The following is a 72089-nucleotide window of genomic DNA, read 5'->3' on the forward strand; positions in this document are numbered from 1 at the left end:
TTTTTATCGGGTATCGACACAGAAAAAATCCCCCGTAACAAACTGAAGCTTATCAAGGCTGAATTAATGGCAAAAATTAAACGCTCCAATGAGATAACTAGTATCAACTTCACCAGAACAGACAGCCTTTTGATTATCACTGATAATTTTGAATGTGCTAAAGAAATCACATCCATAACCACCATACTTAATATAAAAGTCCAAGCCCATCTAATCATTGAAAACTACACCTCACGCTTCCTCCTTAGGGACATCAATAATAACATAGGACTAACTGACCTGACATCTGAACTGGAACTAGAAAATAAAATTATCATATTAGAAGCACGTCGCTTTCAGAAAAATACCCTTCAGGGGCAGATACCGACAGAAATGATATTAATCACAATCATAGGGCACAAAGTGCCTGAGTATATAAAATTGTTCATGATGAGAAAAAAAATATCTCTATTCATTGACAAGCCAAGACAATGCAGCAACTGTTTCTCTTTCTTCCATATCACCAGCAAATGCACAGAGGTAAGTAAGTGCATAAATTGCGGAGATAGACACAAAGAGATATGTACTTTCTCTCCAAAATGTATCAATTTCGAAAATGCACATCCAGCCAATTTCAATTTATGCCCAAAGAGGATAAAAGAAGCTGAAATCATGGAATTCAAATGCATCAATCATTTTAGTTTAAGTGAAGCTAGAAGAAGAATAAAAAGTAACAACACCACTTATGCTAAGATTACTGCTAAGGGCGAGGAAAATAAATTCGTAACCAAAGAGGTTATGGACAAAGCCATTCAAGAAAGAATGGAAAAATTCGAATCCAAAATTAGGGCTGAATTCATCAGCCAAATCAGCCAGCTACAAACATCAATCGAAATGGTGATGAAAAACTGTATACTTCAAATAAACACCAACGTGGCGAAAATACTACAAAATTTAGTTACCAATTCTGGTAATTAAAAAAAAATATCCTTTCAAAACACGGACTCCAAGATCGACTGGAACGCCTTTAAGAGGCTAAGAGGAGACACGGCTTGTTTAGAAGACGAAAATCAGATGGATCACGCGGCTCTTGGGCCGGTCCCTGCTGTTTCTGCTCTTGTGGAATGTTAGTTTTCTCGGCCGCTTTCTGGTGCGCTTGTAGTTTCCCTTTTTTCGTCCTGTTTTCCCTTTTGTTTTCCATGGCAGGTTGCTACTTCATACAGTGGAATGCTAGAAGCGTCACTAACAAGCGTACCTGGCTTAACACAGAATATTTTTTGGGCGCTGATGTTATCGCCATTCAAGAAACTTTTTTAAATAATCAAATTAATTTTAATCTAAAAGATAAGACCATCTTTCGTAAGGACAGGGGAAACCGTCCTGGGGGCGTTCTCATTACCGCTGTCAGTACGAAATATTCTTCTAAAATTATCAACATCACCCTACCTATATCCAATGTTGAAGTACTTGGAATTGAAATTTTTTACAAAAAAAAACCTAAAATTTTTTACTATCTACTCTCCATCCGGCTCATGGAATAAAAACTGGCTCTCTGCCTTTCAACAATATTTGACCCCTTCTTTTTTAATTATGGGAGACTTCAATATCCACCACACCTCCCTTGGCAGTGATGATGACTCCCGGGATGCTGAAACAGTAATCGACTGGATAATTAACAACAACATGGTTCTTTTGAACTGCAGTACTCCCACGTACTACTCAAACAACAATAAACCTGCTCTTCTGTACTTAACAATCACATCATTGGACCTTTACAATCATCTATCATACGAAGTAATTGCCGATACCTTTGACAGCGACCATCACCCTATCAAAATAAATATTCCGCATCTTGGGAGTCATTACCAAAATAGATAGAAAATAAACTGGAAGAATTTCAACTTTGACTTAAATAAATACCTTAATGATGCCAACAACATTAATATTAACGAATTTAATAATATCATAGAAAAAACCCTTTTTAGAAACAGCAAGAATGAAATTGTAAAAACAAGCGGCAATAATCCCTGGTGGAACAGAGAATGCAGATTTCTCCTTGGCCAAAAAAGAAAATATCATCGACTTTCAAGAAACTCTCTGAACCGTGATGCATGGGAAAAATACAAACAAATAGGGGCAAAACTAAGAAGATTATGTAATTGAAGGATCTATTGGAATAAGACCATGAACATGGCAAAGGAAAATCACAGCATATATAAAATTCTAAAGAGTCTTAATAACAGAACGTACGAAGATACAAAATCTCACTTTATCCTAAATACGCCTGCGGGAGAGCTCCATTCACCTGTTGCCCAAGCGAATGCGTTCAGTAAATTTTTTATGCATTAGAAAATCAACGAATTTATTCCCCTAGACCTCAGTGGAAACTGTGACTTAGATGCACCTTTCACTTTAAACGTGATCTAAAGGAAGCAATCAATAAAAACAGGAATTCTGCCCCCCGACCTAATATCTGCAAAATCATTAAAAAATATTTCAGCAAATAACCAGAATAAAATTCTGAATACAATCAACCATCTCTGGAACACCGGAGAGGTCCCAAACTTCTTTAAAAATGCTTATATAGTTGCAATTCACAAAAAAGGGAAGAATAAAGAAGACATTAACTCGTACAAACCAATTTCACTCACATCTACTCTCGCTAAAACAGTCAAACGCATGATCTTAACCAGGCTGACAAACCATAGTATTCAACAGAATCTTTTCCCTCCCAATCAATACGGCTTTATACCTTTTAGGGGCTGCGATGTGGTTTTGACAGATATCCATCATGAGTTGTTCCGAGCAAGAAATGAAGGTCGATTCACCTTCCTCGTCGCATTGGATCTTAAGGGAGTCTATGATGCAGTTTGGCATGATGGTCTAATATGGAAATTGCTACAAAACGGAATACAAGGCAAAACTGCACAATAGATACACAATTTCATCAGCCACAGATCTGCCCAGGTCAGATGGAGAGAACATTTCTCAACAAATATAACATCACAAAGAGGAGTCCCCCAAGGCGCGGTATTGAGCCCGTTTCTTTTCCAAATTTACATCAAAGATCTTTGCCTCCTACATCTTAAAAATGTAAAAATAATCACTTACGCTGATGATATTTTTATCTTTGGCTCAGGTGTGGACATTGACAACACACTTAATGATGTTCAAAATTCGCTAAATAAAGTATATTCCTGGTGTAAAACTTGGCACATGACGATTGTACCGGAGAAATGTGTGGCAGTTAATTTTTCAAGTAAAAGAAAGAAGACAGATCGTAGTTTATCTATAAACCAAGATACCATCGAATGGAGGGAAGATATCAGAATATTAGGCATTTACTTCAATAATAACCTCACCTTCAAATCACACATAAACTACTTAGCCAAAAAAGTTTTTAAATATACTAACATTCTAAAAGTTGTCGCCTCGAACAGATGGAGAGCAAGAACAAAAGATCTTCTAAAAATTGCGAACAGCTACATCAAGAGCAAGATTAATTTTGGCAGTCACATCTACTCATCCTCTTTCCAGACAAATAAAAATAAAATTGAAATAATATACCATGCTGCTCTACGAGTAGCTACTGGTCTCTCAAAATTCACCCCAATCCCTATCCTGCTTAGAGAAGCAAATGAGACTTCCCGCAGCCAAACACATGATCTCAAATCTGAGATGTTTTTTATCAGACAAGTTGCCTTGGACAAGCTCTCACCAATCAGGAAAATACTTCTCTCTTATGAGATTTAAAAAATTCCTATCAAATTAGAAAAAACTCCTTTAGGAATTCGGAACAAAAATTTACTGACAGACCTAAACATCTATCCCAGCCAATGCATACCTATTTGTATTCCTTCAAATATTAATCCAAACAGAACTACAATTTCCCTCAAGTCCCTTCCTTTCCAAAAAGAAGATATTCCAAGGCAACTAATTAGCAAAGCTTTCGACGACTACAGTACCACCCACTGGAAAGACTGGTATATTATTGCAACTGATGCATCAAAAACGCAATACTCTACAGCAATAGGGGTCCACAATTCGAGTTCAAACGAAAATATAAAGGGAAAAATTTCAAACATGAACTCCATCTTCACCGCTGAAGGGCTCGCTCTTTGGCTCGCTATTGTTCGTTTCTGAAACACAGGTCCAAAGATAGTATTCTGCTCCGACAGTCTGTCAGTCCTTTCTGCCCTCGAAAGAGCTAACAATAAGTCTCCCCACATCATCACGATGATTACAAAAAGTATTGCCAATCACACTTCAAACGGTCATGCACTCGAATTCGTTTGGACCCCTGCCCACGTGGGTATCAAAGCAAATGAAACTGCAGACAGACTGGCTAGCATGGGATACGGGGAAAATATCATTCTCCATTGGATTGCCCCTGAAGACATAATACAAAACCTGAAACAAAAGTACAAACAAAAGAACAGAGATAAAGCTACAACTTCCTGGAACAGATCTAAATACAATACCGGATACAGCCACTTAAATGGTCAAGGAAACAGCAAACACAATTTAACAAAAAATCGATACGAAGATGTCTTGCTATCAAGAGCTCAAACCCGTACCACTCTCACTCAATTCAACCAGCACCGAATCAAACATAGTAACTCCCCTCTGTGCTTAACATGTAATATTCCTGACACAGTAGACCATGCCATTCTAGTCTGCAATAAATATAATAAGGAAAGAGACAGAATTCGTGCCTATATGGGATGTGTCCCCTTGTCCTTTTCTCTTGTTTTCTCGGCCGCTCATGCTTCTCGCCGCTTGATGTCCCTTCTCATTGGTTTGCTCGAGGCTATTGATTCATAATTTTCTTTTCCTTATGGTGTTCTCCCTCCTAGGCTTTCCCCTAGTTGGGGTTAAGCTTTGTTCCTTTTTGCATCTTCCTTGCCCTCTACTCTCAGCCTCTCGTTCTTTATTGTTTTGTCGAATTTTCTGATTATTGAAGCTTGTCCTTCCATTTGTTTCAAGTAGAAACAGGAAAATTTTTAGAGTAATAGAGGTGAAGCCACTGTTTTATTGTGAAGCATATACCTCAAGATAGAGAAGAAGAAGAAGAATAGTCAAGGTGTGTATGAAGGAGTACAGCAAGTGGGGGGAGACAAATCAGCAGAAAAGGATGAGGCAACACTCATTTGATCAGCACATGATAGAAAAGCTTTATGAGCTTTTGGTCTGAAGTTGGCAGTGATATAGTGTTGCCATTGTTGGAGGTTTAATCTTATGCACTTTTCACGGATATTTATCAATTGTCTCTGCCTTCTAATTTTTAAAGGTTCAAGGGCCAGTTTGAATGTTGATGGCAGCAATTGGGGTACAAACAGCTGTCCCGGTAATAAACTTCAGTAGTTATCTAAATTTAAAACCAATTTGCCTTTTACTGACAGTTATCTAACGTTTGTATATTAGCTGAGAGTCACTAAAAATCGTAATTTAATTTTCATATCAACAAAGAAATTTAATTTTGAGCAAAGGTTTTAAACACCACAGAACAATGTTTTCCCTTTTTCAATGAACAGGAGAGCCATGTGCATCAGCTCAAGTCCTCTTACATGGCACTGGACGCAAAGATTCGGGCCAACGGTCGTTGGTCGAACCCGGAATCCGACCCGAAACTGCAGTCTCTTGTCGTCAGCAGGGATACCATCCTACGCTCGCTAATGGAGGCCTGCAGCAAAGAGGACATGTGTCTCTTCGATGTTGCAAGTCATCCAGCGGATGATCAGCAAGGACGGAAGAAGGTAATTAATATTCAAGTTTCATGTGAACACCTTTTTGGTTGCATAGATTCGAAATTTGTAGTATACTATTGTAAGAGTTTGTTAACATTTAAAACACACCATTGTCGTCAAATTACAACTGATGCTCATTAGTTTTAAAACTTGCTGATTTAGAACTTTGTGTTTATAACATTGGTCTTTATCGTCTGATCAAAAATTAGCTTGGCCTTGGATGAACCCATTTATAATTGAGTTGAAAGAGGATAAATTCTTAGATCGGCACAAAGCCAATAATCACAATCGGTAACGCAAACCGGCTTTTCTCATTCCTATTTCAACAAATGGAATTGTTTAAGACTCATGCCATGGTAACTCAACTTATCAGAGCCAGACTATGGCGGCTAAAATAACGTGCAAACTGTGGACTGATTTCTTTTTAATTTTTATCACCAAAAAAAAAAAAAAAAATTTTAAATTGCACAATGTCAACATCCTTGGTTAAATTTAAATTTTAATATCTATGGAGAGCGTTAAGAGTTAAACTACAAGGAATTAATCAAGTAATTAAACCCTTAAGAACGGGCAGCATTTTTTGCTTTTACAATGGGGTTGTTTCCTCCAGTCAAAAGTAGTACTTTTAGTCACTGAAATTAATAGAATAAGCAAAAAACAAAAACATGGACCCAGAAAATTCTTTCATTTTCCCAACAGTTAATTTTTAATTATTTTTTTTAAATGTCCGATTTTCAAACAAGGCGTGGTCTAGATGACGTCACAAATGTTGCAATTTGGCGCATCTTTCCACCGCGATTCCACGTTATGATAATCAAGCAGCGAATCAAAATTACGCTCTACACTTGCTATCCACCATATCGTTGCCAATACATGTGAGTAAAGATGCGAACTAAATATTTTGCACTGTTAATGGAAACACTGAATGGCATTTCATCATTTGTGATGTCATCGACAAGAAATGTAGACAATGATAGAGCACTGATTTAAGCAATTTTTCAAAAATATCAAACTTAAACAAATTATTTAAAAAATGGCCAGATCCTATGTTTTTAAGCATGCTCTTTCAGAAAAAACTAGTATGTTGTGGCCATCACGAAACTTTCTTCTATATTTTTCCTTTTCTGATCCCTCCCCATGCTTGACGAGGAAGCAATATTCCTAACAAAAACAAAATTACACATGCAAAAACTTGTCGACCATCCCAATGTCTGAATTATTGTAAAAGCAAAGCAAAGAGCGAAAATTGAAAGTTATTTCAAAAGCCTTGCTTGAATTAATTACAAATATTTTATTTATTAACAAACATAAGATGGCAACAGTTAAAAATTTTAAATCATTGAGATAATATTTCCGATCATTTCCATACAATTAAAATCACGAGAAATACGCAGACGACAATCGATTACGATTTATCTTTCTTATTGTTGCATTAATAAAGCTATTTTTATTCGCAAAAAAAAAAAAAAAAAAAAAAAAAAAAATCAACACCTCTTGGAACGATTGGAGTCAAAATTGAACCAATGCCTGTTTACGTATGGATTCACATATATTCTAAATTTCAACCAGAACATAGCATTACTTCTTGAGATAGGGCAATGGAAAAAAAGAACGGGCGATTGCGCTACCCCCTTTTTAGCTGTTGACACCAAAATAAAATCAGCTCTTATACCCAGTAAGGGCTACTTGTCAAAAAAATTTTGTTTGATTCCGTTCGTTATTTCTTGAGATACAGCAGTCACAATTGACGACAAAAAACGTTCTATAACTCAACCCCCGTTTGAACTATTGACACCAAAATTGAATCAGCATCTGCTCCTGTTAGGGGCAACATGTGGACCAAATTTTGTTTGATTCCGCCAGTTACTTCCTGAGGAATAGCAAGCACGCGTAACTCAAAAAACATCCCATTGCTACACCCCCCTTGGAGGAATTCGCGCCAAAAACCAATGAGCATAAGTTCACATAGGGGCACATATGTGTACCAAATTTCGTTCAATTTCATGCGGTAGTTTTTGCTGTAGAGCGGCCACAAAAAACTGGTCACACACAGACGTGACACACACACACACACACACACACAGACAGACATTTTCCAAAAATAGTCGAAATGGACTCAGCATACCTCAAAACGTTCGAATCCGTCAAAATTCGAAATTCGAAAATTTGCACGAATCCAATACTTCTAACTAATATTATATATGCGAAAGTTTGTCTGTATGGATGTATGGATGGATGTATGGATGTTTGTTACTCTTTCACGCAAAAACTACTAAACGGATTTTGATGAAACTTTACAATAATATAGCTTATGCATCAGAATAACACATAGGGTAGTTTTCGTCCCGTTATGGGGGGGAAACCCCCTTAAGGGGGCAATAAAACACAATTTTTGTATAAATTCTCTAATATTGGGATGAAAAAATACTTGCACATATTTACATTATATGTCCATCGAAAGCTCTGATTTTTCTGCTGAAGATGGCACCTGTTCGAAATTTCTAAGTAGAATAAAAAAAGAGTTATGAGCTTTTTAGATCCATGTTCGAAGGCTTTCCTCAACTCAATACATTATCTAGTGTATCATCTCAACTCCCTGTCGATAGCGACAATTGTTGTATTGTTGACTTTCTTTGCTTTTCGTGATTGTTCAAGGCTTTTCTCAAGTCAAATCTTAAAGTAAGATTTTTGCACAAGATTGGCAAATAATACATGATTTGGCTGATGATTTTCCATTTAAACGGAACTTTAATGTAATTAATGGTTTTTATTATTATTTATGCTAATTGAACACTTACTCATTATCCAAACAACCAGCAGATCGCCAAAATTTTTGCAGAAAGATTTCCGTAGCTGATGCACTTGGCAGTTTTTTCAACGTTGCTGTTTTTGAAGCCGAAGACTACATCATAATGTTTCTCAGCTTTCACCATGTAAACAAAATATCGCCAATCAAAGAATTTTCAAAAGACTTTTTTTACTGTGTTAAATAATCCAGCAACTATATTAGGCAAATCCATAAACAGCACAAAAACTTCCATTAATTTTCCTTTTTGCACAATTTCAAACAATCACCAAATTTTATTACTTATTTTGGTAACATTTCGGATGAAACTGTTTAGCGTCATTTTATGGTGACCAAAAATATCTCAGCATCTGGCGACGATATCTCTGTAACGAAAGTTAATATCATATCGTTTTACAAAGTAAGGAAAGAATGGGGGAGCATCATCGAAGGTACCTCGAAACGACTTTCGCAAATTCGGTAAAATCGCACCAAGAGCCACAATGATTAAAATTTCCCGAAATAACTAAAGCAAGTATAAGGGGATTACGAGCGCAGCTACTTTTTTTTAATCACTTCGTACTTAATTAGCCATACAGAGAAGGTTTTAGACTCCATGTTAAAAAAAAGTATCAATAGATTAATCTTTTTAAACATGAGAAGATTAATTTCATGTTTTTTAAATTTGTATATGCTTAAATATAGTGCTTTCGTTTCTAAATCAATACTACTTTGTTCTTTATACTTATTGCTATTTTAGTTTTATGGGTAAGGAAGAAACTCGATTTTTAATCACGTCAAAAAGATGTGTTTTAAATTCTTTTACTTAAAACAGAAAACAAAAGCAAGTAACGATTTTTTCTAATAATTATTACTGACCCAGGCAACGCCGGGTATTTTTGCTAGTTCTTCTATATATTAGATATAGAAGAAAGTAAAAATGTTTTTAAAATTTTGAAAATCACCCCATTTTATGTTAACTTTTACATTAGACGGAATCCAAGCTAATTTGTTACGATAACAAGTTCTAAAGGCTGCTGCCTTTTTTTTTTGTCAGAATTTACACTCCGACATCGCATTGAAAAAAGGAATTTATTTTGGAACAAATAGAAGATATAAATTAAAAAAAAAAAAAGAAATATTCAAATTTTTTTACGCAGTAAAAGACGTTTAGGATTTTCTATAATACAGCTTTTGTTAGTGAATGTAGTTTTCAGTGGCGTAGCTACACTTTCTGCCGCCCGGAAGGTTCCTCAATGTGCCGCCCTTTTTGATGAGAAATAGTTGACACATAAAATAGTCAAAAGTATTTTGATAAGGTTTTAATAAACAAGAAAAGAAACTTATTTTTTTCCTTCTTATTTTTCTTGCAGAAGAAAAAAAAAAGTAATTCAGAGCCACACTGAATCATTCCAAAAGTTAAGTCAAAATCCGGAATTTTAAGCAATTTTTAGTAACGCTTATAGAAAAGATGCTTGGAGCTCCCTCCAAATGTTTTTTTTTCCTTGTTTTTAAAATTAAAATTGGTTTTATGCATTCTTTGATGATGTTAGGAGGGTCGGGACTTCTCAAGGAAATTTGGGGGAGGATATTGGGGAAGGTTTGGGGGCGCCCTCCGGAAAACTTTTCAACAAAATTGAAAATCACATAAATGTAGGCTGTATCTAGTAGTGTAAGGTGTCTCCCCTAACTCCAACAAAGACTAGATTTTCCACCCGAAATATTTTCAAACTTGAAATCAATTTTGGTCTATCTTTGATGACGTTACAGAGAATAGGAAACGTTGAGGAGCTCTCTGGAAATTTTTCGATGCCGAAGTTTCAAACACGCAATTGTAGGCTATCTTTGACGGCATAAGTTTCCAAATATTTCCAAAAATGTTGATAAGTCAGATGGTTTTTCCGTCTCCCCTGGAAACTTTTTGAAAATAATGTCCTAAAAACGCGACTTCAGCCGTTGTTTGACGGACAACGTTGAGAGCGTTCGGCGGAGGATTTCATACTCGAAATCTTTTTCGAAACTGTTGTTCATTTTAAGCTCTTCGCTACTGGAAATAAAAAAGGATTTGCTGTCTTCCCTCAGAAATTTCTAAAAACGAAATTTGGAGCCTACTGTTATGACATTAGGTGATTTTGTGCACATCTGGGGTCTTTACCTTAGAATTTTTCTGAATTTTAAGTTTCAAAAATACAACTTTAAGCTATTTATGGAGACATTGGATAAGATTAAGATTTTAAAGTTCGAAGTTGATGCCTTAAATACGCATTTTAGACTATCATAAGTCATTATACAGGAAGGGTCAGAGCTTGACCGCCCTCAGGAATTTGTTGGTATCCACTATAATATTAAAATCTGTTCGCGTCCGTCTGTCCGTCTGTCTGTCTGTCTGTCTGAAGATCGATCTTCTCGAGAACCACTGCGAATCGGGAGTCAAACGAGATACCGATCAATTCGAAATTTTCCAAAGAAAACAATAGGACCAATCTCATAATTGTACGACTTTAATTAGCGGAGATATTAATTATAACGTTAATTAACATAACGCTATTCAGGAATTTTTATTTCTTTCCTGTTGCCATTTTGCATATGGGTAAGCAAATAAAATTCTAATAATTGTGTCAAAAGAGATTTTTTTGGCTGCTGTCCAAATCTTAAAACAACGTTTCCATCTAGAATTTCATTTTTAATTAGTTTAAAATTGGTTGCTCTATTCGGACATTTATCGTCTGTCCTTTCTTATCTTTTCACATTCAACGTTCTTAACTCTTTTCAGCATATGAAAAATGTTTCTTTAGTAATGTTTACTGATTGAAGTGTAAGTTTATCATTCACCGGCCTCATATTTGGGTACATTTAGGATGTGCGACTAATTATTTTTATTTTCTTGGACTTTTTTCCGTCACATGGGTGAGTTTTCGAATTGTAATAAATCTCTTTTTCCTTCCTGTTTCGATTTTTGCAATACAGTTTGTATCGTTAAAAGAACACGTTAAATTAAGATTGTTTGGATTTCTTTAAGTGAAACAGAGTTGAACAAAAAAGATTGTTTTTAAGGATTTTAACTAAAGCTTAATTAGAATCTGATGGCTTGATATTAAATTAATGCTTATTGGTATTTAATAAGTCTTGGTGCTTCAGTTTCACGTAATCAACAAAAAAGTGTGTGTCATTTTATGTAAAAAGCTGATTGTAATTGTACATAAATATTTCAAATATATTCTATCAGATTTAATTCAGTTTAAAGTGAGCACATATTATAGTTGAGAATGCATATATTTTCATCTTTTGTGCTAATTGAAAATACTCATAACTTGTATTATTGATAAATATGATTAACGTTAAAGAGGTTTTTGCCAAAAATATGCTCTACTGGTGTTTTGCAAACCTTGCATTACGCGTAATTATTTACTCCTTAGCGCTTTAGAAACTGATGTCAGAATAATACAAAAACATCAATTGAACAGCTCTTTCATTTTTTAAGTAGCCCGTGCAACGCCGGGCACGCAGGCTAGTTGAAGTTATAAAAACTAAATAATCAATACCAGGCCAAAAAGATGAGATGTAACGGGATGAGGTGGACGTTTATTCCCTTGGAAATGTTTTGAGACCAAATTTGGATGATTCTCTTTTTCACTAATAGAGGTTGAAATGTGAAAGGTTTTTCCTAGACATCATTTTACTAATTAAAAACCTTTCCTTAAAATGAATGACTAAATGAAACTCATTGTATAAAGGAATTAGTTGATCTAGTGCAGTAGTACAAGCAATTATTTTTTAATTGTGAATATTTTTTTTTTAATAAAATGAACCTAGAATTCATTCTGTCTTAGTTAAAATTTTGTAGTCTATAACCAATCAAAGCAATTGTTGAAACAGGTAATGCTATCCTTTTTTTTTCTTTTTTAATACGGTGGTTTCCTCGGAGTTTACTTAAAATCAAGTGGTAGCTTCATCATATAACGAAAGGTTAAGAAATTTATTGTTCCCTTTACAATAGTTAACCTAACCAGTAAAAAAAGAAAAAAAAAACATGATCCTTTGACTTTACCTCAGTCTGCAGATTCAGACGCAGGAAGAGAAAAAACAAACAATAGTGCTGAGATGTCCACAAGAAAAACAAATTTTTTGTATCAGAGTAATTATATTATCATAGTCGTACTAAAACCTGACAATTCGAAGACTTTTTTCTTTTTTGCTTCCAGTAATAGATCAAAAGCATCATTTCCTTGTTGGGAAAAGGTGTTAAATTTTTTTGGATCAAAAGTGTGAAATTGCCGCCCCCAAAAAGTGCCGCCCGGGGCGGACCGCCCCCTCCGCCCCTCCCTAGCTACGCCACTGGTAGTTTTACAGCTAACATACCAGCGTTGGGTCAATGATTTCAAATACGTTAATCAATCGTGTCACTGTTAACGCGAAATATTTGAGTGCTACTTATTTTTGATTAAAACTAGTATGTTGTGGCCATCACGAAACTTTCTTCTATATTTTTCCTTTTTCTGATCCCTCCCCATGCTTGACGAGGAAGCAATATTCCTAACAAAAACAAAATGACACATGCAAAAACTTGACGACCATCCCAATGTCTGAATTATTGTAAAAGCAAAGCAAAGAGCGAAAATTGAAAGTTACTTTAAAAGCCTTACTTGAATTAATTACAAATATTTTATTTATTAAAAAACATAAGATGGCAACAGTTAAAAATTTTAATTCATTGAGATAATATTTCCGATCATTTCCATACAATTAAAATCACGAGAAATACGCAGACGACAATCTATTACGATTTATCTTTCTTATTGTTGCATTAATAAAACTATTTTTATTCGCAAAAAAAAAAAAAAAATCAACACCTCTTGGAGCGATTGGAGTCAAAATTGAACCAAAGCCTGTTTACGTATGGATTCACATATATTCCAAATTTCAAACAGAACGTAGCATTACTTCTTGAGATAGGGCACTCACAATGGAAAAAAAAGAACGGGCGACTGCGCTACCCCCTTTTTAGCTGTTGACACAAAAATAAAATCAGCTCTTATACCCACTAAGGGCTACTTGTCAAAAATTTTTTGTTTGATTCCGTTCGTTATTTCTTGAGATACAGCAGTCACAATTCACGACAAAAAACGTTCTATAACTCAACCCCCGTTTGAGCTATTGACACCAAAATTGAATCAGCACCTGCTCCAGTTAGGGGCAACATATGGACCAAATTTTGTTTGATTCCGCCAGTTACTTCCTGAGGAATAGCAATCACGCATAACTCAAAAAAACGTCCCATTGCTCCACCCCCCTTGGAGGAATTCGCGCCAAAAACCAATGGGCACAAGTTCACATAGGGTCACATATGTGTACCAAATTTCGTTCAATTTCATGCGATAGTTTTTGCTGTAGAGCGGCCACAAAAAACTGGTCACACACAGACGTGACACACACACATACATACACACACACACATACATACACACACACAGACAGACAGACATTTTCCAAAAATAGTCGAAATGGACTCAGCACACCTCAAAACGTTCGAATCCGTCAAAATTCGAAATTCGAAAATTTGCACGAATCCAATACTTTCTTCTATATATTAGATATAGAAGAAAGTAAAAAGAAATTTTTTTTCTTAAGAAAATTGGCTTTCGCAATGGAAATATTGTACAAGATATGTTTTTGATGCTCGTAGGTGTTTAAGTGCAGACATCTATTACTAAAAACGGTCTAGCAAATGACGAGGAAATATTCATGGGACCAATGAAAATAACCAATGAAATGACATAAAAACTAGTAAGCCGTTTTTGTTTATTGGAAACTAGTGGTACCCGCATGGCTTTGCCCGCAGTAGAAAATTAAAAGGTCTTTTGGTTCGCCTGTATATTTACAGATAATGTATGGTGAATTTCTCATCAATTAGCTTGCCCATGTTACGGTTCCACGTTATAATCATTTGGTAATTTAGTCGCACACGTTATGATAATTTGCTCGGTAAAATGTTCTTAAAATTGACTTTTCAACAAAAATTGGAATAGAAAAAGAACAAAATCGAATTTTGGAAAAATCGCTTCGAGGTACACACCCCCATGCTACAAACTAATTTTGTGCCGAATTTCATGAAAATCAGCCGAACGGTCTAGGCGCTATGCGTGTCACAGACATCCAGACGGATAGACTTTCAGCTTTATTATCAGTTACTAGTGGCACCCGCACGGCTTCGCCCGTAATAGAAAAATTAAAGGTCTTTTGGTTTGCCTGTATATTTACAAATAATGTATGGTGAATTTTCTCGCCAATTTGCTTGTACCGACGTTACAGTTCCACGTTATGATAATTTCGTATCTCGCCAATTGGCTTGTGCCCATGTTACGGTTCCACGTTATGATAATTTCGTAATTTATGATAGTTTTTTCCTTAAAATTGGAATAAAAAAAGAACCACATCGAATTTTCGAAAAATCGCTTCGAGGTGCACACCCACATGCTACAAACTAACTTTGTGCCAAATTTCATGAAAATCGGCCGAACGGTCTAGGCGCTATGCGCGTCACAGATATCCAGACATCCAGACAGAGAGACTCTCAGCTTTATTATTAGTAACTAGTGGTACCCGCACGGCTTTGCCCGTATTAGGAAATTAAAAGGTCTTTTGGTTCGCCTGTATATTTACAAATAATGGATGATGAATTTCTCGCCAATTTGCTACGTTAAATGACTCGCCCATGTTGCTTTTCCACGTTATGATAATTTGCTAGGTAAAATGTTCTTAAAATTGGAATATTAAAAGAACAAAATCGAGTTTTCAAAAAATCGCGTCGAGGTGCACACCCCCATGCAACAAACTAACTTTGTGCCAAATTTCATGAAAATCGGATGAACGGTCTAGGCGCTATGCGCGTCACAGAGATCCAAACATCCTCCGGACAGAGCGACTTTCAGCTCTATTATTAGTAACTAGTGATACCCGCACGGCTTCGCCCGCAATAGAAAAATCAAAAGGTCTTTTGGTTCGCCTGTATATTTACAAATAATGTATAGTGAATTTTCTCGCCAGTTGGCTTGTACCGACATTACGGTTCCACGTTATGATAATTTCGTATCTCGCCAATTGGCCTGTGCCCATGTTACGGTTCCACGTTACGATAATTTCGTAATTTATGATAGTTTTTTTCTTAAAATTGGAATAAAAAAAGAACCACATCGAATTTTCGAAAAATCGCTTCGAGGTGCACACCCCCATGCTACATACTAACTTTGTGCCAAATTTCATGAAAATCGGTCGAACGGTTTAAGCGCTATGCGCGTCACAGACATCCTACGGACATCCTACAGACATCCTACAGACATCCTACAGACATCCTCCGGACAGAGAGACTTTCTGCTTTATTATTAGTAAAGAAGAAGATTATAGTGTTTTTATGTTTCAACCAAGTATTTCAAACTTTGATCATTTATATTTTGCTTTTGCATGTTGAAATGAACTATAAATAACATTTATATTAGCTCTGATGAAATTGTTAAGAACAATGTTTATTCGAAGACAGATATAAAAACGATTAAACTTACGAGTTGTTTTTGAAACGACTATTAGTAAAGCTTGACCACGGAGAGGTGGCGGCTGTACTGGAAGCTGAAACATCATTTGTATCATTTGTAATAAGTTGTTTGATATTGTTTTGTAATAGATAGGATAAGCGAGGGCTTACCTCTTACTGCTCTGCGCGTTCTTACTGATTCTACCTATTACAAATATTTCAAGTGATGTGTCCACCTCCAATTCATCAGTCAAGCTATATTGGGACTTGATTCACTAACTTACTTAAACGAATTGATCTCATTGTCGATAATGTTTGTCCCAAAATTAGGTTTATTTGCTTTACATATTTCCTAATTTTAAACTTTCATGAACAATTAAATATATAACCTGTGCAAATATGCAATGTTAGACACTGTATTGGAATTTATTTATCATTTTTTTAAGTAAAATCCCCCTAGTAACGAATATTCTTGCACTGGTAGCGGGACCTATTACAAGAAATTTTGTAGACACTTTTATTAGTGATTCTAAGGACTAAAATGTATTAGCTATATTCTTTCTAATTTATTTTTGTCTTAATAAACAATATAGACTAACTCTTCTCAGGCAGGAAAAACCTTGAAGTCTGCCTCTGGTAGACCTATTGGAAATAAGCTGAGTTCCCTGACTGCCGGACAACGTGGACCATTACTACTTCAAGACTTCACGTACATCGAAGAAATTTCTCATTTCGACAGGTAAAATATTTGGTGGACCATCTTTCAATAGGTATTTTATTAAACTGGTTTGATTTGAACCTGATTTTAAAATGATTTATGTAATTAGTGGTTAAGGAGATGTATTTACAAATCAAAGCAGTTCTTTCCGGTGATTTTATATTTTTTCAAATTCGAGCTAAATAATGTGTAGAGAAAGGGAGAGAAAAAAGAGGACTGTAGCTGTAGTTAAAAATATTAGTACATTCTGCCTGTGATTTCATGATGTATGTTTCCCAGCCATTGAGATTAATTCGCATCTTGAATCGTTTTAAAGCAGTGATTTCTCACGCACTAAACATTGACATCATTAAGCGTCATGTGATCAATTGCCTGAGTTAATCGGTCATCGTTTTTGAATGTGGCTTTTTTTAAACCTGTAGCTACAAGAGTAAATTTTTCTTCATAATAGCACTGGTCTAAGGACTTTTGGTAAGCTAACAGCAAGGGCTGATTCAGGGAAGGGTCGAAGGGTCAGATCCCCCCCCCCGTGACAAGGGTTTTGTCATGATTGTTATCCAACTTCAAATTTTTGATCCGAAAAAAATGTACCCTCTAAAAACAACAATTTTAAAAATAACGAAAAAGTACTCAAATTTGAACATATCGCAGAATCAAAATGGCTCCGACTATGTGGTATTTAAATTTGAAACATTCAAATACTCATAAAATCCTTAAGTCAACATGTGCTCATTTTTGAATGTGTAATAATTTGAAAAATGAGTGTTAATCGAGTTACGGACTCATTTTTGAGTACGAAATAATTCAGCACACTATTTGAAAACATGGGTACTCAGATTTGAAACAAAAGATTTAAAAAAAACTTGAAAGCATGAATATACTCATTTTTGAAAACTTCACTTTTCTCAGTGTACATGGAATTTATGTTAACGTTTTGTTCCGTTCTGCAAGGTATTTCTTCTCAGCGCATCATGTAATTCAAAAGATATGACTAGGTTCGTTTGCTGGGCTATTGCTATTTCTAGTTTATTGTTTATTTTTAAAAGAATAATCACTAATGAGCTAAACTTTTTTTCAGAGCACTTCAAATCACATGCTGTATGTGCAATAAAACGTGCATGTAAATGTATCCAACCATTTTATAATTGTAAACTAAAATTAAATTTAGAGAATATGCTCCATAGCACAGTTTGCGCCATTAAAAAATTTAGGAGGGGGGGGGGGTCGTTTAAAAATGTTTTGATCTCATTAGTAAGGTGTCAGAAGCATGTGATTGGGTCATCCTCCGTGGGGGAAAGGGCACCCCTGCTTAACTGATACTTTTAAATATAGGAGGCATAACACGATGGCAACTGAAACTTTACCCCCCTTGCAAACATTTCTGGATCCGCCTCTGGCAACAGTGGTCTACATAAATTATGTATCCGCACAAATGCAATAATGTCAGTAAATTCTATCAGTAAGATGAAATTTATTTCAAAGAAATAAATGAGGATTTCACTTATTTTTTCATTTATTTTATACTTCAGAGAACGAATTCCAGACAGAGTTGTTCATGCCAAAGGAAATGGGGCTTTCGGTTACTTTGAAGTCACCGACGATGTTACGCAGTACACAAAAGCAAAGTTATTCTGTGAAGTCGGGAAGCGAACCCCAATTGCTGTTCGATTTTCTCTGGCCGGTAAGTTGCATTGAGACACTTTTCGATTGATGCAGACAATCCGATGGTTGTCCGAAAAAAGTGCTAATTTTAAAAATAAATAAATCAGTTTTACTTGAAAAAGCATTTTAAAAATTATTAATTCCTCTATACAGTTACCTTACCACCATTGTTCAGATTGTTTTTGTAACGGGAGAGTAACTTTTCTATGCCGTCTTCAGAAAAACAAAACAAAATAAAATAATAGTTTAAAAAACTAAAAAAAAAAAAAAACACGCTTTAGTAGCAAATTGAACGAAAAAGTTAAAAATAATCTTTGTATGACAAGTATATAAAGTAATTGACCAAACACGTAATTTTACTGTAACAGAAAAAATCTTGGGGGTTTCTTATCAGTTGTTTTAAATTTCTTCCACTTGTGTGTGTTATAGATGCAAAAATGTAAATAGGCAGCTTTTTTATACGCTTTTTTTATTACAGTAAAATTAAGTGTTTGGTCAATTACTTTATATACTTGTCATCCAAGGATTATTTTTAACTTTTTAGTTCATTTTGCTACTAATGCGTGTTTTTTTAGTTTTTAAACCATTAATTTATTTTTTACTTTTTAGTTCATTTTGCTACAAAAGCGTGTATTTTTTAGTTTTTTAAACTATTATTTTATTAATTTCTGAAAAACATGAAGTTCTGATTACTGTTTTTTTTCCAAATAAGATTTAGATACTAAATATTGCTAAGACCTGTAACTCTTAAGTGAAATCTTTGTGCGTGTGTTCGATTTTTATAATGGAATGTATCTTAGTATTCTGTTGCATTATTTGCATCAGACATTTTGAATGCTTTCCGGTAAATTCATGTGCAAACATTGTTACACTCCGCAGCTCTGATTTGTACGTTGCAAGTAATTCTAATAAGCCATTGGCTATTTGTCCAAAGGAAAGTTGGACCCACAAACATACAAGTTAAGGTAATAGAAGCGAGTTAATTAGAAAAAACTAATAACTTATCGTTAATAAATTAATTTGATTATAGAATTTTACATTGTCATCAGGTCTCAGGTTGCATTCCAAATTTTAAAAGAATCCAATCACAAAAAGTGGTCAAAAATTGAGTTGCAGGATTATAAATTTAATTTCGGTGTAGAAGGGGATTAGAACGCACGCCCAACGATTCCCGGAGGTGGACGTCAGCGAAGACCCGTGCCTTAGACCGCTCGGCTACGAACACTCATAAAGTGGTGGAATGTACTAACAGTAATAAGCCACTAGTTCTTAGTCCAAAGGAGAGTTACTCACAAACATACAAGTGAAGCTAATAAAAGCGTGTTATAAACGAGCTGATGTGTGCATCACATGACTTCCCTTTACTCCAATTTAATGATAATAGTGCCTTGGAGTAAGCAAAGAAACACTTTAAATATTTTCACCCCAAGTTTGTTGCAAACAGAAGCAAAAAAATGTTTTATGCAAATAATTTTTCCTAATATTGGCAATTTTAATGTAATTCAATGGTTAAATCTTTCTAAGCAGGGCCGTAACCAGACTTTTGTTTCGAAGGGGGTTTTACCAATCACATTTTTTGTAACAATTATATGGTCTATCAAATTTGGTTTCATGTGCATTCTATTGATTTTTTTTATAATAGATTATCTCAATGGAGGGAGGGGATGTTCTTACAAAACGCCATATTGTTACATAATGAATGAATTTCTCAATAACTACCATAAACACACAATGAGTTTGTACAATTTTTCAGTCATACAAATTTCATTTCACGAATAAAATTGAAATAATAATAATAACAACAATAATATTTTTGTCACCTAAATAGAAATAAATAAATGAAATAAATAAAAAATGGAAAGCATTTCTTTGGATGAAAAATTTCGGAGGGGGTTTGAAGCCTATAAATCACTCCCTTGCATACGGCCCTGTTTCTAAGTATCACCAATGGAGGTCAAATTGAAAACAGATTTAAAAGAAAACAACTCCCCCCCCCCATTTGTCGCTAAGTTGGCGATCAAAAGCTTGGCGATATATCGCCAAGTGTTTGCGAAATTATAACACCACTGTAGTTTGCACTGAAATTAACAATGATTTTCCCCAAAAAAGTTGTAAAAGATCCCGTTTGGAACATCCGAATGCAATTAAAAGGGGAGGTGCACACTTAGACCCCACTGGGAGTTTACGCACCAAATTTCAACTTTCTTGGACATACCGTTTTTGAGTTATACGAAATACATACGCACATATACAAATGCGCACACACGCACATACATACGGACGTCACGAGAAAACTCGTTTTAGTTAACTCTGGGATCGTCAAAACGGATATTTCGGGTGTCCATACGTTCTTAGGCATATATCCACGTGTAGCCGGGTTAAAAAAAAAAAAAAAAAAAAAACCCTCAGTATTAATTCGGGGGCCAGCAAAATGGAAATTTAGGGCAATTTTTGAGTGAAAAGTTTTTTGTGAATACAAGTCTTCCTTTACTATGTAAAAGGAAGTAAAAAGGCTCCAAGGGAGGAGAGCCACTGTTAAATACCGTCTTTTGCAACGTCACCACTATCAAAATTAGTTTCTGATGCTTCCAATATCACGTTTCAAGCTCAAGAAAAAGTGGAAATCGGATATTTTGAGATCAGGGCTCTAAGGTGGGTGATCGAACTGCTTCCAACCGAATTTCTGAATATGGGTTTGAAGGACACCAGCAAATCTCCTCTTTGACTACCACTTGTTGTTGAACTTCATCCGTGATTTTGGTGGAAGGTGCTTTGACATCAATGACGAATAATGCCATAAGGAGCGTAACATCATATCATGAAAGTATCTACGTCAGCAATTCTTTGTACATTTATAAACTACTTAGTGGACATAGTTTCATATTTAGAGCGGGACATCCGTGACTCTGAAATTTCATTTCACTTCCGGAGGTCGTGAGTTCAATTCACACTAGTGCCCTGGGTGACATTTCCTCTTTTATCTTCCTTGTGTTGTCTTATCGGTAAGTACATAAAAAAGATCACCCTGTCTAGCTAATGTCACCCAATGTTTTTACTCACTATGGACAAGACAACAACATATTTAGGGCGTAATAATGTGTACAACATTAAAATGTTTGCCAATGAATACTTAAATTGCCACATGAAATTTTGTAGCAATTTTTTCAGATAGCAACAAAACGGAATTTCTTGTCTGAATCGAGACTTCTATTTTCAACAGGTGCAGACGTGGGTGCGGCAGATACAACTCGAGACATCCGTGGATTCGCCATCAAATTTTACACAGAAGAAGGAAACTGGGATTTAGTCGGAATACATCTTCCAGTTTTTCCCATTCGAGACCCGATTAACTTTCCAAGCTTTGTTCACACACAGAAGAGAAATCCAGTGACCAATCTAAGGGTAACATACATACGAATCTATTTTTTGCTGTTGTTTAAAATTTTAAATGTGATAAAAAAAAAGAAACGATTTTCCGATTACTACAGTAATGTGTTATTATTTGACAAAAGTGGTAACATGAACTGCATCTTCATTGTATGCAACATAGAAATCGGTTATTAAGGTAAAAGAGTAGAGTGTGGTCAAGTAGCGAGGGAAGCTCTGTATTTGGCTTTTTTTAAAAACTATGCCGGAGTCGGAAGCATATGAACAACATTTACTCAGCTAGAGAGACATCATAATAGTTTTGAGACTCCTGATTGGCCAACCGAAGCAAATACGTCGGCCATGTTTTTTCCTCCATCCATTGCATGTGAACAAATTTTGTTCCTCGGAAGTTCTGAATTTACATTTGAATGTTTTTAGTCCCCCCCCCCCCGCCTTCCTTCGAATAATGTCTAGAAGGTGTTGCTATGAAATGAAACAATAATTAGAGAATGCCAAAAAAAAAAAAAAAAAATCTACGAAGGAGATGTGACGTTTTAAAGTGGTAGCCAATCAGTAGTATCCAAATTTTTACATAATTTCTAGTAAAGTAGCATCACGGTGACATTAAATTGCCTCGGTTTCATTCAATTTGCAACAAGCATCATTGTGGAAAGGGCCCTCAGCAGAAAAATGGAGAGTTCAGCTGCTATATGGGCTATCTAAAGTCGAGATATATCCCCCCCCCCCCCCCCGATGTAATATTTATAATTTACTTCAAGTAAACAAGATATGTGATGCAGCATGAAGGAAAAGAAAGAAAATATGCTTATGATGCATTATGAGTTAAAGGGTTGCAAGTCAAAAAAAAAAAAAAAAGATTAAACTTCATGTACATAATAAATTCTAAAAAAAATACTACGATATATAAAACAAAAGAACTCCAATCATCCGAACTTTGACTATTCGAATCGCTTTTAGATTTTCAAAAAAAAAAAAAAAAAGAACGTAGCGTAAAATAATGATTCTGTGTATAATGCGGTATAATGTAGCTCCAATAAGTTGAGCTGCAGCGTTAGGCGCTCAGTTGAGTAGGGAATAACCGCCTTTAGAGAAAAAATTCAACTATCCGAATTTTTGGTGATTCGAATGTGGTCTAGTCCCAATTGGTTCGGATTCGGATAGTTGGAGTTCTACTGTATTGATATAATGCTTTTAAATTATTTGTCACTAATAAATAAATACTTGAGAGCTTTTATACTTTTAAATAAGTTTTATGTATACGAAAAATAAAGCTGATATCCTTTTTAGCCAGTGAAATGTATACTATTATTATTTTGCCAGAGTTATAAATCGTTCTACAACAAATCAAAACCTACAGTTTATCTGAGCATTGTTGGCGCTCGTGTTTTGACGATTCCACTTAAAAACTTGTTGCAAATTGAATGAAACCGAGGCAATTTAATGTCACCGTGATGCTACTTTACTAGAAATTATGTAAAAATTTGGATACTACTGATTGGCTACCACTTAAAAACAAGAGAAGCAAAGGTTGCTGTAATCAATCGTTGGTGAAATAAGTTTTTTTAGTGAAACGTTGTTGTTTGCTCAAATAAGAAATAAATTTCATCGCAAAACTCACTCCAAACTCCCTGATAAGGAGCACATCGCGCAAGCCTGGATTTGCTTATCACGTCTACCATCCTCCCATTACTTTCTAATTCGATGGTTCTGACACTTCCACTGAGTGTCAACAAAACTGATCGGAACTTTACAATTATTCATTTATCAATTAGCACGATTTTCGTACGATTTGCTTCAATTTTAATGTCGTTTTAGACTCTGTTATATGAGGATTTGAATCCCCGATTGGTGATTCGGATGCGCTTTCATCCACGTGACAGCTTGAAAGCGGTTGGAGAAAAAGTTTATCATGTGCGAGAATCGCAATAAAGAAGAGATAAAATAGAGGGAGTGAAGACTTTCATTCGTGAATAAAAAACCCCAAGTCACGTGATAAATTTTAAAGAAAAGCATTGGAAGAAATCAGGTTTCCTTCGCTAGTTTCACGCAAAGCGCGTCAACCATTCATCGTTGTTGAGTCACCTGACTTGAGATCTTTGCCAAAGCTTTTGTTTAGCCAATGATTGGACTAACTCCTTCCATTTACTAATTCCTGCTTTAAGGTTCTGTCACTTCCATTGAGTGCCAACAAAACTGATCGGTACTTTACAGTTATTCACCTATCAATAATCAGCATGATTCTCGTACGATTTGCATCAATTTCGATGTCATTTTAAACTCTGCTGGTGTACCCACCTGGGGGGGGGGGGGGGATCATGGCGCAGACTGCGCCAATAAAATTTTTAGGGGGGGGGGGTGTTTTGAGGAGTTTTGGGGCTCTTCGCAATATTTAGGGGAGGGGGTGCGCTCTTGCTCTTAGGAGTGGTAGGCACCCCTGCACTCTGTGGATTTGAATTCATCTGAAGATTTGAATTTCCGATTGGTGATTCGAATGCGCTTTCATCCACGTGACTGGTCGAAAATGGTAGGAGACAAAGTTCGTCATGTGCGAGAACCGCTCTGAATATGACACAATTGAAATTAATTATTAGTTAAAAAGTAATAACACACTAGTAAAAAGGTTTTCTTTCCAGGATCTGAATATGTTTTGGGACTTTTTTGCATTGAGGCCCGAAAGTACACATCTGGTACTCTATTTATTTTCTGACGAAGGAATCCCAGAGTCATATCGGAACATCGATGGCTTTGGCGTCAATACCTTCAAGTTAGTCAACGAATCAGGCGACGTTTTTTATTGCAAATTTTCTTATTTTGTAAGTACCACGACATTTCAGACAACAATAGAAAACTTGTAAAAGCTATGTTGCTAGCCATTGCTTTATTGCTTGCATTCGAAATATACTTGCAGACTGATCAAGGCAAAAAGTTCATCTTCCCGGATATAGCTACTCAGTTGGCAGGATCAGATCCCGATTATTATGGCAGAGACTTGTACAATGCAATCGAGAACGGAAAGTACCCCTCCTGGACTTTCTATATTCAAGTGATGACACCCGAAGAAACTAAGAGTTGTAGCTTTAATCCTTTCGATCCTACTAAGGTAAGTCCTAAACATACGCTTCGTTTTCTCGAGACAGAAAAGGGCAATACAATTTTTGATATGATCTCAAATACAGATAGGGACTAGAATAGATATACGCCTCAAAGAAATTCCCACACTGGTAAAATATATCCTGAAGTTTTACGATAAAGTTTCTGGCATCCAAGTTGCCAGTAACTTTTACCGTAAAATTCTATTTTGCTGTAAATTTTTGCAGTAGAGTAAACGAGAGTAAAAAATCAGAAAAACGTGGACAGCAGATTCGATCTCGAGACCCTTGTATTGGCAGGCGGATTTGCTGACCACCATACGAGCTGGGACACATCGAGTGAGGGAAATACGGTTTTAACTGCATCGCACTGTAAGTCACGTAGTGTATCAATTGGCGCTGCAATGGTTTATTTTTTTTCTGTGCTGTATATCCATTTACAGTAACATTTACCACAAAAGTTTCCTGACTTTTTAACAGTGCAGCCGAAAAGGCGTTGAAGATATTCTTACTATGTAGGGCAAGCATAAGAAGTGGTTTTATTTCTAATTTCAGAAAAAATGGAGGAAAACTTGAAAATAATCAAAAGGAAAGGTACTTGGCCGATAAGTTAAAACTTTATTATAGAATTTTAACGATAACAATAATCATCAAGGCAAATGGCTAGATGATTAAAACATTTTGGCTTAATAAAAAACATTGCAAGGCAATTATTTCAAGCTTTCTTCTGATTTGTAAGAAGCTTAGTTTTTGAAGTGTAGGGGACCGGGCGACCGGGGTGTGGTGAAATTTAAAAAAAAAAAGTTTTAAAAATCTTGTTATGTGTGAGATCCGGAGTAAAGAGTTTTGAAAGTTTTGACTCTCTAATATTGCAAAGTACCGCAAAAAGTTAAGCTGTTAATTGTCTTGTTAAGTGTTGAAGAAAGTTTATTAAATAATAAGTTTTAAGCTACTCACATGACACCTTTTCTTTTTTGCTTAACACTAAATTTGGTTCCACTGACAAGTAACTTCGTTTTCGAAATTTTCTGCTTTAAAGTATCACTTTGATCATAAAGCACAAAGCATACATTTAAGCGGATTTTCATCTGAATTAAAAAGTTAAATCGCACACTTTCATTTGATCAATAATAAAAATAAAATAAAGGTTTTGAAAATGGATATCGTCAAGTTTTTGCTTGAAGCAGAAGGAAAAAAACTGAAGTGTGTGTGTAGTTACCTTGTAACATTCATGTCACGATACATAAACCTGTTTATTCCAAAACGTGTTTATTAGGATGACTGATTAAAAATCATTAGTGGTTCCGAAATCCTCGTTAATGCATCATTGAAGTATTAACCTTTACAGGAGTTTTTAAAGAAATTTTATGTATTTTTAGATTTGGCCAGAAAACGAATATCCGCTAATAAAAGTTGGGAAACTAGTGCTCAACAAAACCACTTCTAATCATTTTGCCGAAGTCGAACAGATAGCATTTTGTCCAGCGAATTTGGTTCCAGGCATTGAAGTTAGCCCAGACAAAGTTCTGCAGGTAAATAAAAATTCTTCTTTTTTTTTTAAAGGATCGAATTAAAAAATATATGTACAGGGTTTCCCAAAATTGAAATTACCAGACATTTCCAATGCATCTATTTGCATTAATATAACAGGGTGTCCCTAAACGACCGCATAAACTCTGCAGAGCTGAATTCCTCGTTATGAGTACATAAAAATTGCCCAAAGAAGCGTTCCCTTACAATCCATAGTTTACCGAGAAAAATACGAAGAACAAAGTTTGTCGTCACTGCCGGTGCAAGTAAAAAACACTTTATTGGACCTATCAACAACAGTTTAGTTATTGACAACATACATTTCAAGTTCGGGTACTTAATCGCACAGGACCCGTTTATGAACTCACATCCAATATGACAGATAGCGCAATACATGCATAGTGTAGGATAGAATTAACAGCATAGAGAAGGAATTTACAACCAGGGCTACGGGTGGGAATCGAACCCACCACCTCGGGATTACTACCAACAACAGTACTTTCATCCTAACGTCAAAACACTCATTTATTGCTATACGTAATGTATGTATACTGCTGTTGATGTGTTCAATAACGTGTTTTTTCTTGCAGCGGCACTGACGTCATACTTTGTTTTCCGCATTTTTTCTCGTAAACTTTGGATCGTACAGGAACGCTTCTTTGGGCAGTTTTTATGTACTCCCAACGAAGAATTTAGCTGTGCAGAGTTTATGCGGTCGTTTTGGGACACCCTGTATATTATTGCAGCTAGCTGAATTGGAAATTTCTGGTAATTTCAAAAACTGTCATATAGCTCTAATTTAAAGAACGTTTCGCCCAACCAAATCTAGGGACGTATCTTCTCCTACTTGGACACGCAGCGGTACAGGCTAGGTACCAACTTCTTCCAACTTCCAGTGAACTGTCCTTTCAGATCTCGTCCTAGGAACTACGAACGGGATGGAACTGCCACTGTCACTGATAATCAAGGTATCATGCTTCTGTCCTACCTTTAAACTCTGTGTGTATAGTGCTCTTGGAACATTTCGTTCTCCCCACTTTATATTTTAAACATTTTGATATACTAACTGAGTGACGTCGAAAGATTTAAGCTAAATATTTTTGAGTAGAAGAACTTCAGAAATGTTGAACGGAATGTTAAAAAATGGAAATGTTTTACAAGAGAGCAAATTAATGCTTCTGTCACTTTCCCTACTGTCACGTGACAGGTTTTTGCACGTTCCCTTGGTGCCATAATTCATTGCTGATCCTTAATTTTTGTGAGTAAAATTATGTCAGCTAGAGTTGTACAAAATATTTCCCGCCAAAAGAGCGATAAGTAGCATTCTAACTAAACTGAAACTCGGCGACGCAACGGAACGTCACCCAACAGTCAAAATCAGTTCTCTACCTAACACATGACAGTCAAAAAATGTTTTATGCAATAGAAATGTATGACAACCCTTCCCTTTCTCAACTAAACGTCTGCTCTATGAGCGTCTGCTGAATGTCTACTAGTATTGATATCTGATGTAATATGAGGCAGATCTCCGTATTTGAAATACTAAGCACGAACCATCTTTAATTCTCATAGAGGAACCAAAATATCCACCATTTACTCCACTATCTACTAGTCGTCTGCTTTAGGAGGCAGGTCTCCGTTTGACTTGCCAAGCACGCACCATCTTTCCTTCTAGTAGAGTAAAACCAACTTGTCCAACATTTACTCCACCATCTGCCAGACGTCTGCTTGATGAAGCATGTCTCCGTATTTGACTTACGAACGCGCACCATCTTTCTTCTCATAATAGAGCAAACCAAAATGTCCAAACCCTTTATTATATACTAGTGGTACCCGCACGGCTTTGCTCGTAGTAGAGAATTATAAGGTTTTTTGGTTCGCTTGTATTATTTGCAAATAATGTTTGGTGCTGGGGAAAATAGTCGAAAAATTGGAATAGAAAAAGAACAAAATGGAATTTTTGAAAAATCGCTTCGAGGTGCACACTCTCATCCTACAAACTAACACTGTGCCAAATTTCATGAAAATCGGCCGAACGGTCTAGGCCTATGCGCGTCACAGAGATCCAGACAGAGAGACTTTCATCTTTATTATTAGTAAAGATAAAGACGGACCGTCATTACGATTGACACAATACGTTAACAATATACTGTCATTCATTTCCAAAATATTTCGGTTGTTGTGTAGTGATATAAAGTTTGTTAAATCAATCATTTTTAAATTAGGAAGAGATGAAAGCTTTTATTTTTCAGCTAATATTATTAACTTCTCCTTTCGAGCTTTAAATAAAAAACAAAAGTCATATCTGTTCAAATTCACTTAGAACAATACGAATAAAAAAGGTTACCTGATAAAACACAACTCTTATTCAAGAAATGCTTCAAACAAAAGAGCATTCTGTCTTACCAATTCGTAGTTTGTTAATCCAGAGTTTTCTTCCATTCACCCTTTCGCCATTTTCCACAATCGCCTCACTTTTTAGGGGGAACTAATGGAAATTAACATTATTTTGATAAGCTCGAGAATAATATTTTGGGACGCAACAATTTTTGTTGTTGGAGACAAATTTAGACGCATCAAATGATGAATTACGCTAATATAAATGCACATAATAAACTGCCTATACTTTACCTTTAAAGGTACACGTGGAACGCAACGTTTTAGTTTTGTAAGTCACCGCAAGGAAACGTATTCAAGCTCTAGAGTTGCGAATGAAGTTGAATTTTCGATTCGTAGCAGACGATATTTTCGTGAAGAAATTCAATAAATAACAAGCCTGTATCGTAATCATAGTTATTGGTGGAAAAACGAGTGAAAAACGTTTTTTATTTATTCAAAAATAATAATCAGTTTAAGTTTCATGTTTTTTTGCCTTTGTTGCTTTTTTCTTTAAATGTAGTCTGCCCTTTCGGCCAGTTTTACTAGCTTTTGTGGGATACACAGCACAAAAGATTGGCAAAATTCTGATAAGTTGATGAACGTTAGTTTCGGAATTAATTTTAATATAAGTTTTTAAATATTTTTCTTAAATTTTCAGAATTTAATTCACTTGCACATGCTGCTGTCAACGTGGAAAGATCGCGCCTGATGCTGTTTAATAAAGATGATTGAAGCTTTGAAATTTAAAAAAATCCAAAGAGGTCTAAATTTAAATTTTGAGTCATCTCTCTTTACACTTTGATTGGAAATTTTAACACTTTTTTTTGCTTGATTGCTGAACATGCGTTACTTGAAACAACTTCTCATTTTAAGGTAGACCGGAGAAATAAAGGTGAATTTACGTAGCTCTGTCTCGTGGAAAGAATTGTACGGAAAGTACACTGGCCTCAAAAATTTAAGGTACAGCCGGTTTTTTGCGTACAATTTGCAAATGAATGAATGTAGAAACAAAAAATTTGGAGGATATATGCATGAAATGGTTTTTCATTGTATGCATCATAGAAATTTCTATATAAGTGTATTGCAAAAACGATTTATAACAAAAAAAGCAATCTTTGCGGAAAAGTCCATTCTTGAAGAAAACAGAACATCACAGTGTTATGTAGTAAAATGTCAGAGAAACAGTACAAAAATGAGTTCTAATAAGAAATGTGTCCCCTTCTAACTTGAATTGATTGGCGGCAGCGATTTTCCATGCTGCTTATTAAGTTGTCGGACACCGGAATAAGAAGCGAAGACCAGACACAGAGTAAGCCTTGTTCCAGGTCATGTAACGACCTTGAAGGAGGATTTAAAGCATCAACTTGTCTGGAAAGATAGTCCCAAAGATGTTCTATCGGATTCAGGCCTGGAGATCGAGCTGGCTATTCCATTCGTCTCAAACTGTGATCCTCAAGATATTCCTCAACAATCCGAGCTCGGTGAGGTAGTGCATTATAGTCCATCAGAATGAAGTCATTACCAATAGCACCAGCATATGGGAGAACATATGGATCAAGGATCTCATCCCGATATCTCAGACCAGTCGGAGTTCCTCCATGGAACACATGCATTTCAGTGTGACTACCGAACGAGAGAGATCCCTGCCCAAACCATGTTTCCACCATTTCTATCACTGTAGTCTTTCAACAGTTTTGGATTGATGGTAACTATTGCGCTTTTCCCTCCAGATCAGTAGACGCCCTGAATCACTCTTCAATGCAAATCTGGACTCGTCTGTGAACAGCACAGAAGCCCATTGCTGCTGGGTCCAGGAGACATGTTTTCTTGCCCAGCATAAGAGGATCCTTCGGTGTGGTCCGTTGAGGAGAACACACAAAACTGGTCAAATTGCATAGAGACCTGCATTTTGTGAAGACGATTTCCCACCGTAGTAGCTGAGATTCTTCTTCCGGTTGCTACAAAGTGGTCTGCAACGAGCTCACAGTGTTTCGATTAATACAAGCTAGCTGGACAAAAGTCAAGTTCAAAATTCATCATTTCATCACACAAAATTAAAGTGTTCTTAAATTCACATGATTTAATTGTTCAAGATTTATATTATTCATGCTGGTAAGTGCTTTTTTTCCCTAATTTAATTACTCTATCTGATAATTAAACAATATTAAAAATTTTTTGAAAGTAAACAATGGAGTTTTTTCTTGTTTAAAACCTTTCAAGTGATGGTAAGGATTTTACCCCATTTGTACCCGGCCTAAATTTTCTGTATACAATAGCTGCACTTTTCCCATTATTAATAATGCGTATTATAGTTAGCATACTCTAATACAACATATTTTTTCCCCTCTAGAATACTTTCTTACGAGTAGGGATTTCTTTGAAGAATTATTGAAGCACCCAATGCTTTGGGTAAAAAAAATATGTTGTACTCAAGTGTGCTTACTACAATACGTCTTATTATTAGTGGGAAAGCTGTAGCTACTAGATACAAAAAATTTAGCCCGGGTACAAATGGGTACAAGTCATTGCCATCACTTGAAAGTTTTGAAACAGGCAAAAAAATCCGTTGTTCATCGTTAAAAAAATTTTAATATTGTTTAACTATCAGATAGATTAATTAAATTTTAGAAAAAAAAGAACTTAATAGTATAAAAAAATATCCATTTTGAACAATAAAATCATATGAAGTTAGGAACACTTTAATTTTGTGTGATGAAATGATGTCTGAAACTCAACTGATTTATTCAATTACAAACGGATACGTACCTTTGAACCTTATTACTCACGTGACGGAAGGGAGTTAGACATAAACAAATAACTAAGTATCAAGTTTTGGTTTATTGTTTGCATTATCCCAATACCAAAGTATAGAATTTTGAACATGACTTTTGTCCACCTAGCTTATACTAATCGAAACACTGTGGAGCTGCGGCACAGTAGTGGTTCTTCTCCTTCGGGCTGAAAAAACTAGAAAACGATCTTCTGCATGTGTTGTAGCTCGTGGTCGGCCCTGGAACAGGTCTTCCGCACACCAGATTCTTCGGAATGGTATCGATCCTAAAGTCACTGAACGAGACACATTGAAACGTCTAGCAGCATCAGCCTGCGACAATCCTCTTTCCATCCATTTAACTGCCCTCCATCTTAACGAATCGGGTAAAAGACGTCTCTGAGACATCTCTAACTAAGTCTAAACTCCATTGACTATTGTCACCAAAACTGCAAACAACAGTTAAAAATTAACGCAACTTACTCACAAAAGTACGAAAGCTCGATATCTGCATATTTTTTCTCACTCGTAAAAATATGTTCTTTTCTATAAAACAAAATTGCTAGCAACTTTTTTTTCATAAATGGATTGATAGTTCGTTATTATCATTCATGCAAACTATGCATTTTATTGTTACTGCCATTTTTTTTATGGTGAGCTTCGAAAAATATGTTGTACCTTAACTTTTTGAGGCCAGTGTATGAGTGAAATTCCACAGGTACGATGATGATGATGATAATTATAATAATAATAATAATAACAATAATAATAATATAATAATATTACTAATTCCAAATGGGAACCATAAATTGGATAAATTTAAGGTGAAATGAGACTAAAAACTTCAGTTTGAAGTACAGAAATTCTACGAATGAACCAATTGAGGGCTGCAAGCCTTAAACTTGGCCTTATAAGAAAAGAAGAACACGTCGACATGTTCTTATATATGAACTGCTGTACCAGTGCAAATAATGTCATCATCTATCTATCTGCATAAGTAGGTATACTCATATATTTATTAATTTTTTTTTTTACTTTATAGATGGTGCTCCGAATTACTTTCCAAACAGTTTTGGAGGACCAGTAGAAGATCCAAAAGCAGAAGAAAGCACTTTCGTTGTCCACGGGGAAGCTGCTCGATACGATACTTCTAATGACGATAACTTTACTCAAGCAGGCGTATTTTACAGAAAGGTATTTTATTTTCTTTTTAAAATCATACGCGTAAAAAAATGATTCACACAAAGCACTTATTTTTTTCTTATACAAATGCACTTATTTTTTTCTTTTTTTATAAGAAATTAACTTTTCAGTAAGGAGTTATTGAATCAAGGAATGGTAGCAGGGGTGCACCGATAATGGACGGATACAAGGGAGGGGTGATGGGGGCAATCGCCCCCTCCTTGAGCCGAGATGTAGGAACTCTTCCTCGGCATATTTTCGATACTGAAGTTTCAGAAACGTAATTTTAAACGATCTTCAAAATGTTACGAAAAAAGAGGGCTCTTCCTTGTATTTTTTTCAGAATTGTAGCCTTGAAAACGCAATTGTAGTACATCTCTTAACTCTTTAGTGATAGGAATTGGAACTTGGTAAAGGAAATTTTACGAAGTTCTAAAAACTCAATTTTAGACGATTTTAGGTGACATTAGATAGGTTTGGAGGCTCTCTCCTGGAAAAGTTTTTCAATTGAAGTCCAAAAAAAGCAAATATAGGGCACTTTTGATGACGTTAAGCTGAAGGATAGGGTTCAACACACTCCTCCGAAACTTTTGAGAAATGGAAGTCCAAAAAGGAAAAAAAAAAACTTAATTTGGGACAATCTTCCATGATGTTAGAGGGCGGAGGTTTTGGAATTCATAAAAGTGTTAAGGATTAAGTATGTTGAAACCATTGCCCCTTCCTTTTATACTTTCTAAATCCGTCCTTGGCTCCGATAGAAGGTCACGGGAGGTCATTGTGACCTTCCAAAAATTTCCTTATTCAGCAAATTTTGTCTGACAATTCGGCAAAATTTGAAGCTCTATTCGGCACAATTGGAGCTCCATTCGGTGAATTGCGAATTTCCGTCTTCCCAAAAATTTAAATTCGGAGCGCCCCTGATGGTAGTGCAGTTTTAGGACCTCTTTCTAAACTAATCAAAAATGTTTAAAACCAATTTTAAGGTGATTTCTGATCACGAATAATTCATGCCAACGAAGTCACCCAAATCGAAATATTCGGATTTTATAATAATTTAAACCAATGTCCAGGTATCGTAACTGGTTGATTTCCATTTGTTTCGTCTAATTTGAAATCGTTTACCGAGAAGGGAAAATAGGAGACCAATGCGAATTCATCAAAATTTTGGTTAATGTCTTCCTTTGCGGGAGGTAATGGACGTTTTAATGCCGTCATTTACACCAACAAAACTGAAAGCAGTCTGGTTCCTTCAGTAATTTTGAATGATGCAATTTTTTTTAACAAACCACCTGTTAGAATTAAGAAAACATTGAGATTTTGGAACAACGAAGTTAAATTCGAGAAATCGTGCAAATGGATTTCTATTGACTTTGCCAATAAAATACAAAAGTGACGACTAGTAACAGGCTCTAGGGCCAACTAGGCTATATAAGGAGTAAGAAAAAGGAATACTTAAAACAGAGGAAAAAAAAGCCTCATTTTCTGTTTTTAGTTTTTTAATTTAACTACTTTTAACCGGGTCAGAATACATTTTTATGATTTCATACCAATCAATTTCTTGTTACATTTGCATTTAATCCATTTTTCTTGATATTATTAGTGTGCATTATAACTCACTGTTTATTTCATCTATTTAATATTTTGTTAATGTTCTCAGTAGGGGAAATATATAAGCAGAAACAACGTCAGGGTCTCAATAAAAAAATTGGAAAAGGAAATTTGTTTAGTTTTAATAGTTCTGTACTTTAGTTTCTACGAAAGCATTGAATTAAATATCGCGAGTGAATAGCTACTTCGAAAATACCACACATACAGACACATAAACAAACAAAAAAAAAAAAAAAGAAAGGAAAAGAAACAAAAAAAAAAAAAAATGCCCACCTCACAATTGTCGTCAATCGTCTTCAGACAAATCTACTTGAAAACCAAGTTAAAATAAGAAAAATCAGAGTTTCTAAAATCAAGTAACTGTCAAAACAAGTTTTCATCTTGAAGCATCGTCAAACAAAAATAATATGTTGGAATTATTGTCCAGCCCACGATTATTGGCATTCAGACTAATTGATTGGTTCCAAAATCATACACTGTCCAAACTAGTTTTTTTTCGTGAAGCATCGTTGATTATTTACAGGACTATAAACTTCTAAATACAGTCGAACTCGCTTATAGCGAGCCCTGTTTTAACGAGAGCCCAGATTTAGCGAAGAAATCAAAAAGATTTAGTTGGTACAATGTTAAGTCTATGTCTATAGGAACGGCACTATCTTTTAACAAGCAAAACCCGCTTAAAGTGAGCTGTATTTTTGTAGATAATGTTACCATTTCCGAGATATACTTCAGATGATATTGTGACTGAAAGTCAAGAGAAAGAAAAAAAAAATGAAAGCGATCACCATGACGACAAATGTGAAGAATTTGAAGTTAAATAGCCCTCGACATACTTGGCTTCTATTGTGCAGAAAAACTTCAAACTATTTTGAAGCCACGGATGCAAATGACGATGTTTTTCGGATCCCTACCTTCATCGAAAACAACAAGAAAGATACAATAAGACAGTTCAAATGAAATAACCAACTTCTTTAGTACTGAACAGAAATATAAAAATATCAAAGTGAGCATGTATAAATTTTTATGATTTTCTTTCACGAACCCTTTTTTACGAGTACTTCATTATAACGAGCAAAAATCACGATCCCTTCGACTGTAGCACTTCACATAAAAATTGCCTAATAAAGAAATTCTATTTTTCAGAGGCTAAATGAAGGTGAAAAATCTCGCCTGGTGAAGAACATCGTCCAAAGCCTTTCGAATGCTGAACAGTTTATCCAGGAGCGACAGATCGAAAATTTCAGTCAAGCAGATCCAGAGCTTGGCGAAAGAGTTAGAATTGGACTAGAGAGAGAAGAAGTAAGGGATTTTTTAAGAAAACATAAAAAAATTATGATTAACTTTTCATTAAAAACATTTTTACTTTAATTTTTAAACATTAAAAATGTTTTGAGCTTAACATTCCTTGAGCTTTACTTGAAAAATATGGTCTCAGTTAAAAAGGCAAAAACTGAACCGATAGCTGGGATTAAACAGATTTGTTTCATTTAATCATTAATTATAACTGATTTTTTTATCCTATCTAAAACAAGATTTCTAAGCTAAAATTAACTGTTGAAATGTATTGTTCACCGAATTTCCAGTGAAAATGCAAAAATCGAACTCGTGGCTGAGATTAAACGGATTTGTTGAATCTCAGTTGACCCATAATTTTAAACAATCGAATTCTTTTTGAATTTTTTTTTTTTTTAAATCTTATTGGACAAAAAGGGTCGTCTTCCTCACAAATACATTCATGTTTTCTAATATTTGTAGAATATAAATACTGCATTCTAAGGAAAAGACCGAAGGGTGATTTGTTCGAACACATATGTGGGTTATCCAATCGTAGCTACGCTCTTCATCTTTTCTCACACAAAAATAATTCCCTGTAAACGAACTTTAAAAACTTGATTTTTGCTTTGGTTGATTATACATATGAGTATTAAGAATGAGCCACTATGAAATTCACAATGTCACCATTCCCGTCACCAGTGATTAAGGAGGGAAAATACCTAGAGCAACATGAACTGGACTGCTTTAAGAGAGAAACCATATACAGTCTGATCTCCATATATCAAAGTAAGCAAATAGCTGGAAAAAAATTCAATATATAGAAATTTCGATATGTAGAAACTATCTTTTTTATCACATAAATTTCCTAAAACATTAAAATTAAAGCTAATTTTCGTGTATAAAACCCAATTCCTAATTTATACGATCATTGGATAAAATAAAAGTTAATAATTAAAAAAATAACAGAAATTACATTTTTATGCCTTCATACATCTTCATTCTTCGGCAATTCAACTTGATTGGCAACATTAGGGGATTTTCGTTTTGACAATGTAATCGAGAGAAAAGTAAAAAATAAATCTACTTACCTTGAATGATTTTTACTGAAGCTAGAAAGACTAGGAATGATACTCAACAGACAAAAGGGATAACTTGAAACTGATTTTACAGTGTTACTTGTACAACTAAGATTTGAAATAAACTTCAGGGATTTTAAGAACTCCAGAACGGAACGACTACCTATCTACACACACCTCAACCCCAGATTCCTTATGAGTTTCGTAGCAACCTTTAGTAAACATAATTTTCTCCCCTAACCTTCATTTTTCATGAGACACAGTCTAAAGTGGAAAAAAAAAAATCTACGAATGTCTCAAAAAAATTTTGATACATAGAGATTTTTTTCGATGTATAGAAACAATTTTTCTATGTAATGAACATAGAAGTTTGCTGGAATTTCGATACAAAGAAAATTTTGATATGTGAAAGTTCGATATATGGAGGTTCGACTGTATTTGAAGTCGAAGACAATTTGACTTAGAATAGAAAAGTAAGAGTTATTACTTTTGAAATATACCCTCTTCTCAAAAACGATTCACCATGTCGTCATTTTTGAAATACCGCTCTATACTCAGAAATAAGCTTCGTTCGACGGTACCCTTTCTGAGCAAAGACGCTCATATGCGGGGCAGAGGGGATCAACCCCCCTCCCCTTTGAAATTAGAACTTCCTTGCTTTTAGTACTTTTTTCTTTGAAAAAATGTAGAAACACTTCTTCTCCAGCAATGAGGTCGTTTCCAAAATTTCAAAAGTATTTTTTTCTGAAAGAGCATGCTTAAAAACATAGGATCTGTCCATTTTTTAAATAATTTGTCTAAGTTTAAAGTTTTCAAAAAATTACTTAAATCGGTGAGTTTTTATTGCTTACATTTCTTGGCGATGACATCACAAATGATGAAATGCCATTCTGTGTTGCCACTCACAGAGCTAAATATTTAATTCGCATCTTTACTCACGTGTATTGGCAACGATAGGGTTGATATCAAGCGTAGAGCGCAATTTTAATTCGCTGCTTGATTATCATAACGTGGAAACGTAGTAGAAAGATGCGCCAAAAAGCATCATTTGTGACGCCATAAAGACCACGCCTTGTTTGAAAAATCGGACATTTTAAAAAATTAATTTAAAAAAATTGCTGGGAAAATGAAACTATTTTCTGGGCCCATGTCTTTTTTTATTTTTTTTTTTGCCCATTCTATCCATTTCAATGACTAAAACTAGTATTTTTGACTGAAGGAAACCATCCCATTATTGAATAAGTTATTAAAAATGTCAAATTGTAATAACTCTACCATGTACTGAAATCGGTTTCTATGGGGAAAATATCCTGCCAAACCATGGGGAAAATATCTGAGCCCCCCCCCCCCTTTAAATTCTGCATATGAACGCCCTTGTTTCTGAGAATAGGATTACTTCAAAAATGAGACCATGTCAAATTTTTTTGAGAATACTACTGTCTCAAAAATTAGTACACGTTGTTGTTGTTGTAGAGGAAAAAATTGTTTCAAAGTCATTTTGAGTAAGTGATTTCTCAAAAATAGGCGATTTTGTCTCAATCCTAATGAAACTGTTTTAACAGTGCGTGTATAATTTTTTTAAAAAATGAGGTAACATCATTAACAATGCATGTTATCGCAGTGAGGGGAATATTTGCTATTCTCACTAACAGGTTTGCTACAAACGAACAGGGGTGCCCACAAGGGGGGGGGGGGGGATTTTGGCGCAAGTTGCGCCATCTAAATTTTAGGGGGGATTTTCAAAAATTGTTTTATTTATTTATTTAAATTGATCAATTGATGTATTTTTAATTTAAATTGATTTTTTGATTTATTTTTAATTTAAATTATTTATTTTATTTTATTTCAGTTTATTCTGTTTGTATTTAATTTCCTTTATTTGTTTAGTTTGTGTGTGTGTGTAATTGGCGTAGCACAGAACTTTTCGAATAAAATATCAATAATAACAATAATTAAAAATAAATAAATAATATTTAAAGAAAAATAAAATATGTATATAAAAAAACATATTTAAAAAAATAAAAAAAGAGAGTTGAAATTAAAAAATAAAAGGGGGGGGGGAGTCTTTTGAGGGGGGAATTGCGCCATTGAACTTGGGGGGATGGGCGCTCCTGCAAACGAATGATTTATACAAATTATGGGAATGTCAATTTAGTTATAAATTTAATGTATTGAAAAATTTATGAATGATCTGTAAAAACAGTAAGTTTTTAAAAGATTTGAACATTGAAACTCTATCCAACTGTTAAGAAATTTATAATATTTTGCTTAGCGTAGTCTTTCATTTAAAAATAATCAAAATCTAATCGAATAGTAAATTTTATGATACTTTTAAAACAATGCTAATAATATTTACTACTTGATTTTTTCTCTAATGGCTTTTGTTTTACACAAGTAGTTCAATCAAGTGTTTAAAAGAATTCTTGAAATCGTTGAGACGAAACGTATCCGACGAAGGTTGAAATTAATCATCCGCTAACTCCACAAATTTAAAACACTTGTTTTATACAATGTATAAACACTTTTTTTGTTGAATGATGTTGAATAAGAGAAATGGATCATTTGTTGAAATAATGTAACACTTTCATTTTATTTTTGTTTGCAATGTTTATTTCCGCTTTAAGTGTTCATAAAATTCAATGAATAAAACCGCAATTTGAAATTCCGGTTGGCTGAAGGTAAAAAATAACATTAAAGAGAGTCGCTTTCAAACGGTTTTTTTTTCTCTCTCTCTCATTTTTTCCCCCATTTTTTTAAGTAGAAAAGTTAGAACGAAATAAAAAAAATATACATTAATAGGTTGCCATTGTGCGCATTATTATGGCTAAAAACAATAGCATAATTCTAGGTAGAAATAGTATAAAAAAAATTAAATTCTTCAAGTCTGCATATGGGCAAGGGCGCTCATATAGGAAGGCAAGAGGGGGCTCAAACCCCCCACCCCTTTGAAATGAGATTTTCCTTGCTTTTAGTGCTTTTTTCTTCGCAAAAATGGTTAAAAAATCTCTTTTCCAATCATTAATGAGTAAGTTAGTAAAAATATCAAGTTTTAATTTGTCTAATCTGTACTGAAATCGGTTTCCATGGTGAAATGTTCTGCTAAACCATGAGGAAAATTTTTGAGCCCCCCCCCCCTCTTTAAAATTTTGCATATGGGCGCCCTTGCATATGGGTCAAGGTTCCCAAGAGCTAGGGAGAGTTGACCCAACACCTAGGGAGACATGACCCCTCTCATGAACGTAAGAAAACTCATAGATATTGAAATCAAAAACGCAAGTTTGACTGAGTTTTTTTTTTTAAATAAGTGATACTTGAAGTGAATACAGAAAATGTTTGCTCTTTATGTGATGTGTTACGTTTTTTTTTCTTTAAATTAATCTTACTCCATATCAGCAGGAAGACTCATAGATATTGAAATCAAAAATGCAGGTTTGATGGTGTTTTTGTTTTAATATGTGATACTTGAAGTGAATATACAAAATGTTCATTCTTTAGGTGAAGTGTTTTTTTTTCTTTTTAATTATTAATCTTACTTTCTATCAGCAGGAGAGCAGAAGTCGAATTCAAAACTTTATCAGATCAGATCCAAGCAATATTTCAGTTATTTTACTTAGTAGGAACTCATTGGGCTCAAAGGTTATTAGTATTTTAGTTATTTGTCAAATAAAAACAAATTCTTAGAACAAAATATTATGCAATAATTATTCAGTTAAAAAAAAATCAGGCCTTTATATTCACAACATTAGAATTGTTGCTTGAATAAAATAAAATCATTAGCCCAAAACCACAATATTTCATCGATTCCAAAATAAAAATTCATTGAAAAAACATCAAATTAAACAGAAACATCAAACTAGTCTTTGGGTCAAGTATCCCTAGTTAGCTTGGGGCAATGCTCCCTAGCTAGCTTTCGTTTGTTTACTTTAATTTTTTATCAACTTAGATTAAAGCTATACATAAATAGCTAGAAAAGTGGCTAAAACATGTATACTTTTAAAATTCATTTCCCTCAAAACTGGGGGTTAAAGTCTAAAAAATTCCAAAACCTTCAAAATTTACTTTTAAGGTGCTGGTCAGCCCAAAAAAGTCTAAAATTTTCCCTAATTATACTTTTCATGGAAAAAATCCTCATGGGTCAAGTCTTCCTATGGCCATAGACCTATGGGTCAAACATCCTTAGTTCCCCCTAGACTTTCACAAGCCTTGTCAACAGGGCTGCGGTGTCGGAGTTGGGATTCAAAAGTTTAAAATTCCAAGGGCTGGAGTCGGAGTCCGTCATTTTCCCTTAGAATCCACAACTCTGCCAGTACTTGCGGAGTCAGTTCGGTACTTCAGTTTCGAAAAATTACCGGAGGAAAGTCACTCTAATAACTTTAATAACTGTTTTGTGAATACAATTTTAGGATTCTTTGCTTTTCTTTTCTTGTCCAGATAATTAATTTTTTGCCTTATTGATTTTCAGTAAAACAAAATTGATGCAATGTATTTGAACAAAATTTTGAAAAATAGATACTGGTGCTAAGTGCAAAGATGTATTTCAGAATTACCTGAAGCTTCCCTTTCAGAACGGAGAAATAGAATAGTAGGTCTCTAGTCTAAAATTATGCAAAATGTATTATAGTATATAAGGATGCAAACGTGTAACTAAGGTTAAAATATTCCAAATTAAGGGTATAATTTAGGATAAACTAGGAGGGGAGAGGGCAACTTTAAGGAAGACAAACGCAACGTAGAAACAGAGGTGGATTTACAAGTGTGCCAACAATGGGATGAAACTAAACGTCATCTACAGGCTGAAACAAATTGGCTAATGCTACATTTCTTGCGAAACGGAAGGAAATTGGGCGAAATTGATACTCCGTTTCTAGTGGTTGCTGAAGAAATTTCAGCGTTCAAATACTTGCTGCCTATGAAAATTTGCCGCCGTAAGCTACAGCCTAGATAGCCAAGAAATCTGCCATTGCATAAAAAGTTAAAAGTTCATTAAAGTGGTTATAATTTGAAGATTGTTTTTTCCACCTTTTAGGTTACCAAATGTTTAAATTATTAATTTAATATCGAATTCATTGCAACTGTTCTCATTAGTTGCAGAAAATAAAAAAAAAAACAAAGGCACAACACAAGAAATCATTTGGCAGTTTACTTCATTTTGATAGTTGTACATGATGCAGTATAAGAAATAACTGCTATTAGTGTTTTTTTTTTTCAGTACAGTAGATGCTTTTGTAATACTTAAAATTAAGTTATGAAGTAAAAAACGAAAACTTAACATTTCAAAGACTCTTTCATGATCGTAAAGAGTTTCTATTCCTTAATAAATAAATAAATGTTGAAAGGAAATATAACTTTTCCTGTTTTTTTTTTTTTTTTTTTTTTTTTTTTTTTTTTTTTTTTTTTTTGCGTACTTTAGGGACACATATTGATCTAAATAGTTTGAAATTGGTACATAATTTATTGAATTTGAACCGGCGCGACGTTTCCTAAGTTATTGCAATTTTTAAACAGTAGCACCTGATCCTAGATGACCGAAATGTGTCAAAAATGACTGTTTTCACTAGTGCATACCTCGGCCTATAATGGAAAAAATATTTCAAAAGTTTTCGGTTGAGGGTTTCATCATAAGAGGTTTAAATGGTAATTTTTTGAAAAAAAAAAAAAAAAAAAGCTGTTTCCTTGTAGCAACCCTCATTGGGTGCCTGTAAGTGGAATGACTAAGCCTACAGCTTCCTCTTTTGGCAAATCAACTAGACAATTACATATGTGTTGTATTTTTAGGTTACTAATGAATTTAAAAATGTTTTTTTATTTTTTAGGAACCATAAGGAGCCAAATTATAGGAAAGTTACTAACTCTAAATGTTTCAATTCTTCATTGTTGTGATGCATTGGAAATGTAAAATAAAATGATTTATTAAAAATGTTTGTGTGATTATTTTTTAAAAATATGTTAGTTATTTAGGAACAGAGTAATAAAGGCATATTTATGCAAGATTGTATATGTGAGAAGTTTCATTTACTTAGGGGAAATATAAAGCTAACCTCGCGTTTTTATTCTTTTTTTTTTTGGAAAATTGCAAAAAAAAAAAAAAGAAAAAAGAAAAAGAAACGAAAGAAAGAAAAGAAAAAAAAAATGGCGGATGGGGAACATCACAGACAATGTTAAAAATGGGATAAATTTGATTGAAAAAGTTGAAAATATTGAAATTTGAATTATGAATAGAGTTGAAAGAGAAATTCTTTTGAAAAAGCAATAAAAATGTTTAAATAATGTTATCAAACTCTGGTAGTAGGTGAAAGAAATTTCCATAAGTACTCCAAAAATAAACATAAGAATGATACAAAAGCTGCCGTTTAAATTGAAAGTCAAAGCTCTTGTAATTTTGAAAATTGCGTGACAGACAATACCAAATCAGCTTATAGCATATTTTTGTAAAATCATACAATGTTCCTCAGAATATTAATAGTTTGTAAGTAGCTCTCACCACAACACTAGTATAAAATCTCAAAGATGTGAGAAAAAGTAAAAATTTTTGATTTAAAATCTGAATTTAACTCTTTTCTTACCGCAAAACTATCGCGAAAGCAGTTAGTATAACTGGTGCGTGGTGACGCATAAATGTTGTCATCAATTGTGGTATATCGTTACAATTTCCCAATTTAGACCTTTTTCAAACTTCATACACTGTTCAAAGTGCAAAACCAACAAGTAAACACAACATCGTAAATGTTTTGCGCATAATAAAGCATAATTTGAGGATAAACAAGTTGGAAGTGTGTAACGTAAAACAATGATTGTCTCCAAAACTGCTTTGTTGAGGTGTGCCACTGTTGATTCTGGTAAGTGATATGTACATACAGGGTGGTTAAAAAATAATAGTGTGGTTTCATACGACTATCTATTTCAGAATATTGAATTTACTGTCTCTGGTGAAGCTTGAATGAAAAAGCGAATTGTCAAGTTTCAATTGGCTACATCATTGATATCTCAAGGAGTGTGTGTGAGTGTAACTTTTTAAACTACAAAATCTCTTTCTGCATTGGTTTGTAAACGGTTTGTAGTCAACGAAAATTTGATTTAGCACTTTATGATTGGCTGCCTATGTCACCAGACCTAACAGAACATGATTCTTTCTTGTGGGGACATGTAAAGGATGCTGTGTTTGTACTCCACACACCTGCTAATATTGACGAACTGAAAAATTGGATCACTAAAGCAATTGCTTCTGTTGCTGTGGGCATCCTACATTGTGAAAAGAAGAAGTTTGAATGCAGGTGGGATATCGTTGGAACCTCGGGCGGGGTTCTTTAGAACTATTAACATCTTTAGAATTATTTAACTATGTAAAAAAAGTTTCGTGTTTATACTATTTTTACTATTACAACTATACGAGTTTGAAACCCATCCATTCTTTTTGAATAATTCTTTATTTTACCATAATTTGATGATCCCTTAAAAGTTTCCCGAAAAGCAAAGCAAAAATAGGGAAATTGGTTTAAAAATATAGAAATTGTTTTGAATACTAAAATGCTTTAAAAAATTTCAAATGCGTAAAAATAAACCGAAATATACGCAATTAATGCATTGTTGGCACTGCCTTTCTCATCCTGGTTATAAAGTTACTTGAGCTCCTTGTAGTAAGGGAACCCAATATAGGGCGAGATCCCATTGGCTTGACCTACCCTCATCGAATTTCCTAATATTGTTACCATAGATGATGAGTAAAAGTTGTAAATAAAACGTGAAAGTAAGAATTTCTACCTCTTTCACATGAAGTAATCAGGGTTGCTAGGGGTTGAAAGGTGCCTGAAAATAAGTAACTTACCCTCATCGAGTTTCAGAAAATTGTTATCATAAATGAAAAGTAAAAGCGTTAAAGTAAGGTTGCCTACCTTTTTCCGGTCCGTAACCAGGGTTGTCAGGGGCTAAAAGGTGCCCAAAAATAAGTAGTTTACCCTCATCGAGTTTCCGCATTAGTTATATATATAAAAAAAATGTTGGTAAAAATATTGCAAAGCCAATGATAGAGGGTTGCTCAAGCAAAACTGGTCCAATCATAGGTTGTCTCTATTCGAAGTTTCAATATTGAAACTTCGAACAACGGCAACCCTATGCCATTGGTTTTGTAATATTTTTACCTACATTTTTTATATAACTTATGCGGAAACTCGATGAGGGTAAATTACTCATTTTTAGGCACCTTTCAGCCCTTGGCAACCCTGATTAGTTCACATCCAACAGGTAGGCAACCGTACTTTAACGTTCCCATCACAGAAACTGGAACGTTATATAACATTCTCTTCTTCTAATAACTTAAACTACAAAATCTAATAGGTCACCACGACGGCGACGCTCGAGTAAATCCCCATTTAGTATCATAAAAGAAATTTTTTAAAACAGAGTTTCCCAAACTGTGGTTCGCGGATCCCCCGGGCTCCGCAAGTCCATGCCAGGGGGTCCGCAGTGCTATCTAGCTAAAACATTAAATATAATTTAAAAAGTTCTTGCTTAAGTACGTGCAGGACGTAGCTGCTCCCCCCCCCCTACATCGGACCTCTCGGAAGTAACTTCCGGGGACTGGTAAAAGATAGAGGGGGGTGGCTCCCTATATTTGAGGAAAACTTAAGCAGGCCAATCAGCATTGTGGAGGCTACGCAGATCCTAATCATAGCATCACGACGCTGCCAAGGTAGGTTTGCCCGAACCATAGTTAATAATAAAATCTTAATACACCGTAAAAATGTAACTAATATGAAAAATTAACACACTTAAACTAGGCTAACATTGTTTTGTTCACTAACTTCAAAAGTTTATTTTTATTAGTAAACTTCTGTAGAAATTTGGTGATAACTTTTTCATTCCTAATTGAATTTCAAATAGAATTTTACATCTAAAGCTCAAAATAATAATGTCAAAAATGAAAACCAGACAAGAGCTCTGAAAAGTATACAGACAATGGACAAATAAATTTAAAGGAAAAAAAGAATTAGTTTTCTCGAATTAGTTTTCTAAAAAAAAGAATTATTAGAAAACGAGCTGATGTGTGCATCACATGACTTTCTTTTACTCCAATTTAATGTCATTTCCCCATTATTGGCAATTTTAATGTGATTCAATTGTTTACTCTCTAAATATCACCAACAGTGGCCAAATTAAAACCAAATTTTTTTTTTAAAAAAAAGAAAAAAAAATCGCCAAATTTGTCGCCAAGTTGGCGACAAAACTTGGCGACCAAAAGACTGGCGATATATCGCCAAGTGTCCGACGAATTATAACACAACTTGAGTTTACATTGATATTAACAATCATTTCCCCCAAAAAAGGGCAAAAGACCCCCTTAGAAACATCCGAATGCAACCAAAAAGGAAGATGCACAACTAGGCCCTACTAGAAGTTTACGTACCAAATTTCAACTTTCCAGGACATACCGTTTTTGAGTTATGCGGGAAAAATAACACACATACGCACATACATACGTACATACGGACGTCACGAGAACATTCGTTGTAATTAACTCGGGGGTCGTCAAAATTGATATTTCGTGGGTCTGTAGGTTCCTATGTATATATCCACGTGTGGTCGGGTCGAAAAAAAAAAAAAAAACTCAACATTCATTCGGGGGTGAGAAAAATGGAAATTAAGGCCGATTTTTCAGTGAAATTTTTTTTGCGAATATAATACTTCCTTTTTTGTAAAAGGACGTAAAATAGATTTAACTGTGTCATTTTTTTTTGGGGGGGGGAGCGCCGGGGGGGGGGGGTCATAATTTTTCGGACGGGGGTCCGCGGAGGTCTGAAGTTTAGGAACCTCTGTTTTAAAAAGGATGAGTATTTTGGTGACAATGAGCAAATGTGTCATTACCGTCACTGGACCAAAAAAAAAATCTGAGTGCTAAAAAATCCGAATCAATTGATGACAAAAGAAGTTTTGCCAAATTATTTCAAATGTCAGTTCTACCAAGGAAAATGAGTCGAAAAGTACGTATATATGAGACCAATTTATTTGTTGTGAATTTCATGCGTAATGAAGAATTGAAAATGAATGAAAAAATGTGAAATGAGGAACGTAGAGGGCTAAAAATCAGATGCATGAAGAATTATTTACGTTCACCAAATATTTTTGCTTCCAAATGAGGCAATGAGAAGCAAAGGGAGGTAAGTGTCAAAATTAAAAATCTTGAGATAACCTGAACTTCAAATACGTTTTTCTCAAAACTTTAAGAAGTCTACTTACATCCCTTTGCTTCTAACTACCACAAATGGAAAAGAGAAAGCGGAAACATAACATTCTAGGAGTAAAGAAAGCTGGGGAGACAATCAGTATCTTCAGAGTCAAGTACTGTACATTTTGAAATCTGAATGTATACAAGACTGTATCTAATGTCATTTTTTTAAAATTTAGTTGCAAAACAAACTTATTTAAAATGATAACAAGTATCCTAAGTTATAATTATTGCTTCATACATAAAAGAAAATCAAAATGTTCGGCGTCCCAAGTTAGGCAGGAGGAGGATCCCCAACTTGGGCCTTTTTTTTTTTTTGAAGGGACATATCTATAAAGAAAGTTGGGGAGACAATAAGTATTTTCACGTCAAATGCACTACATTCTGAAATCTGAAAGTATACAAGACTGTATCGAATGTCATTTTTTAAGATTAAGTTATAAAATAAACTTGTTAAAATGATAATAAATGTCCCAAGTTATAATTATTGCTTCCATACATAAAATAAAAAACCAAAAGTTAAGCATCCGAAGTTAGGGAGGAGGTTCCCCAAATTGGGAGAGTGAGCCTTTTTTTTGGGGGGGGGGGACATTTCCACACATTTAAACATTTTCTTAAGGTAAAGTACTACGGTTCTTCCTTAAAATAGTATAATTTATTCAAATTGAAAACATGATAACCATGCTACAAAAGGCAAATGCTCGAAACTGTCCCAAGTATGCACCCTTGACTGCAAAAAATAAAACAGAAGAAGATTTGAGCTGAGAAAATATCGTCAATAGTTTCTGAAAGATCGAGTTCAATAAATAGGGTTGGTTGGGGTAAGTGGGACACTGGGGTAAGGGGATCACCCCTCTAAAACTGAAATATGAATAAGGTTTTTTAACTTTTTTACACTGATCATGTCATATTTCATCACAGTGATTGGTTTTGCATATATTTTGGTTTCGTGGAATTTTTTTCTAGTTCATAACACGTAGTCAAAAATATTCAGAAAAAAAACTCCCAGAGTTCAAGCAACATTTTTCAAAGAAGTGTATCCAGGTTAGTTTTAATTATTTTTTATGGTCATTAATTTTTTATATATTGTTTAACCTTAAGTGCATACTGCAACAAGAATTTTTGTATGAAATATGACTAATAAGTGTTCAAGAGGAGGGTTCCCACTTACCCCGTAAATTTTCGCTATAAGGGGTAAGTGGGTCCCTCTATAATAGTGAGGACTTTTTTAATTAAAAGCAACTCTGATGAAATATTTGTATTAATGAAATATAAGACAATTTTGATGTCCCAATAGGAATTGATAGTTCAGCTACGAAAATTGCTAAAGCCGTTGATTATGTATTTGGGAAACTTACATCAAAATAAATCATAAAGTGTTATCTAGGTCTAATGTTGGAAGTTGAGGATACAAATTAAAAAAAAATATTGCTGAATTTGCGAGAACGAATAGAAATAGTGACTTTTTATTGTCCTGGTGCAGATGGAATTATTACTGAGGACGAAGTTCAGTATAATGATAGTTCTTCCTTATCCAACTTTAAATAGACGCTGCCATTTAAAGTGTTTCCAAAGTTTTTTTCAGCTTATACTTTTGGCTAATTTACCGAAATTGACCTTAATCAACTGTATTACGTTTATTCAACACATCTTTATGAGTATAAGTAAAATAAGTAAAGGTTGTTGTTTTTTTAGAGGTATAGAACTTCAGGTTCAAATAAAACACCGTTAAATGGTGTAAATTGCCTTGAATTTGGCTTTATTCGAAAGACAATTCTTTGCCATTTTTATTTAAATGTGATTTCTGGTATATGGCCACTTCGGCTGGCTTGGGGAAAGTCTAATCGGGACGTCCAATTTTCTATCACTTTTTGCAGCAATGGGGGCCGTATGTGAGTGATATGCGGCGAATGTTCTCGTCCAAGTCGTCAATCGTGTGTGGCTTATCGGTGTAGACCTGAGACTTCACACAGCCCCACAAAAAAAAGGCCAACGTAGTTAAATCGCATGATCTTGCAGGCCAATTCACGGGTCCATTAAGCGAAATTATTCGTTCACCGAAAGTTTCTTTCAATAAATCAATCGTGACACACATTGATTGGCATGTTGCACCGTCCTGTTGTATATTCATGATGAAATGGCAAATCAAACTAAACACAAAACAAGTGACAACTATCAAAATGGCTCACAGATCAAACAGTGTTCCCGACTTAAATTTCTATACCTCTAAAAAACACCCTTTACCTATAGGGGCTTTCAATTATTCCACAGATGCAATTGTTTCGGTTTTTTTTTTTTTTTTTGATTTTCCGTTATACAAATTTAAAAGACAGTACATATCTCGTAAACAGATGCGTTTACAAAAAAGTAATTCATACTAAAAATTTACATACTTTATCAAGTAAAACCTCCTTAGCCCATTTTTAGATAAGCTTGATCTAAATTCAAATAAAAGGGGTGACCCACTTACCCCTTATTATGGGGTAAGTGGGACACTCATCTTACTTTTATTAATAATATAATCGTTAAGAATATTTAAAGCATTATTTTAGAAAATAATAATGAACTTTTGTTTGTGAATATTGTTCAAGATAAAATAAGACAATAAGTTTAATTTTTTTTGTTTCAAAACTTCTGTATAAGGATTCGAAAACGAACTGTTCTCAAAAAAAGACTCAGTCACCCCAATCAACCCTAAAAAAAATGTCATTTCAGAATAAAGATTCCGTGTAGGCCAGTGAATGAGCAGTTCGTATTGTTTTTAAAAAACATGGTTTCAAAAGTATTTTCTTGGATGAACTGGTATTAATAAGTTCCTTCTATATAAATCCAAAAAAAAAAAAAAAAAATTCATTAGCATCATCAAGGTTTTACACAATAGTAGTTTTAATTGATTTGATCTCAAATATTACAATACGAGCAGAAAAAATACGTTGTGGACTGCTCAGTTTTTGTAGTCTAAAAGAACAATGCATATTTAAGGTTGGAAAATATTTCTTATATATTATGAAATTTTAGTGACGTGTCACTATTGATTATATCGCTTTTGCGTCACCACCAGTAATGTAAGCTAATTTTGTGCGAGGTTTTTTTTTTTTGTGGAAAAAAGAGGATTAAAATTAAAATTTTAAATCAATAGTTTTCATTTCACGTGTTCCCAAAAAATTCAGTTGTATCACTATCGTTGCCGAGCTGTGATGTGTGAAATAACTACACACATCAACATAAATCAATATTCTTACTTCATATACCAATACTGCAATTTTTAAGGATATTATGAGTTTCTGAAAAGGAAACTGTGCTTAAGTGTTCATATACTGATTTAATTATTCTAATAAGTTTTCAAGGTGATGTTTCAAACTTGCCATTGAGAATTCTTTAAATTAAACTTAATTAACTTTCAACTCAGTCGAAATTCTTTGAAAGATTGGTCCAAAATGACTGAACAAATGCTAATTACTGCAGAGAACTTCTGATCCTCAAGCTTGTTTAAGCGGCAAGGTTGGGGATTTAATGCATCAGAGAAATTTGTGAAGGCTTTTCTATCCCTATTAAAGAAATGAAGTAAACGGTTAGTCGGCATAATTCCCCGCGTAATCATTTTCTTATTCATCATCTAATGTCTTTGAAATGTGTTCATGTGAATTTGCGATTCACGCTTTTTCTGTTCACTTTCACTAACATAGTAAAAGCCACCACGATTTTAACCACGCTTTTTCACTTAATTTTTCTCTGGCGAACATAGATTTTTTGCTTTAAATTCGCCGCACGTTTCCATTTCACTATTTTTCAAGATGTCAAAAACATACACCCAGAGTAACATAGCAAATGGGAGCCATACTAGCGTTTCACGTCATGTACCCGGAAAACATTCTAGATCAGATGACAATAATTCTGAAGAAAATAGCCAAACCGAGAATAGTAATGGGCAGCTTGATAAAGCCTCTCAGCAATTAAGAGATTACTTGGAATCAAAAAAGGTAAGCAATGTTTTTAATCTCTTTTTATAAGCGAGAACCGAAAAAAGAAAGTTTTTAAACAGTTGGAAATTTTATTAGATTGCTTTAAAGTTACGTTACTTTTATTAAAGTAATTAATTTTTATCCCAGTTCTAGCGGGGCTCAAAATTAATGCAAATAGCAGGATAACTTTAAACCAAGCTAATTACAAACCCAAGAATTTTTGTGAGATTGTGAAATACTAAAGAAGAGTTTTTAAACAGTTGGAAATTGTATTTCTCTGTTTTAAAGTTGCACTACTTTTATTAAAATTATTTACTTTTATCCTATTTCTGATTTGGTTTAAAGTTAATGTATATGGCAGGATAACTTTGAACCAAGCTAATAACATGCTTAAGAAATTTTGTGAGATTGTGAAATACAAAAGGAGACTTTTTAAACAGTAACAAATTTTATTTTTCTGCTTTGAAACTACGTTACTTTTATTAAAATAATTTATTTTTATCCCATTTCTGACGTGGCTCAAAGTTAATGTAAATAGCATCAGGATTATTTTGAATCAAGCTAATCACAAGCTTAAGAAATTTTGTGACATTCTGAAATACAAAAGGAGAGTTTTTAAAAGTTGGAAATTGTATTCTTCTGCTTTGAAGAAACGTTACTTTTATTAAAATGATTTATTTTTATCCCATTTCTGACGGGAATCAAAGTTGATGTAAATGGCAGGATAACTTTGAACCTTGCTAATAATTCATTGTAAATGGATTTCATAATAATTATTATTTTCCTCTTTTAATGATTGAAATTTAGGCATTCAGCTAAAAAGAAGTTAAACAAATTAAAGAGCGAATAAGAATAATAATTTAATTGGGTCTGCTTGAATTGACAAGTTTGCTTCAAAATTTCAAAAATCAAATTATTCAAAAACTAGATAACTTAGAATCAATAAATCTAAGTTGATGAAAAACGCATAAAAGCTTAGTTATGCTACACTTACATTGTTAATGCAGGGGTGGTCACCTGGGGGAGGGAAGGGGTGGTCATGACAGACTGCGCCACTCAAACTTGTAGGACGTGTAGGTGTTTTGGAGGGTATTTCTTTTTACGGAGGGGACTAACGCTCTTGCCGAGGGGGGGTCTTCCCAGTTTTTGGAGGGGACCTTGGCTATTAGGGGATGGGAATGGGCACCCTACTTAATGTAGATGTATTACAATTAAAAATCAATTTTCATACAATGCATATCGCTATTCCGGTGGAACACTGACGCAACTGCAAAAAGTGTAATTTTATAGTAGAGCCAAATATACATGCAACAACCTCACACAATGAAACGTAGTTGAAATACTGCCTTGGTGGCTTAAAGTTGAAAAACCTGTCATTGTTCCTCCGTATGGATTGACCACGTTTGGACCCAGTGACGACAAAAACTCAATTTTCAATTAATTTTGCAGTAATGTCAATGTTCCATCGGAACAGCAATATGCTCAAATATCTAATACATCACTTAAACAAAATTACACATGCAAAAACTTGACGACCATCCCAATGTCTGAATTTTTGTAATAACAAAACAAAGAGCAAAAATTGAAAGTTACTTTAAAAGCCTTACTTCAATTATTTACAAATATTTTATTTATTAACAAACATAAGATGGAAACAGTTAAAAATTTTAAATCATTGAGATAATATTTCCGATCATTTCCATACAATTAAAATCACGAGAAATACGCAGACGACAATCTATTACGATTTATCTTTCTTATTGTTGCATTAATAAAACTATTTTTATTCAAAAAAAAAAAAAAATCAACACCTCTTGGAGCGATTGGAGTCAAAATTGAACCAAAGCCTGTTTACGTATGGATTCACATATATTCCAAATTTCAACCAGAACGTAGCATTACTTCTTGAGATAGGGCACTCACAATGGAAAAAAAGAACGAGCGATTGCGCTACCCCCCTTTTAGCTGTTGACACCAAAATAAAATCAGCTCTTATATCCACTAAGGGCTACTTGTCAAAAAAATTTTGTTTGATTCCGTTCGTTATTTCTTGAGATACAGCAGTCACAATTGACGATAAAAAACGTTCTATAACTCAACCCCCGTTTGAGCTATTGACACCAAAATTGAATCAGCACCTGCTCCTGTTAGGGGCAACATATGGACCAAATTTTGTTTGATTCCGCCAGTTACTTCCTGAGGAATAGCAAGCACGCGTAACTCAAAAAACGTCCCATTGCTCCACCCCCCTTGGAGGAATTCGCGCCAAAAACTAATGGGCCCAAGTTCACATAGGGGCACATATGTGTACCAAATTTCGGTCAATTTCATGCGGTAGTTTTTGCTGTAGAGCGGCCACAAAAAACTGGTCACACACAGACGTGACACACACACATACACACATACATACACACACACATACATACACACACACACACACAGACAGACAGACATTTTCCAAAAATAGTCGAAATGGACTCAGCACACCTCAAAACGTTCGAATCCGTCAAAATTCGAAATTCGAAAATTTGCACGAATCCAATACTTTCTTCTATATATTAGATATAGAAGAAAGTAAAAAGTGTTTAAAAATATGATTATATGACGTTTGATCAATTAAAAGACCGAGTATAAATAATAGAACAAGAACAAACTATACATCTACATATATAAACAGACAGTACAAGCATTTCTTTCTAAAGAGCGAGTTTCAGAGCTCCTTTTCGATTGAAAATTGTTTTATATATGATCCACCTTTACCTTTTTTTTAATAAGGAATAGAAGCTTTTATTTTAAACTTATGATGTTGATGAGTGGTATGTTTAAGTCAGTTAGTTATATGTAATTGATTGAGCAAAAAAAAAAACATTTCTTTAAACTTTTTGATCAATATTAGAAAATGCGTATTTTGAAATGCGTGGTTTGTGCAGTTTCATAATGCCTTCGAGTATTCTGTGCAAGCAAATGATGCTTTTTTTTTTCAATAGCTGGAAAAAATATTTCGAGCAAAGCAGCTATAAACACTTTAAACCCACCAGAACTCGCACAAAACTAATTTTACTGCTTGCACTTTCTCGCTGAACTTACCTTTTACAAAATGAAATGTCCTGTTCTGCTTCCTGTTCATCCGCCATCTCTTGGTGGCACAACTATACCGGATATTCTACCTTTTACTTTCTATAGTTTCTCCTTGCAATCTTCTCTTGCTGTCCGAAGTGTTTCGCAATGATTAGTCTTTGACTGTTGCAGAGCGGGGGGGGGGGGAGGTAGCCGAAGCGACAGCGCATTTCTCAACGCACTAGTTTTAGTTGGATTTTTTTCTTGTTCTTGACTGTAAGTGTTTCACATCAAGCGACTGCTCAGGTAATCTACTGAAAACTTGTTTTTATTTTGTCTATCAAGTATCAATTACACATTGTTCTGGCATTGGCAGATAAACGACAGTATCTGCAGTAATGAGTTTTTAAGATATATGAAAAAATGTGTTTTGAATTCAATACTAACAATAAGGAACAATGATTCCTTATTTTAAATGCTAACAATAAGGAATTAGACTTTTTCACGCTTTTTTTCCCTAGCGGAAATCAAATAAGCAAGTTGTACAATAAAGCTAACGTGCAATAAAATACTAATGACAAAAATGCAAAAAAATTACTTAATTAATTAAATTAAATAAATAAAAATAAAGATGAAAAATTTGCTGTCACTGCCCTTGCCCACGACAATGCAGACGAGAGACCATGTTAGCCTAGACGGAAACTAAGGGTCACGGCCCTTTGAGGGGCCGTCTCGGTTCCGGAGTAGTATAAGTTTTATAAGATTTTTGGGGAAGATGAGTCCGGTAACAGAACTATCAAGGGGCCCGCCTTGGTTCTCAGCGGCCCTGACCCACGACAGCGTAGTTGTTGAATTTAATGGAAATTGGTGAAGTGAGAAAATCCTCACTCACGAGTTCTCAGGTGCGCGAGCTCTGGAGGGTTAATGACAGAATTTCATTTCAAATTACAGGAAAGCAACGTGCACCAGCTGAGGTCTTCGTACATGGCACTGGATGCAAAGATTCGTGCCAGCGGCCGGTGGTCGAATCCAGAATCCGATCCAAAACTACAGTCTCTGATCATGAGCAGGGACACGATTCTTCGATCGTTGTTGGAGGCCTGCAAGAAGGAGGACATGTGTCTCTTCGACCTTGCAATTCAACCGGCAGGTGACCATCAGCAAAGTCAAAACAAGGTATGCATACATTATTATGCCCTTACGTCTTTGTTTTCAAGGACGAAAAAATGGTAGGGGCATGGGAGGTCTTGATTCCCCCAAAATCGTCGACAATAGTCCACATTGTGTTCAAACACTTTTTGAATGAAATGTTCACGATTTCAGTAGTTTTTTTAATTCATTAATTATATTTGGAAGTAAATATTAGAAATACTGCTTTTCTCATTGCTTATGAAATTAATTTGTCACGTTTATGCACTATTAGACGACTTATTCCTGGCCGATTTGATGCTCTTTACTGACACCCAATCAGTTTCAGAAGACTTTTTTGTGCCCAAAACCGTATGTTCGTTCATGGGGGAGGGGGAGGATCATTTTTCAGCATGGCATCCCCCTCCCTTAAATGTTAATCTGCATCCGCCCCTGTTTGGGTTATACATTCTCATTACATTAGATCAGCTCTGTAGAAAAGAACAAGCTGAGACCCTCACTTATGGGTTTTCGGCGAAAGTCACCACCAAGGGCTTAGTCAAAAGACAAATCGGATGGGGATGAGGTCAAATTCCGACGGAGGATACGACTATTTTTAGCTTTTTGATATGGATGGTCAAAAAACTAAAATTCCTGAATTCCGAGGGTATGGCGGGGGGGGGGGGGGAGAATCCTCAAATCGCACACCCTGGCTATGCCCCTAGCCACTGTCACTTTTAGTGACGAGTAAAAAACATATTCACTTTCTAAACTTTTACACATACAGTGGCTCCCAAAAGTGTTCGTACACCTTGAAATTTTGTAGTAAAACCAAAATAACGCAAAACTGAATTTGAATATGAAGTCCAATTTTTTTTCACACCATTCTTATGCCATTCTGAATAAAACTCAGTAGTTTTTTTCAAAATATTGCCAGATTTTATTTTTGAAATTTGTCAAAAAATGAAGAGACGGAGAAATAATACGCCACAAAAGTCGTCGTACACTCAAATTTTTTCGAATAAATTCATGATTAAAACTATCATATGTCATTTTTTTATTATTTTTGCATTGTGTTGACCCTTAAAAGTCATTTGGCTTTAATTTTGTGTTTATTTATTCCTTAATATTGTGCTTATTACTTTAAAATGACTGGTATTTGAAAAACACCACAAACACCATTCGAAATTTGAATTGTTTACTCACAGTAGCGGTAAATTGGTTTTAAATGTCTCCAAATTAAGTAATTTATACCATTCTATAGTGAAGTGCTTGATAAAATGCTTTAAAGACAAGAATAGGCTCGAAAACACGGTAAGAAAAGGTCAACTGGCAAAGTTAACAATGCGTGATCGGAGGTTTACAGTTAAAAAAATTATGAAAAATACACATTTGAGTGCTGAAAAAATTTCTGCAGAATTGAATGAAACATTTTACGTTTAATTTTCACCTAAAATTGTTCGCCAAGTTCTCTGATTAACTGGATTAAATGAGACCTCTTCCTGCAGAAATTTTCTTGTTCGTGCGAATAACAGTAAGTTTACGTTTTTCGTCGCAAAATCAATGATAAATAAGCTCAAAACGTTTTGGAACAACGTCTTACTTATAGATGAAAATAAATTTAACATTTTGGGTGAAATTGTTGTATAATTGTAAATAAAAGAAAAAATGAGGAATTTAATCTGAAGAACTTAGTTGGATCAGTTAATCAGGACGGTGAAAGTGTTTTAGTGTGAGGGTGCATTACAGCAGCAAGACTTGGAAATTTGGAATTTTTTGATTAAATAATGAATCATGCTGTTCATTTAAATATTTTAAAAAGCAATTTTAAACTATTAGCCCAAAATTTGGTAATTGGAAACAACTTTGTTTTTTATCGAGATAACGATAAGAAGCACACGTTTGCGTTTGGTGCCTCAAAAATTGTCCTTAAGCTTAGAAATACCCCCTCAATCTCCAGATTTGAACTTAATGTAACATATTTAGAGATATCTGGGAGCTAGATTACGAAAATACAGCTTTGAAACGAAAATAGAGCTAGAAACAGTAAGACTCAAACTGGGGTTGAACACTTACTCAGAAATTACGCAAAAAAAGAAAGAAAAACAATGAAATCTATTCCCAGACGTTTAAAAGCTCTTGTTGATACTGCATGATGTTCTACTAAATAATAACTTTGTAAAAAGTTAGATTATTTACTAATTTTTTGACATTTTTTCAAAGTGTACGAAGACTTTTGTGAGATAAAATTTCCGGCAATTTTTGGTTTTTGATTTTTTTAAAATTATGTTTTAATGTTTTATTAAAAATTTTCATGTAGTTTTGTTAAATATAGATCATAGATCTTATAATAAAATATCTATTCCGAAATATTAATTCTAACCAATGGATAATGGCCTATTTCATTGAAAATCGTAGGTGTACGAACACTTTTGGGAGCCACTGTATATGTTTATTCATTAAAACGCGAGATAATAGAAGGACATCAGAAGACGTATCTCTCACCCGTGAAAACAATCTGAATTTTTTTCAAAAAAAGGCGCAATATTTTTTAATTTAAAATCTGAATTTTGTGTTCTTATGTTACATTACTGGTGTGTGGTGTCGTATAAACAATATAACCAATAGTGGTTCTTAAAATTTTATAACTTAGCAAAACGTTTTGTTTAAATTTTTTATCGTTACACTATCAATTAATACCAGTGGTTCTCAACATCTTTATACACGAGGGCCGCACCTCATATTTAAATCACGGAACTGATGTGATATACCCCACCCTTGGCGACTTTTTCCTGTTGGCGCCAAGAAAGCGTCGCCAAGAAAACGATGTATGACGACATATGTCATACATCGTTCTTAGCGATGCTTTTTTAGCGCCAACAGGAAAAAATCAGATAAAAAAACATGATCAAAGCACTTCAGAACACAATATATATAAAAACAACATAAAAGCACAACAAAAAACATCACGAATATATGCTTCAAAAATGTACAGGGCCGGGGTTTTTTGTAAACATATTAAAATACAATGAAATAAATTATTGTATTAATTACAAGTCGAAATTAATGCATTAATTTTTTTTTCATCATTTCTCCGGGTAGACCGGGAAGACCTCGGCTCGCCGGCCCTGCCTCGGTTTTATTACGAAAGTACTATGAGACCTCTGGCTCGCCAGGACCTCGCTCCGCTCGGTCCGTTATCCCTCCGACTGTTAATATACATTACAGTCGGAGTATGGTCACAGTTATGTATATTTTCATGGAGACACCCAAGGGTGGCTCCTTCCGTTCAGTGTACAATAATGACACAGTTTTGAGTGTGAAATATGCACCATTATTGTGCAGATTTATTAATAAAATTCAGCATTTTTAAGAGTACAACCGAAAGAACTTTCAATTGTTAACATAAAATTCAGTACCTAAAGGAGGCACGTTAATAGAATGTCTAAATAATTCGTGGCATCGATAAGAATTAACTTTTAGAACAAAATAACCGTACTATTTCTGTAAAATTAATTTACATACAGTAAAAATAAAGTTAAAAACTACAAGAACCCCTCAAGGATTTGTAAAAACAAAGAATTTTGGAAGTGAGAGGTTTTTTTTGAATCTATACATATAATAAAATAAGATGTTTGTGTGTGTGTGTGTGGCGCGCATCCCGGAAAAACGGTAAGGCCTAGAAAGATGAAATTTGGTATACAGGTGTAGTTTTTGCTGAAGTTGTGCACCTCGGGCTTCGATTTTTGATATTTTAATTAGAAAAAAAGTTATTCAATGTTTTATGTGATTTTTAGCACTTTTTAGTATTTTTAACCTCACAGACCCCGAACCAATCGCGCCAGACAAATATTTTTTGTACTTTTGGGTCGGAAATTTAATTTTAAATATGATGAACAAAAAAATTTTTAAAATAGAGCAATTTTTGTATTTTTTATAAATTTTTGAAAAAAAACCTGTATTTTGCATTTTTTTCTGGGTTTTATATTTTTCTAATATCATCCTGCGAGAAGCATCAAAGCCTCATTTCTAAAATTTAAGTTGGTAATAGTAAAAACATTTCGCTCTCTTCAGAAGAAAAAAGTTCTTAAAAATATGCAATAGTTTTTTTTTTGCAATTTTTTTTAATACTGAACACATCATGTCTTTCCACGCATCGGTCGAAAAAAGCATTCTTCAATCTTCTATGGCTCTGACGTCACTACTTGGATTTCGATTCGATATTTACGACGGAATCTTAATCTCAAACAATGTTAATCTTTTTTTTTTTTTACTATATAGCTTACTTCTAATTTAATGACGTGATGACCACGTGTTTTTCCGGCAGCGCTTGCTTTTTTCTTTCTTTTTTTGTTTTATTTAGGGATTGCATTTATTTCTTTTTTCATTCTCCCCCCCCCCTCCCAACTGGACGTTTTGTTGTATCTATATTACGTTACATTTCATAGTTGTGCGCATTTAAGTCACTAAAAACAGCGAGATTTTTTTTTTCTTTGTCACTTACTTTACTTTGTTACTTTTGGCACACTACGGGGAATTTTGGAGATAACCTTTTTTTTCTGCTCTACTTAAATAAAAAAAGCGGTTTTTTGCGTGATCTTTGTTTTTATTAGGAAATGAGCTGGGAGGTAAAAATAAATAGAGATGGATAAGAAATTTTAGAGATAGATCGTGAAGGTAGATAGCCGCCGAGAGAAGGCGTCAATCTTGGCGTAAAAATGTGAATGGCACAAAAAAAGATAGAGATCGATTGATTAATACTGCTGCCAAATTTATTTAAATGGTCGCCAAAGGCGGCAAACTTAAATTAAAATGGTAAATGACAAGTTAGCCAAACAGCCGCCGTTGGTGGCTGCTTGCATAGAAAAGTGAATGGCGTAAGAAGGCGAACCAGCTGGTCGCCGCAGGCGGCTAGTTCTAAAATAAAGAACTTACCTTTTTATATGGTATAAATTTTCACACTCAGTCTAAAACAATACATCATATGACAATGGCACGTTACAGATACACACCACGTTGGAGTTAACTTTTAATTAACCTTCAAGTTTGAAGAAACTGGCATTTTCTAATGTTTTTACTTCAAAACACAACTACTGAATTTAAACTAACACAAAATAAGCATTCCTGTGAGGTATATTGCACGAAACAACACCACGTATCTCTCCTGCGTGAAACCCAAACAACCCAAGTAAACAAGTTTGAACAGATCTGTAAGATTGCCTTCGGGTTGCTAAACACAGGTTAGTTTGGCCAGGGATGCCATGCATAAAAAATTATCGCCTCATTGGCGAGAAAAATATTTTAATTTTGTGCAAAAAAATCGAATGTCGCCAAATGGGGGGGTATATCACATCTGTACCGAAATTAAAAACCAGTATTTATTATTATCATTACTTGATGCTCATTTCAATAAACGCATGTTTTTGAAGAAACCAATTTCTGAATATTTGACTCCAAATTTCTGACATTATTAAAGCTTTTCGTTTTTTAACACTGAACAAAGCAACGGGCTACACGGATCAGCTACGCGGACCATAGGTTAGGTTCCACTGATTTAGACTATAAAAATAATCTAGTAAACATAACATCATTCGTATTTTATGCATATTGTGATACTATTTGATAATAAATTAGCTAAAAGTGCTTGAAGATTTGAAATCTAGGTTTTTTCCAATGCTGTTCCTTTTTTACTAGGTTTTCTTAAGAACTTCAACATATATGATAAAGTGATAAAATTAGAACATATATATTCAATACAAATAGAGGAAACAATTAATTGAGATAGACAAAAATATTTTATTGTAAATTTCATTTCCTTGTTCGGTTCGGAAAACGTTTCCTGTTTCCTTCGACTCAGGCTTATCACATACAAAAAAAAAAAAAAAAAAAAAAAAAATATTTTTCAAGGTATTTTGTAAGAAAATTCAATTGTATCTAGGTTCAAGTGATTTGCTTACAAAATTGGTGTTTTTATATATTTTTTTAGGTTGAATTCTGAGAAACATTATCCTTAAAATTCACTTATTTAGAAAAAAAAGTTACCAAAAAAAAAAGTTCATATTTTTATTTCGAAAATAAACACAAGGGTCATTTAGATACTTACGGGAAGATCTTCACTTAAAGGTGCATTTTTTTTTTTTTTTTTTTAGTTTGAGGAACGTGATAATTTTGTGCAATAGATAATGCTAAGACTCAGAAAATAGCTATCTTAGAAAATATCTTTCAATTTAAATTTTTGAAAATAGTGATCTAAATAATATAAAGCAGTAGAGTTTGTTTGTTTGAACGCGCTAATCTCAGGAACTACTGGTTCGAATTGAAAAATTCTTTGTGGGTTGAATAGTCCATTCATTGTGGAAGGCTATAGGGTATATAACATCACGCTATGACTAATAGGAGTGAAGCAGCAATAAAAAATGTTAAGAAAACGGGAATATTTACATTATAATATAAAATGCTTGGAACGCAAAACATGCGTAGCCACAGTGGCTGGTGCTAAAAGGGCGGGCTTCGCGATCCAGTGGGCGGAGGTTTGAGTCAGCCATGAGGCATAACTGAGGGTACGTTTCAGAGAAAATCCTAAGCGATGATAAGAATGATTTGTAAAAAAAATATATATATATATACGTATCATTGTCTTATTTTTCCTGTTAATTAACTAATAATATAAAAACTGCCAATATAATAAACGTACTAATCTCAGGAACTACTGGTTCGAATTAAAAAAAAAAAATTTTTTATCGAATAGTCCATTTATTGAGGAAGGTTATAGGCTATATTTTAAAATCAAATTGACCGAAATATTTGTAAATGCAAATTAAATGTTCAATTAATTGTTTATTTCTATGAATTCCTAATCGATGGCAGGGTAAGTTTATTTCTATGAATTCCTAATAGATGGTGGGGAAAGTTAACTCTTCGAAAGGGCGCTTACAGCGTCGATAGCTGCAAGGAACCATGTTGTGATTGTTCTTTATAACGTTTTTATTATAGTATTGTTTATTTGGAGAAACACTTTAAATTGCAGGGGAAAAAACCGCTTCACTCGCTAAAGGGTAGGGTTACGGTAGCGTAGTTGCTTGGCGCGTTAAGCATTGAACTATGTAGTTGAAAGATTATTTTGAATTTTAAAACTACTTTAATATTTTTATGTGTTTTTTGGTGAATAGTTTTAAATTCCAAAGACCCTTCAATAGGTCTTTTGAAAAGGTGTGTACGCATTTTAGTTGAAGAAAAATGATCATTTCACATCAGAAGGGGGGCGTGGATTTTTTTTTGCTCAACGGACTTCCTTTAACTTCTTAGCACGGGCATCGCCGTGCGGCTACTGCTAGTGAGGAAATATTTACAAGTCATTAGAGTTCACTACAAGAAGACCGTTACAAATAGAATCAGCCGGTCTTCATGAAAAAATACTAGTTTAACTGAGTAAAAATTCAATTTAAAAATCTGAATTATAGGGATTTGGATTAGCAGGACTCAAACACTTTAAATTCCTTTTCAATTTTGGTGCGCAAAAAAAAAAAAAAAAAAAAAAAAAGACGCGACAAAATTGCATTTTTTGTGTATGACTAATTTCAAAATATTCACTTAGAAAAAATTTGTCTTTAGATTGCATCTAAGACATTGAAATCAGCAAATGGGACGCCTATTGGTGACAAGTTAAATTCCCTCACTGCCGGCCCAAGAGGACCCTTACTCCTCCAAGATGCGGTTTACATTGAAGAAATCTCGCATTTTGACAGGTAAAAGGCTTAAATAAAATGAATTGTACAAATCTGTAACTCAGAGCCAGGTTGATGTTAGTCCAAAAACTGCGATTTTCCGTTTGTACATTGTAAGTAGAAGCCTTAGAGCAGGAATTAGTACCTGAAGGGAGCATGTCCAATCATTGGTTTAAGAAATGCTGAGATAAATGCTGAAGCCAAAATCTCAAGTCACATGGTTCAACTCCGACGAATGAGAGACACGGTTTACGTGAAACGAACGAAAGAAACCTGATTTCTTCCAATACGTTGCTTTCAAATATATCACCTGACTTGGGATCCTTGCTTCAAAAATTGAAGGCTTCATTCTCTCTACCTTTTATTCCTTCTCAATGGTAAAAGCCCATTTTGCATCGAGCCGTAATTCTTTTTTTTTTTTTTTAATCTTTACAATTTTATACCAAGGTTAATTGGCGCGTCCCATCCTTTGCATACACCAGAAAAAAGTTTTTCCTCTCTCCTGTAAAATTACCATTACGTGACTTACGTCCATCTGGCTCTGATGTACAGAAATAATGTATTCAATGATAATTTTTTTAAAGAAAACTTTGGCTTTGAAATTCTGACCCACTACCTCTTTGTGTGACGGAAGTGAAGTAATTGTTTTTAGTGTGACGGAAAGTTGCACATGCGCTCTTCTCGCTTTCTTGTTGTCCGTGGCTGCGTGCACTTCATTGAGGCGGCTTGGTGATCGCTGAGTACAGCTCTTGGTCATTATTAGAGCATACGTCGAAACACGTGTGTATAAATAACCAACGCATTTCGAGTAGTGCTGAGTGTTCTCGTTGTTTATAATAAATTTTCTTCATTAAGATATACAATTTTGTTGTGAATAAGCATGAAACGTCTTGGCCGGTACTCGATGATCTCTACCTATTAAGTCATTGAAGTTGTCAGTTAGATTGCGCTGTGAGACAATATCAGTACGAAAACCGGCGTTGAAAAAAACTGGTGTCTAAATTTCAGACGTGTAGTTTGATTCATATTTGACTGTTTCAGTTAATAAATTAAAATTTGAATTTCGAGGGTTAAGTTTTTCTTTTCGGTATGATTTTTTTTTTTTTTTTTGATGCACAAGCATCAATTTAATTTTTCCCCATTAATAATGAAGCATTATATGCCTAAAATGTTTTCATACAGCTCTCGCTGCTCTTCATTGAAACATATATATTGTTACAAATTCTGTAAATAGTAATTATTTTTATGATTAATCTGTTGTAATCTAGCTAAATTCGGCATTTATTCCATTATCTTTCATCTAAAACTATCTTAGTAACGTAACCTGTAAATAGTTTCTTGTTATGTACATACAACCCCCTAACATTCGACTGAAGTATACGGGCCCCCCATTTCTGAACGATCAGATTTGTGAATGGAATAAAAAGAAAAAATGAGAAATTTGTAGAACTTAGTAGGATTTTCTAAATATTTCTTCGCTCGGTATAAAACGTCGCGTCGGGCGTCTCGTGAATAAGAGTAGAGTCAGTTGTGTTTTTTAACTGTCTGAGATTCGTCTGGGCCGTTGTTTTGTTTATTGTGAGGCATTTGCGCTGTGTTTTTGCGTATTTGGATGTAAATACGTGTGCCATCGTTGAGTTTATGGTGTTATTTGATATTTGCTCAATTGCTGATGATTTAGCCGTTGTAACTACATTTCCTGTACTTAGCTGTAAATAAATCTCCTGTGCTTTTCTCAAGAACTGTGTCGTCATTCAAAGAAAGTTTAAAGTTGCATCGAACGCGTAACAATATTTAAATTTAAATATAGAAACGCATTTCAAAACCCTGATGCAAAGCCGTATTTCTGCCTTAGTCCTGGTTATAGGGCTGGTAACTTACTGAAAATACCATGCCTTGCCTGCAATCTTCGAGTTGAACCGAACCATTGCTTCGGTCACTCGTCTGGTCAGTGCTAATTCTATATTAGCTATCAGTTTGTTTGGCACTCTTGGCTTCCTTAAGAGGTTTTCCACCTCCAGCTCAGATACTTCCTGTTCCGGGCTGTTGAGTGCTAATAAGCTCGAAACTGCAGCCCTCAGATGGAACTGACTGAGCTGGCGGTGTATTTTATGTACACTGATCGACATTGAAAATGCAACACAAAGAAGGAGTGGTTAGAAGGTGATGAAATTTGAAAAAAAGACAGAGACAGCAAGGAATAATAAATGATCTTAAATTCAAAATGATAGGCAGAATACAGAGCGAGAACGGCATTGGCTCAGTAGGATGTAGGACCACCGCGGACAGCGATACACGAAGAAACACGTCTAGGCATAGAGTCAATAAGAGTGCGGATGGTGTCCAGAGGGATTGCTCTCCATTCCCTTCAAACCATTTGCCACAGTTCGTCTTCTAAACGAGGCAGGGACAGGGTCTGCAAACGGCGTCCAATCACATCCCACACATGTTCGATTGGTGACAGATCAGGAGAGTATGGTGGCCAGGTAAGTATCTGTGTGCCTTGGAGAGCATGTTGGCAGATGCGAGCACTGTGTGGTCGGGCGTTATCCTGCTGAAAAATTGCATTAGGTAGCCCTTGAAGGTAAGGGATTGCCACCGGCCGCAGCACATTATCCAAGTATTGTTGGGCCGTCATCGTGCCCTGAATACAAACTAGAGGTGATATGGAATTGTACGCAATTGCGCTTCAAACCATTATGCCACGTTGTCGTGAGGTGGAACGTTCCACAGTTACTGCCGGATTAGATTTGTCTCCACGTCGACGCCACACACGTATGCGGCGACTATCACTGGATAAACAGAAGCGGGATTCATCTGAGAACACGACATTTTGCCATTCTGTCATCCACGTCGCTCTATTCCGGCACCATACTAAACGTTGCTGTCTATATTCTGGGGTCAATGGCAGTCTTCTTAGCGGACGCCGTGATTGCAGACCACGTGCGACCAAACGACGGGAAATGGTTCTGGTTGACACGGGAACATTCAGGGTATCTTGTACCTGCTGCAGAATCGAGGAACAAGTGACTTGTGGGTCTGCTACAGCTTGTCGGTGGATGCGTCGATCCACACGTTCTGACGTCTACCTGACTGCCCCTGCACCCCTTAATCTTGCCACATTTCATTGTTCCAACCATCTTCGACACAGCCGATGCACTGTGCTCGCATCCATGTGGGTATTAGCTGCGATTTGACGTACAGACCAACCTCCCCTTCTCAGTCCGATCACCATACCCCTCGTAAAATCGTCTATCTGCTGGAAGTGCCTTAGTTGACGTCGGCCTGGCATTCTCTCGTGTTACACGTACCCTCCAAGACAAAAACAAAATTTCTTCGATAATTCTCCAGTCAGAAATAACGACACGAATATTGCCCATTCTGCAAGTTCCTTCCCTTATATCTTACTTCACGTGTGTCGGAGAGCTGCGCATTTCACATCCTTTACATAACTCAGTGATGTACGTCTACTCTAAAATTTGCATACATTTCTGAACACTCTTTCTTTGGTTTACATTTTCAATGTCGAGCAGTGTGTTTCTGCCTTAGCCATGGCTATAGGGCTGGTAACTTACTGAAATAGCAATACAGGATGCAAGTTAATTTCGTTTATATGATAGGATATTGCTCTTTTTTACATTAGAACGTACTATTTTTAATAGGTGAAAGTTGGAATCGGTTTGATTTATGTGTGTTCAAAAATATGTTTTAAGTAAGCTTTGTAATTCCAGGGAAAGGATCCCAGAACGAGTTGTCCATGCCAAAGGAAGTGGCGTTTTCGGGTATTTTGAAGTAACTGACGATGTAACGCAGTACACTAAAGCCAAGGTATTGAGTAAAATCGGCAAGCGTACTCCCATTGCTGTGCGGTTCTCATTGGCGGGTAAGTGGAACAAAAGACGTTTTTTTATTTGTGTGTTCTCGTCTCCGTATCAATACATCTTAATCTATAAAAACATATTTTTTTTGCCTTTATATTTTCATACTGTCTGTAATACTGCAGTGGGAATGTAAATGGCAGTATCTGTGGAAATGAGTTTCGAGATACTTGAAGAAACTCGTTTTGGATTCAGTACTAACAATAAGGAAGTGTTGGAATTTTTTTTCAGCCTAAACCAAAAAGGCAAGCTTGTACAATAAAGCTACCGTACAATCGATGACAAAAATTCAAAATGGAAATTTTGCAGTTTCTGCCCTTTACCTGCTCACGATAGTATAGTTTGCTTAACTCTTAACAACCTGTTAAGGAGTTTTTTTTTTTTTGTAATGTAAGTAATAAGATGGGGTACATGTAGCACCAACATTACACTTGTGCATCCCACAAAATTTAGCTAATTAAAGTAGGAAAATTTCCAATGATTTTCTGCTATTTATTTATATATTGAGAGGCTCAGCATTGATGGCGCTCGGTGGAGGAGTCCAAAGCATCGAAATCGTAGGAAATAGGAACGGCAGTAAACGCGATCAGCAAATCAAGACTTCCACAATTTGCATGCTATCTGGTAGTTAGGGGTTAGAGTTCCATTAATTTTCGTTTCTTATTGTAAACAAATCATGAAATTTCACGAAAAAAAACTTGATTTCTCTCGCCAACACTTGATAAAGTAACCAATGCTTATAGAGCAAGAGCCCATGAGCACCGGACCTACGTCATAGTATTAAGGCCCAAAATTTTTCTGTGTAAGTACATCACAGCAGGTAAGAAAGGTTCTCTATTATTTAAGCTGAGTCGAGCTGGCTTTGGCAGGAAACAGGTAGCAAAAGTTGCGTCAAAAACTGAGTCATTTCATGTCAAGTGATCTCGTTGCCTCCACCCGATTATCTCCAATTTGAACGGAATTTTATGGAGGTGCAGACATGCCTTTAAAACTCACCTATACAAATTTTTAGCTTCCAAGACCCAAATCTTGAGGATGTAGGATGGGTAAAAAAAAAAGAGGAGGGGTGGGGGTCCAAAGTGGCGGATAAGCTTTATGAAACGAATTGCCTTGTTCCCCCATCGGAAGCCATTTTGGCGCCAATTTTTTTTTTTTTTTTTTTTGAAGTATCCTAGATCTTTGTGATTTGTATCTTGCAAGCTGAAAATTTGCATTGGTTAGTTTCAAAGGCATGTCTGCACCTCAATAAAACGTCCTCCAAATCGGAGATGGTTGGATGGGGACCATGAGGTCACGTGACATCAGTGACATGGAATGGATCTATGATGTTTAGCTTTAGCAGTAATTTTACGCACATTTGCTACCTTTTTCTCGCCAAAGCCAGCGCGACTCCACTTAAATAATAGCGAACCTTTCTTACCTGCTGTGGTGTTCTTACGCAGGAAAATTTTGGTCCCTTATATAGGTCTGGCACTCATGGACTCTTGGACCATTATTTTCTTTTCAACCGATTTCGAGATGGACTCGTTCAAAGCCGAACGTCGACAATCTTGAGTTTCACAGTAAATACAACAGAAACAGTACAGTAAATAACATGCACATAAAACTTAAACCACAAAATGTAAACATTTCAAAATGTTGGAATGTAGAAGTTCAATTCATCTGAGGTGTAAGACATCATCATCAACCTCACCAATTCAACGTAAAAAGGGCTCAGAGAGTTTTTAATATATGAACATACAGCGGTACAAACTCACTTTTTGCTGGATTGCAGTTTGATTTTTCTTTTAATTAATCATTCAGGAACGGATGTGGGAGGAGCAGACACAACTCGGGACATCCGTGGCTTCGCAGTCAAGTTCTACACTGAAGAAGGGAACTGGGACATCATTGGACTTCATGTTCCAGTATTCCCTATTCGAGATCCTATTCTGTTCCCGAGTTTCGTTCACACGCAGAAACGGAATCCGGTAACCAATCTAAGGGTAAGTAAAAGAACCATTAGTTTTTACAGGTGAACTACCCAGCACCATTGGAATTGAGAGGGAAAAAAATAATAATTCAGAAAGTGTAAAAAGTATTGGAAGGTAAAAACTCCTTGAAGCAATCATCACATTAGGTTTATGAATTTTAAAGTTTCCATTCAATTTAACTTTTCATGCTTCTTATTACTTCTGTCAAGCATACTTCCAAATGAAAATAACTTATTTTGGCATCCAACAGTTGAAGGAACTGCACTGAACTGAGCTTCTAACGATCGTATTCACCGTCCGATTCAAATCTTAGTCAAACATTCAAACTTCTGATTGCAGCCTTCTTTAACCAATAGTAGCGATATTCACCAGCCAATTTGAATCTCAACTGGACAACCGAACCACCGATTGAAGCTTTCTCATTGGTTGATTGACACTTCGAGTGTCTGAAGGAGGTTCAAATGGACTGGTGAATGCAACCGTAAGTTCTGCGAGGAGAAATCTAGTCTTCAGAGTTTTTGATTATCTGAATGGAGTGCGGTCGTAATTGATTCCGATAATTGAAGTTCTAAGGTGGTTGGATTACTAATGTTGTTGCTAGTTGGATTACTAATGTACGTTGCTAGCGAGAAATTTTTATATAAATTTTTATATCTCTAGTTGGGTTACCCCATTTTAATACTCTACTCACTAGGCATTCCTACACCTTTGACTAATTTTTATTATAATATTGTACGTTCGGGTGTTCTACAAAATACTTCTGTTTCAGGACCTGAATATGTTTTGGGACTTCTTCTCCTTGAGGCCTGAAAGCATTCATCTACTACTATACCTATTTTCTGATCAAGGTATCCCTGAAAGTTATAGAAACATAGACGGATTCAGCATCAATACATACAAGCTCGTGAATGAATCCAAAGAAATTTTTTACTGCAGATTTGCATTTATGGTAAGACAAAACAAAATTAGAAATCAAGATTCGGACAAAAAGTGCAATTTTTTTGCCTTAATATTATGTCACTTTTTTTTTTTACACAGACGGATCAAGGGAACAAGTATTTTTCCGCTGAAAGGGCTTCCCAACTGGCTTCATCAGATCCAGATGTTTATGGAAGAGATCTATACAACGCTGTTGAAAATGGGAATTATCCGTCTTGGACCTTTTGCATTCAAGTGATGACTTCCGAAGAAGCTAAAAGCTGCAGTTTTAATCCGTTTGATGTTACAAAGGTTAGTGTCTGGTTACCTAGTTTATAGCATGTCAACCAGAACCAAATTCAGCTCCAAGCCATCCCTAGACAGACTTGAAACAGACCACCCCTTCTCCCTTTCCACCTTTTAAAATTAAACGCAACTTACCTTGAAAGTCTCAAGCTTCTTTCAATAGTGATTCCAAACTGAAATTTTTAATTCAAATTATGTTTTTTTTTTGCAATCACGAGTTGCGAAAGGACCCTACTCATTGGTTGCTACCCCACTCACTTGTTTCTTGAAACGGTTCCTGTCCCTCCAAGCCTGCCCCTCCTCTTGGGCGGTTATGTGTGTATAGTTGTGTATGTGTAGGCTTGTATGTGTACATAGACCTGTGTGTATGCAAGTTAGCGTGTGTGTATGTGTGAAAAGACGCGTGTGTGCATGTGTGTGAGTGTTCATATGTATGAGCGTGTGGGTATCTAGAAAATGGATGACACCAACCAGGAGAAGCGGCTACCGGGGATCAGTGCTCAGGACCAGAGGAGCCGCTCCTGCAGATGACGGTGAGGTTGAAAAAGGAACCAAACATCACGGACGGTCAAATAAAAATAATTAGCAATCGTGATTGCTCAAAAAAAAAAAAAAAAAAAAAAAAAAAAACTTTTCAAAATGCTTCTGAAACCATTCTTACTGATACTTATGTAAAATGACACTCTGAATCCAAATATGACCCCGTTTTCGATATAGCGCTCAATTGTTTCAATTTTCTGACAGTTTCTATAGCCATTTGTTTTTTATTTGGAGGGAGAGAGAGCATTAAACCGTTAACATTCTTCTGAGGAACTAGGGAGGAGAAAAGTTCAAAAGTATGAACATTTGTATGAAGAAGGAACTACCAGGATATACCACTATAAGTGAACCCTCATGGTGGTATTCCTCCCTAAAATAGTTAAAAAATCATAAAAACGATCTTTTTTTTCCCCTTTTTTACCACATTTTTTTAAAACTTATTGGTACGAGACCAAAGTATCGGCCTCACTTTTATGAGCTCCATGTCCATAAAAAGGTTCACGTTGGGGGGGGGGGATAAAAATCTTGGAAGCATCGCATGTTTTATATTTCTCGCATTGTAGATCTTCATTCCTAAGTCTTCTCGAATTATATTTATATTTATTAAAGTAACATTTATAGATATAATTAAGGTCGCAAATGAAATTAAATATGCCTATAATTAAGCACTAATGTGTCTTTCTGGGGATGCGCCGCCCCATTGTTGATCCTTCTTGATAGTGATAAAATTTAATAATAGGAATATGATCCCACTATAGAAAATAAAAATACTGGCTTTTCATTTTAAAGAATAGTAAGAAAAAAAGGTGATTAAAATAACATTTTACCGCCTTCTGCAGCTGTCTACTCTGTCTATTTAATTTTTAAAACCACGAAGAAAGATTACTTTCTTAAAAGTATAACAGAGGCAGGTAGAAGGAAGTTATCTTCACTCGGATGATTTACATCTTTGAAACTAAAGTCCTTGTTTTGATGAAGGAGTTTTTTTTTCTTTCTTGTAGCCCTGAACTTTAGGGCAGGAATTAAAATGGAGGGAGTAAGTTTAATCATTGGTTTAGCAAAAGATGATCCAAAGACCCGAAGTCACGTGACTCAACAACGACGAATGGTTGGCACGTTTTGCGTGAAACAAGCGAAGAAACCTGATTTTTTCCAATGCTTCGAATTAAAATCTATCACAGGATTTGGGGTTTTGGTTTTATGAATGAAAATCTTCACTCCCTTCACTGAACGATTTTAATTTTTAAATTTTTGCGTTGCAACGTTATTTTTCTTACGTTCAATTCTTGACTAAAGTTAAACATCCTATTTTTTTTCTGAAATAGCTCAGCACAACCCTAAATAGAAATTAAAAAGCAACGATAAAATTTTTTTACAATAATAAAACTAATTGGAGGATTTGAGAGAATTTACTCAAATAAAAAGAACATTTTACTAAGCTTTTTCGTATCCCTTAATTTCTGCAACCTTATATTAAAAACTTATTTGAGTTCTAAAAATATTTTTACATTTTTTTCTGTTTAAGGTATGGCCTGAAAAGGAGTTTCCATATATAAAAGTAGGCAAAATGGTCCTCAATAAGAATCCTACTAATTATTTTGCCGAAGTTGAACAAATCTCTTTCTGCCCTGCAAACTTAGTTCCTGGAGTTGAGCCAAGCCCAGATAAA

At 34.9% G+C, this 72089-nt stretch overlaps 2 protein-coding genes across 2 annotated transcripts in view; both read left to right on the top strand.

The window, feature by feature from the left end:
* Positions 1 to 5546: 5546 nt before the first annotated feature.
* On the top strand, positions 5547 to 42584 carry LOC129226773 (catalase-like). Its single transcript, XM_054861403.1, has 12 exons — positions 5547 to 5735; positions 16630 to 16775; positions 18284 to 18435; positions 21637 to 21818; positions 23094 to 23096; positions 24440 to 24619; positions 24715 to 24906; positions 26275 to 26427; positions 27255 to 27393; positions 32617 to 32768; positions 35508 to 35663; positions 42529 to 42584. Exons 1-12 carry the CDS (start codon positions 5547 to 5549, stop codon positions 42535 to 42537), a joined length of 1653 nt encoding a protein of 550 aa, XP_054717378.1. The 3' UTR covers positions 42538 to 42584.
* A 25839-nt stretch (positions 42585 to 68423) lies between these two features.
* LOC129226071 (catalase-like) overlaps positions 68424 to 72089 on the top strand; it is a 16607-nt gene continuing 12941 nt past the window's right edge. The window contains exons 1-4 of the mRNA XM_054860656.1: positions 68424 to 68668; positions 69426 to 69605; positions 69695 to 69886; positions 71946 to 72089. The exon at positions 71946 to 72089 is cut by the window's right edge and continues 9 nt beyond it. Coding sequence (XP_054716631.1) covers positions 69435 to 69605; positions 69695 to 69886; positions 71946 to 72089 — 507 coding nt within the window. The 5' untranslated portion in view covers positions 68424 to 68668; positions 69426 to 69434. The remainder of the gene's footprint in view (positions 68669 to 69425; positions 69606 to 69694; positions 69887 to 71945) is intronic.

The sequence above is a fragment of the Uloborus diversus genome, chromosome 7 (assembly GCF_026930045.1).
Source record: "Uloborus diversus isolate 005 chromosome 7, Udiv.v.3.1, whole genome shotgun sequence".
Lineage (NCBI taxonomy): Eukaryota > Metazoa > Arthropoda > Arachnida > Araneae > Uloboridae > Uloborus > Uloborus diversus.

What these genes read in the sequence shown, in the direction of transcription:
- LOC129226773 (XM_054861403.1), top strand. Translation starts at nt 5,547, where the DNA reads ATGGCACTGGACGCAAAGATTCGGGCCAACGGTCGTTGGTCGAACCCG. An exon ending in ATCAGCAAGGACGGAAGAAG is followed by an intron (nt 5,736 to 16,629) that starts GTAATTAATATT and finishes TAAACAATATAG; the next exon opens with ACTAACTCTTCTCAGGCAGG. An exon ending in ATCCTTTCGATCCTACTAAG is followed by an intron (nt 24,907 to 26,274) that starts GTAAGTCCTAAA and finishes ATGTATTTTTAG; the next exon opens with ATTTGGCCAGAAAACGAATA.